This window comes from Hypanus sabinus, chromosome 2 (genome assembly GCF_030144855.1).
Source record: "Hypanus sabinus isolate sHypSab1 chromosome 2, sHypSab1.hap1, whole genome shotgun sequence".
NCBI lineage: Eukaryota > Metazoa > Chordata > Chondrichthyes > Myliobatiformes > Dasyatidae > Hypanus > Hypanus sabinus.
Window position 1 is genome coordinate 76,103,910 of NC_082707.1, and position 72,089 is coordinate 76,175,998.

Below are 72,089 nucleotides of genomic sequence, written 5' to 3' on the forward strand. Positions count from 1 at the left end.
AAGAAAACAATTTGTAGCAGAGGATTGGAGAATCAGTAAGAGAGTGAACGGGTGTGGGAAGAGTGACAGACAGCCAATCTCATTGATTCAGAACAGTAACTCTGCTCAGCTTAACCTAGCCTCTGATCATTACAGTTTGGGTTGGACAGTGATTTCATACAGAGATACTTGGTTTCCATCCAGCAAAGGAAACCTGCAACCCCGCTGCAACCAAAATATTCTTCAAACCAGTCTCTCGTCTAGATTAACGTGTTGCATAAGAAATAGGAGCAAGAGGGGGTGGGGAACTCTGACTGCAGCAGTGAGAATGGAAGCTGTCTTTGAACACTCCAGCCAGTTAGTTGGCACAGGTTTTCAGTGCCCTGTCAAGTAGACCATCTGGGCCTTATGCCTTCCAAGGATTCACCCTCATGAAAGCATTTCTGTTGTCAGCCATCCATCTAAAGTCATAGGATGCCACAGGGATTTGAACAGCCATCTGGCCCGTTGAGCTTGTTCTGCCATTCAATAAGATCATGCCTGATCTGGCTGTGTACTCATCTCCACCTCCCTGACTTTTCCCCATAACCCTTAATTCCCTTACTATGCAAAAATCTTTGCAACCTTGTCTTAAGTATATTTACTGAGGTAGCCTCCACTGCTTCATTGAGCAGAGAATTCCACAGATTCTTTGGAATAGACAGTTCCTCATCATCTCTGTCCTGAACTTAATACTCTGAATCTTGAGCCAATGTCCCATAGTTCTCATCTCACTTATCAGTGGAAACAACTTTACTGCCTCTATCTTATCTATTCCTTTCATATTCCTTTTATGTTTCTGTAAGATCTCTTCTCATCCTTCTGAATTTCAGCGAGTACAGTCCCAGGTGACTCAATCTCTCCTCATAGTCTATCCCCCTCACCTCAGGAATCAACCTGGTGAACCTCCTCTGCACCACTTCCAAAGCTAATATATCATTCCTCAAGTAAGGAGACCAGAACTGCAAACAGTACTCCAGGTGTGGCCTCACCAGTACCCTGTATAGTTTCAATGTAATTTCCCTGCTCTCAAATTCAATCCCTCCAGCAATGAAGACCAACATTCCATTTGCCTTCTTGATAACCTGCTGCACCTGCAAATCAACCCTTTGTGATTTGTGCACAAGCACTCCTCTGAACAGCAGCATGCTGCCAATTTTTGCAATTTAAATAATAATCTGATCTTCCATTTTTCCTTCCAAAGTGGATGACCTCACATTTACCAACAATGTACTCCATCTGCCAGACTCCTGCACTCACTTTACCAACAGAGTACTCCATCTCTAGACTCTATGTATCCTCTGCACAATTTGCTTTTCCCCTCAATGTAGTGTCCTTAGCAAACTTAGATACACTACACTGGGTCTCCTCTTCCAGATCGTGAACAGTTGCAGCCCCAGCACCGACCCTTTCGGCACACTGCTCAATACCTATTGCCAACCAGAGAAACAGGCATGTATTCCCAACTCTCTGCTTTCTATTAGCTAACCAGTCCTATATTCTATATCCATGATAATACATCACCCACAGCTCTATACATTCTTATTTTATGGATAAGTCTTTTATGTGGCACCATATCAAACACCTTCTGAAAATCTAAGTAATTATTGTCCATCTGGTTCCCTCTATCAACCACACTTGTTATATTCTCAATGAACTTCAGTAAGTTTGTCAAATAAGAACTGCCTCTGCTGAATACATACTGCGTCTGCCTGTTGGATCCATTTCTTTCCAAATGCCTCACTATTTCTTCTTTAATGATAGCTTCAAGCATTTTCCAAACTATGTATGTTAAACTAACTGGCCAATAGTTACCTGCCTTTTGCCTACATCCTTTTTTGAACAGTGGTGTGACACTCACCACATTCCAATCTGCGGGGACCTGCCCAGAGTCCAGAGAATTTTGGTAAACTATCACTACAGCCTCAGCTATAACCTCTGCCATTTCTTCTAGTACCCTGGGATGCATTCTATCAGGATCAGGAGACTTGTCTATCTTTAGGCTCAACAAGATTGCTCAGTACTATCTCTTTAGTGATAGCTACTGTATCAAGGTCCTCACCTCCCATCGCATTCATATCATCTTTCTTTGGCATGTTAGACATGTCTTCCACCATGAAAACCAACACAAGATAGTCATTCAAGGCCTCGGCTATTTCCTCATTATCCAATATCAATTCCCCCTTTTCGTCCTCCAAGGGAACTACATTCACTTTAGCCACCCTTTTTCACTTTATAGAATTAGAAATACTTTTGCTATCTGATTGTATATTTTGTGCTAGTTTATTTTCATAATCTATTTTCCCTTTTTTTAATTGCTTCCCTAATGGTTCTTTGTTGTTTTTAAAAGTTTCCCACTATTCTTGGCGACTTTGTACACACAAGCTTTTAGTTTAATACATTTCTTCATTTCCTTAATTATCCGTGGTTAGCTCTCCCCACCCTTACTTAAAGTACTTGGACCTCAAAATTCACATGACAGTGCCCAGAACATAAAGATTGCTGGATTAAAATTCATCCCCAACATGTCTAATGTCTCATTAAATCTCTTCTCATAATACAAAAAGAGACCCATTCCACCCACAGGTGGAGATAGTTCTCAACAGACCAGATTCACCCTCTCCTTATTTCCCTGACAATCTGCATTTATGGCATTAGCCCCAAATCCTTAATTCTGTCGATATCTCAAGTAACATTCGATGAATTATTTTGCGTAGATTATTATTATTGGAAATGCAATGTTTTACAGTTAATGCCCTGGCTCATATTTCTACTGTTATGCTGTATGTATTTCATTTTGGCAGTTCTGTAAGAGCAATCTGTCCTGTTTTTATAAAAACACAAAATGCTGGCAGAACTCAGCAGGCCAGACGGTGTTTTTATGCTTGTTTGGGTTACTGTTGAAGATAAGAGAGAGGAGTAGCGTGTGCTATCCAATTAGGGTGGCCGGATTAAGGGGAGGTTTCTCTAGTGAGGACAACTAAGGTTGAGCTTGGTGCTTTAGCTCAAGGGGAGATGAAGAGAGAAGACGCTGGGGAGAACCGGTCGTAGAGTACGATCTGGTGCAAGACTCATTTGTTTGCGACGGACTGCCAGCGACGTTCCGAAGGTGGGTGCTTTCACAGCGACCGAGGGCCCAGCACGTGAGTAACAGAGAAGTTCAAGATGAGCTCCAACTTGGACTGTTTAATTAGAATGGGCCCTTTTCTCTTTGTTATTCTTTACTAACCCCTTATTTAAGATTCAAAAGTACAATTCCTTTAATTGTACGCAGTGTACTGTCTGTTATTTCATGGCATTAATTTGTAATTGGGTAGTAAGTGACACAGCATCCACACCAACCAGGATTTGAGGTTGGATTGAGCGCGCCTCAATCTCATGTGTTCAACAGGGCCGGAGATAGTCTTCTCTAGACTTATACAGGGTGTTTCATAGGTATCAATGACAAGTGTCCTGAGTATAGCTGGTGAGTCCACATTGCTGTCAACTTATGTCCTATAGGACAAGGAAAGTTGATTCGTATTAGTACACACATTTTTGCATGTACATGAAATAATACCTATTGCTAAACTGTCAGGCATGTACTGCTTTTAATTAGAATTAAAGCCTGATAAAAATTGTTCAATCTCTCCATGTAAATTATCCATGTGAGAGTTTTAGAACAAAATACTTCAGTTGCTAGAAATCTGAAATAAGTGAAAAAAAGCTCGAAAAAAGTGAAGTAATGGACTTTTAACATCATAAACCAACAAGTTGTTATGTCTCCCCACTCACTGGGAAAATGGAGACACCTCTTTCTCCCTTATTAGGGAGAGAGCGAGCCTGTGGTATGTCATATACCGGGTGAAATGCAAAGTCTTTGGGGTAGCTGCAAGTCTGTGTTTTTGCTGTTGCTTTTCTCACACTTGAGTGCTTGGTAGTGAGAGCCGATGTATTTTTTTGCTGATGGGGGGAGGGGGATTGATGCTTGCTGCCGCTTATGCACGGGAGGGAGGGGAGCGGGAGGACTTTGGGGTCCTAACATTTAACTGTCATTCATTCTTTGGGGCACTCCTGTTTTCGTGGATGGTTGCAAAGAAAAATCATTTCAGAATGTATATTGTACACATTTCTCTGACATTAAATTGGCCCTTTGAAACTTTGAACCTTTGAAATTCTCCAAATAACAAGGTCAAGTAGTATCTGTGGACAGGGACCCAGCTGATATTTAATTTTGATAATTTCTATCAAAACCAGGAAAAGTAAAGAATAGTGTTTTTTTAAGACGAAAATCAGGCAAGAGAATATGAGAACAAGGGGAAAGGTTTGGTATATATTGGAAGTCAGGGTAGATGAAATATGAAAATGGATGATAACGTAATGCAAACAAGAGCAATAATATGACAAGCAAAGAAAGGAAGAGTTGATCCAGAGGATCAACTAAGAAGAGAAACAGAATCAATACTCTGAAATTAGTGAACCAGAATCCCAAGGATACCAGAAACCTGAAATCAGAATACAACACTAGAAGTGCTCACGGTGTGAAATTCTTAAACTTATTGTTCTGACTGGGTGGTTGTAATGTGGTAAGTTAGAAAATAAGAACAGTTTATCTATTTTACTTTGAGATTCATTGGAATAGATTACAAGGTCAAGGATAGAGAGGGTCGAGTTGGATTTGGATAGAGAATTAATATTACAGGGAAATAAAAAAGCTGGGGCTACATTTACAATTAAACTTAAGCAATACACACAAAATGCTGGAGGAACTCAGCAGTTCAGGTAGCATCAAAACTAGGAAAGGTTAAGGAATTTTAGATTTAGGAATTTTTTAGGATTTAGCAATTTTTTTAGATAAAAATCAGGTGAGCGCAGGTGAGAACATGAGGAGAATTTTGGATACAAGGTACATCAGAATGGATTAAACATGAAAAAGGGCCAAAAAGTAATGATAGTATAATATGATTGGGTAGAGAGAATGAAGGACCTGGAACCACTGCAATTTGCCTACCACCAAATATTTACAGTGGACACAATCTCACTGGCTTCCACTCAGCCTTGGACCATCTAGACAACAACAATAAATAAGTCAGGCTGCTATTTATGATTACTGCTCAGAACTCAACACCATCATCCCCTTAGTACTAATTAACAAGTTTCAAAACCTGGGCCTCTACCTCTCTCTACAAATGGATCCTTGACTTCCTCATTGGGACCACATCAGTGCAGATTAGAAATAACATCTCCTTATCTCTGATGATCTACACAGGTGCAACTTGAGAATGTGTGCTTAGCCCACTGCTAACTCGGTTCATAGACGTGTGTGTCCTCTGTGCACTCACATCTATGAGCCTAGGATTAGCTTAAATGACATCTGTAGATTTGCTGATGAATCTACTATTGCTGGCAGAATATCATATGACACCAAGCGGGGAGATAAATCGGCTCATTGAGTAGTATGCAAGAACAATCTTGCACTCAACGTCAGCAAGACCAAAAAACTGCTTGTGGATTTCAGATAGTTAAGTCCAATTGCTTGACCATTCTTTCACTCCTGGCAGATCGGCAGAGACTGAGGACTGCAGCGCCAGTGGAGGTGTGTTCAAACAAAGCGAAGGAGTATTTACAGGAATATTTTGAACTGAAGAACTGGATTATATTCAAGAATCCATCTTTGGATCTGAATGAATATGCCACAGTCGTCACCTACTTCATCAAAACCTGTGTGGATGAGTGTGAGCTTTTGAGAACATAAAGAGTTTTTCCAAATTAGGAGCCCTGTCTGAACCAAGAATTTCAAAGTTTGCTGAGAGCTGGATCTGCAGTGTTCAAGGTGGGATATCCAGAGTGCTACAACAAATTTATTTATGATCTACAGAGGGCCATTGAGAAAGTGAAAAGCCAATCCCATGCGAAGGTAGAGATGGAATCTGATTTACGAAAGCTGTGGCAGGGTGAACCTGTCTACTTCGTATAAGGAAAATATGCAAAATATAAATAGCAGTGATCTTTACTCCCCAGTGAGCTCAATGCTTTTTATTCTTGCTTTGAAAGGGAAAATAATGCTACTTCAGTGTAAATTATCATAACATCTGGTGACCCTGTGATCTCTGTCTCTGTCAGATCATTTTTCAAGGTGGTGAGACTTAAGAAGATATCAGACCCTAACGGTGTACCTGGCTGAGTACAGAAAACCTGTGCTGGCCATCTGGCTGGAGTGTTCAAGGACATCTTCAACCCTCACTATTGTAATCTGAGATTCCCACCTGCTTCAAAACAGCAGAACTCGTGCTGGTGCCAAGCTGCCTCAATGACTGGCGCCTAGCAGCACTCAATCTTACCGTGATGAAGTTCTTTGAGAAGATGATCCTGTCTAGAATTAACTACTGTCTTATTAAGGAGCTGGACAGGCTGCAATTTGTCCATTTCCTCAACAGGTCTACAGTGGAAACAATCCCACAGGCTCTCCCCTCTGCTTTGGAACTCACATGATGTCCAATGAAGAGAAGAACTTCCTTTGTGCTCTATCCATGTGGCTACTGTCACTGTCTTTCTTGGTGGTGTAGCATTGGTGTTTGGAGAAATTGTTGAAGAGTATTTCCAGCTTCACCAGAAGCAACCACAGACTCTTTGTCTCAATCACCTTGATTGTCATGTATATTGGTTCTCTTGCCCAGCTCTGAGGTTGACCTGCTGCTTACACCAGATGCCACATACCCATGGGGAAACCCTCATTGAGGTTTAAATAAAAGAGTTGTTTCTGAAAACTCCTCCTTTTCCCAACTGTTCTTGTGCTCAACCTCCTGCCTCATCCTGTTGTGTGTGTTTTCTGCTCACTCCCCAGTTGTCCTGCTTACTAATGCATCCACTGGGACAAGCTGGTTTGTGCATCAGATTACCGAAAAAACAATAACCTTAAGCACCCAGCACAGCACGTCTTGGAACTGCTCTCTGAATTGACGTTCAAGCCTTCAGAGCATATACTTTTGAGTTCTGCTGCACTAAAGTAACTAATTATGTTTAAGAAACTGTAATAACAGATTAAAAACAGTACTATTGCGGAGGAAGTCCACCATGCTATTGAGGGGACATTATATGTGTTTAAGGGGGATAGATAATGTGTGAAGCGACTGGATGGCGATCCCACAAGAAAATAAGCTTTTAACATTGATTAGAACCAGTCTAATTTGAATAGTTCTGATAAAGGCTCACAACACACAACTTCACCATCACATAACATCATACCTTGTATGACCCCATTCACCCACACACATGGTGCTGTGGATGAAGTACTTGGATCTCAAAATTATGTGACAGAGCCCAGAGCATTAGCACTGCTGCATCCAAGCTCAACAATCAGTAAATCTCTGTTCCCATAATATTAAAGGTGACCGTTCATCCTATTACTTGAGGTAATTCTCAGCAGAGTAAATTCGCTCTCTCATTTCCCTGAAAGGCTGCAGTTATGGCACTAGCCCCAATTTCTTGCTCCTCTCAATATCTCATGAAGTAATATTTGGTGAGTTATTTTCTGTATGATTATTGGAATTGGAATGCTGGAGTATCTCAGCAGGTTTGCCAACATCAATGGAAATAAATAAATTGTTCATGCTTTAGGTTGAGACTCTTCTTCAGGACTAGAAAGGAAGGGGAAAGACTCCAGAAGAAAAAGGTGGTGGGAGGGGAACAAGGATAGCTAGAAGGTGCTAGGTGAAGCCAGGTGGGTAGAACAGATAAAGAGCTGGAGAGGAAGGAATCTAATGGGAGAGAAGAGTGAACCATAGGAAAAAGAAGAGTAGAAGGAGATCCACGGGGTGGGGGGGGGGGGGTGATTGACAGGTGAGAAGAGATAAGAGGCCAGATGGGGAATAGAAGAAGAGGGGAGTGGAAGAGAAACATGTTTGTACTGGAAGCAGAAATCGATATTCATCCCATTAGGTTGGAGGCTACCCAAACAGAAGATAGTGTGTTGCTCCTCCTCCCTGAGGTGTCATTTTGGTTCCAATTTCTGACTGTGCCCACTGCAGTCATTTCCTAAGGCAGAAATGTAACTTGAAGGCATAGCAACTGAAACAAAAGTTGGGAGCAAATTAGGTCAGATGTATTTAAAAAAAAAGTTAAAGGCTCTACAGGCAGACCCAATTTACAGCAGTGTTCTGTTCCTGAGAGCTGTTTGTCAAACAGAAATTAAAGCAAACAGTAGAGCGGAGAATTGGTATGCGAGTGAACTGGTGTGGCAAGAGTGACGAGCAGCCAGCCTCACCGATTCAGAGTACTGCAACTCTGCTCAGCTTAATCCAGCCTCTGATTGTTACAGTTTGGGTTGGGCAGTGACTTGATGCAGAAATATCTCATTTCCAACCAGCAAAAGATACTGAAACCCTACTGCAACTAGCAAATTCATCAAACCAGTCTCTCAAGTGTTTATTAATGTGGTGGTTGTCCACAAGCCATGACTTATTCAGTTAAATATCCAAAACAAGTTAGGGCAATAGTACAAATACATCATGATAAATTGATACTTGCAGAGACATGTCCGCAGGGTGACCTAAGCTGAGTATTCCACCTTATTCAAAAAGGACTGGGAAAAGGTGAGTGGAGGTGGGGTAATGCTGTTAATAAAGATTATATTCTTTCATAGTTGGAAAGGATATTGGCTCGGCTTATTGTGTTAGCTATGATTTTGGGCAAAGCAAGATTAACAAAATTGAAGATGCATTTAACAGGAATAGTATAGCATCCTGAGGGCCTTGAATTTACATAAACATATAATCAATTAGTGTTGGTAACATAGAGGACACAATCTCACTGGCTTCCACTCAGCCTTGGACCATCTAGACAACAACAAAACATAAGTTGGGCTGATACTTATCGATTACCGCTCAGCACTCAACATCATCAGCCTCTCATTACTAATTAACAAACTTCAAAACCTGAGCCTCTGTATCTCCCTCTGCAACTGGATCCTTGACTTTCTCATTGGGGACCACAGTCAGTGCAGATTGGAAATAAAATCTCCTCATCTCTGACTATCAATGTAGGTGCAACTCAAGGATGCGTCCTTAGCTCACTGCTCCTCAGCTCATAGACATGCGTGTCCTCTATACACTCATGTCTATGAGTCTAGGAATAGCTTGAATGACATCTATAAATTTGCTGATGAATCCACTATTACTGGCAGAATATCATAGGGCAACAAGGAGTGAGATAAATTGGTTGGTTGATCTTGCATTCAACATCAGGAAGACCAAGGAAGTGATTCTGGACTTCAGATAGGGTGATAAAGAAGGTAGTTGTCATGCTGGCATTCATCAGTGTGGGCAATGAGTACAGGAATTGGGAACTTATGTCACGTTGTCACTAAGACCAAGGAGTTAATTGTAGACTTCATGAAAGTAAAGTCATCAGTGGATAGAATAAGCAGATTAATGTTCCTGTGCATTAACATCACACATCTATCTTGGGGTGAACATGTTGGTGCAAGATGGCACCCCAGTCCCTTTACTTCATCAGATATTTGAGGAGATTTGGTATGTCGCCAATGACTAGTGAACTTCTATAGTTGTACAGTGGAGAGCATTCTGGCTGGCCGCTTCACCATCTAGTATGGAGGTTCCGATGCACAGGGTCAAAACAAGCTGCAGAGAGTTGTAGACTTAACTCTATTATGAGCACAATCCTCCACACAATCAAGGACAATCTTCAAAAGGTGGTGCCTCAAGAAGAAACTTTAGTGTCCTGGACATTCCCTCTTCTAATTGCTACCATCAGAGAGGAGGTACAGGAGCTGAAGACTCAAACTCAATGTTTTAGAAACAGCTTCTGCCATTGGATTTCTGAATAGTCCATGAACACCTTCTCACTATTTCTCCTTTGCAATATTTATTTATGTTTATGTAACGTATAGTAATTTTAATGCATTACACTGCACAGCTACCATAAAACAGCAAACTTCCCGACATATGTCAGTGATAATAGATCAGATTCTGAAACTACATTGAAAGGCATGACTGAAGAGAAGAAGTGGCTAGCAGTTAAAGAAATAGCACCCGATTTGTAACAAATATCCCTTCATTTAATGCACAAATGTGCTTTGTTCTGTGCAGTTTGCAGCTGGGGGACTGACGGATGTCATGTTTGTTGAATGCTCAATTGTACTTAATTTACATAGGTACACTTAAGCTTTGTCTTGAGGTTTCATCGCTTCAAGCTTGTATGTTTGCTACTTGCTAATAAAGGATCAATACATACACTCGACTTTTGGAACAATCATTATTAGAGCTGAGGGCACATCATACAAGTATAATAAATCCATGGGGGTTGCCAGCAGTGTTTGGTTAGGATTGGCTACTACATGGACTATATTCAGGGATCCATCTTCAGATCTGAAAGAATATGCCACAGTCGTCACCTACTTCATGGATGAGTGTGCGCCTTTGAGAACATAAAGAGTTTTCCCAAGTTAGAAGCCCTGAGTAAACCAAGAGAGTCAAACTTTGCTGAGAGCTAGATGTGAAGTGTTCAAGATGAGCAACCCAGGGTCCTACAAGATACAGAAGGCTAATGTGTGAGCGAAAAGCCAATTCCGTGTGAAGTTGAGAGATAGAATCTGTCATAAGAAAGCTGTGGCAGGGTGTGCCTGTCATTACTTCCTATTAGGCAGCAGCTAAAATCAACAACAGCAGTGCTGCTTCACTCTCCAATGAGCTCAACGCCTTTTATTTATGTTCTGAAAGTGAGAACAACACTATGCCTATGTAAATTTTCACAGCATCTGGCAACCCTGTGATCTCTGTCTGTCAGGACATTCTTTAGGATGGTGAGCCCTCACAAGACATCAGGCCCTAATGGTGTACCTGGCTGGGTACTGAAAACTCGTGCTGACCAACTGACTGGAGTTTTGGAGGGCAGCTTCAACCTCTTGCTATTGTAATCTGAGATTCCCACCTGCTTCAAAAAAGCACAAAGAGTACTGGTGGTCAAGAAGAGCATGGCAAGGTGTCTCAATGACCATCGCCTAGTAGCACAGGCACTTACCGTGACCAAGTGCTTTGTGAAGATGGTCATGGCCAAAATTAACTCCTGCCTAAGCAAGGAGCTGGGCAGGCTGCACTTTGCCTACAGCCACAACAGGTCTACCGTGGCTCAATCCCACTGGCTCTTCACTCTGCTTTGGAGCTCTGGCTGTCAGTTGTAGTAGGGCTACGCAGTAAAATGTTTTAGCAAACAATGTCAGGCAGCATCACCAGCAATAGCACATACTTCCTGGTGTGAGTAGCACATTTTATGCACCTTTGAAACATAAGGGAACTGATATGTCACCACTCACCCTGACGTTCTCCAGTGAACATAAGAAATAGGAGCGGAGTAGGCCATCTGTCCCATTGAGCCTGCTCCACCATTCAATAAGATCGTGGTTGATCAGGTCATGGACTCATTTCCACCTACCAGCCTTTTCCCCATAACCCTCAATTCCCCTACTATACAAATATCTATCCAACCTTGTCTTAAGTATATTTACTGAGGGAGCTTTCACTGGGCGGAGAATTCCACAAATTCATCACTGTCTGGGAAAAGCAGTTCCTCCTCATCTCTATCCTAAATCTACTCCCCCGAATCTTGAGGCTATGTCTCACCTGAATCTGCCTTCTCCACTGGGGCCATAAGATCAGTTTTCTGGAGGGAGAACCTGCAGAAAGCATCAGGCCTGGATAGTGACCCTGGCAGTGTCTTTAGATCTTCGTGGATCAGCTGGCATAGGTAATGGCAGACATTCCTAACCTCTCCTTGCTACAGACTGTGGTTCACTTCTACTTTAATAAAACCACTACCAAAAAATTATCCCAGTGTGTTAATGATTACTTCCCACTGGCTCTGTCATCTACCGATATGAAGTGCTTTGAGAAGCCAGTCGTGACACTCATCAACTCCAGCTTACCCGACAACAAGAAGCCTATCCCTGACGGACATTATTTTCTTGGCCCTACACTCACCCCTGGAGCAACTGGACAGTAAAGACACCCATGTCAGATTATTGTTTTTTGACTGCAGTTCTGCTATCAATACAATCATTTCAATTAAACTCATAACCAAACTCTGGTCACTGGGAGCCAATGCCTCCCTCCCTCTGCAGCTGAATCTGACTAACAAACTGAAATCATTAAGGACAGGGAACCACACCTCTTTCATGATTGTTTTAAGCACTGATGCTCCACAAGTCTGGGAACTTAGGTCTCTACTGTACTCACTGTACAATGATTCTGCTCAAATCCTATCAACACGTTTACAGATGATACCACTATGGCGAGCCATTTCTCAGATAACTGAGTTATGGAGTGCAGGAAGGAGATTTCCCTCAAGATCAACAAACAAGCTAGTCTTCGACTTCGGGGGGGGGGTGCTTATGCTCCTTTCCACATCTCTTTGACCCCCCTACTATCAGGCAGGAAGTACCGTAGCACTAGAACAAGTTCAAAACTGTTAGGAAATAGCTTCTTCTCCTGGGCTCTAAGACTCTCTGCCACCACCCAGGTCTCATCACATATGAAGAGCCAATAGCATTATACTGTTTACTTTTTAATTTGTGTCATAAATGCATCTTACCATTTGTTAATTTGTTTGTGATAATATTTGAGTGTGTGTGTGTGTGCGCGCGCTCACAAATTTCTCAATTTTCTCAGGAACCGGAAGAAATTTGGCATGTTCCTGTTCAATCTTACCAACTTTTATTGGTTCACGATAGAAAGCATTCTATCTGGGTTCATAATGGCTTGGTATGACAGCTGCTTCACACATGACCTCAAGAATCTGCGGAAAGTTGAGGGTGCAGTTCAGCACATCACAGTAATCAACCTCCCTTCTATGGACTCTGTCTATATTTCACACTATGTCAGCAAGGCGGGCAGCATAATCAAAGACCATAAGACATTGGAGCAGATTTTGGCCATCTGGCCCATCGAATCTGCTCCGTCATTCAATCATGGTTGATCCTTTATCTCTATCTCCTCCTCAACCCCAGTTCCTAGCCTTCTCCCCGTAACCTTTGATGCCATGTCCAATTAAGAACATATAAATCTCTGCCTTAAATACACCCAACGACCTGGCCTCCACAGCTGCATGTGACAACAAATTTCACAAATGCAGCACCCTTGAAAATTTCTCCACATCTCTGTTTTGAAATGGCTCCCCTCTATCCCGAAGCTGTGCTCTCTTGTCCTCAACTCTTCCACCATGGGAAACATCCTTTCCACATCTACTCTGTCTAGGCCGGGGGTCGGCAACCCGCGGCTCCGGAGCCACATGTGGCTCTTTTACGTCTGTGCTGCGGCTCCCTGTTGCTTTGGGAAATAATTGGTTGTGGCGACCCTTTTCCTGGCACATCCGAACCGACTCACAATTAGATAGCCTACGGGGGTTTGCGAGCACAGAGCTTTGGAGCCTCTGCTCCATGGGGGGGGGCAGGTTGAGGGAGGCTTAAAAGTGAGGCTGAAGATTTCGAATAAAGTTTTTTCCTTGGACTGCAGTTACCGACTCCGTGTCGTAATTTTAGCGCTGCGTGTAGCAGACCGCTACATGGTCAGTATTTAATTAAAATGTATTTTATGTTAGTTTGTTAGTTTTTGAAATGTAAATCTAAATTTGAAGATTATGGTGATCTTGTACAATCTAAATAAGACGTTGTGGCGACCCATTTCCTGACACATCCGAACCGGCTCACAATTAGCCAGCGTTCAGGCTAAGGGAGATAGCCTACGGGGGTTTGTGAGTACGTGTCTTTTGCAGCATCCGCGCCCATGGGGGGCGGGTTGAGGGAGGCTTAAAAGCAAGGCTGTTTAGTTCGAATAAAGCTATCTTTGACTGCAGTTTACTGACTGTGTGTAGCAACCGCTACAACGTGTTTTTATCGCTGGCTGTCCAGAGGGGAGGTGCTGAAACGCTTTGTCGCGTGTCTGGAAGAAGTGAAAACTTTCCTGGGCAGCAAAGGGCTCAACTTTCCTGAGCTGGAACAGCCAGAGTGGCTGGAAAAGCTACACTTCATGGTAGACATGACAGCGCATCTGAACACGCTGAACACAGCTCTTCAGGGGAAAGGACGCACAGCCCTGCACATGTTGGAGGATGTTTTGGCATTCGAGCGCAAGTTGACAGTGTTTGCCAGAGATTTACAGAAAGGCACATTGTCTCACTTCCCCAATTTGAGAGAGTTCAAACAAGGTCACGACATGATAAATTCGGAGTATTTACATTCTGCAATCATCGCAATGCAAACATCGTTTGGGAAACGCTTCTGTGAGTTCAGAGAGGAAAAAAACACATTATCCTTCCCGGTCACTCCCCTAAGCATCGATCCATCCCTACTGAATACGACTGCATTGTCAGGTGTGAGTCAACCTGAACAAGTATGATAAATATTTTAATTGCCTATTATTTTACGTATATTCATATGTTTTCATTGTTCAGTGAAATAGTCCTTTTATTTTTCAGGTTGACAGCTGGCTGACGTTATTTTTGGTTTGCTGCTGGCGGCAAATTTAAGTTTGGCATTTTTCATAAATACAAGAAGGACTCAAATAGACGTTGAGTATTTTACTTCAAAGTAACCTTCAACCCAACGTCTTTTTTTCGGAGTTCAAAATGTTTTTGTTGCATGCAGAAATGTAATTTCGTTTTCTCTGCAGGAGTTCATCAATTTCATAAATTCAACACATTATAGTTTGTTTATACATAGCATAAAGGCAAAACAAAACGTTGTATGCAGTGTTATTTCATTTTAAATGTCAAACGGGTTTTGCGGCTCCCAGTGTTTTCTTTTCTGTGGGAAACGGGTCCAAGTGGCTCTTTCAGTGGTAAACGTTGCTGACCCCTGGTCTAGGCCTTTCAACATTTGAAAGGTTTCAGTGAGATTCCCCACCCCCATCCTTCTGAATTCCAGCAAGTACAGACCCAGAGGCATCAAACATTCCCTGTATGATAACCCTTTCATTCCTGGAATCATCCTTGTGAACCTCCTCTGGACCCTCTCCAATGCCAGCACATCTTTTCTAAGATGAGGGGCACAAAACTGTTCACAACACCCAAGGTGAGGCCTCACCAGTGCCTTATAAAGCCTCGGCATCACATCCTTGCTTTTGTATTCTGGACCTCTTGAAATGAATGCTCACTTGGCACTTGCCTTGCTCACAACCGACTCAAACTGCAAATGAACCTTCAGGGTGTTCTGCACTAGGGCTCCCAAATCCCTCTGCATCTCAAGTTCCTGGATTTTTTTCCCCGTTTAGAAAATAGTCCACACGTTTACGTATTTCTACTACCAAAGTGCATGACCATGCATTTTCCAACATGGTATTTGCCACTTTCTTGCCCATTCTCTTAATCTGTCTAAGTCCTTCTGCATCCTACCTGTCTCCTCAACACTATCTGCCTCCCCACCTATCTTCATATCATCTGCAGACGAGGCAACAAAGCCATCTATTCCATCATCTAAATAATTTATGTACAGCATAAAAGGAAGTGGTCCCAACACCGACCCCTGCGGAACACCTAGCTGGTCTACAATTTCCCTTCTGCTGCCTTCCTCCTTTCTTAAAGAATGGAGTAATGTTTGCAAGTTTTCAGTCCTCTGGCACCATGCCAGAGTCCAATGATTTTTGAAAGATCATTTCTAATGCCACCACATTCTCTAATGCTACCTCTTGAAGAACCCTAGGGTGCAGTTCCTCTGGTCCAGATGACTTATGTACCTTTAGGTCTTTCAGCTTTTTGAGCACCTTCTCCCTTGTAACAGTAACTGCACCCACTTCTCTTCCTTCACACACTACAAAGTCAGGCATACCGCTCGTTTCTTCCAGAGTGAAGACTGACACAAAACACTCATTTAGCAATCTCCTTGTTCCATTATCATTTCTCCTGCCTCATTTTCCAGTGACCCTATATCCACTCTCATTTCTTTTATATTTAACATACTAGAAAAACTTCTACTATCCACCTTAATATTTTTTGCTAGCTTGCTTTCATATTTCATCTGTTCCCTTCTAATGATTCTTTTTGTTTTTAAAAGCTTCCCAATCTTCTACCTTCCTAATTTTTGCTTTGTTGTATGCCCTTTCTTCTGCTCTTACAATAGCTTTGACTTCCCCTGTCAATCACAGTTGTACTATTTTACCATTTGAGTATTTCTTCAATGTTGGAATACACATCCTGCACCTTCCTCATTTTTCTCAGAAACGCAAACTATTTCTGCTCTGCTGACATCTCTGCCATTAGCTCCTTCCAATTTACTTTGGCTAACTCCCCTCTTATACCACTGTAATTTCCCTTATTCCACTGAAATACTGCTACGTCAGACTTTACTTTCTCCCTATCAAATTTCAAGTTGAACACAATCATATTCTGCTCACTGGTTCCTAAGGGTTCTTTTATTTAAGCTCCTTAATCACCTCCAGTTCAGTACATAACACCCAATCCAGTATAGCTGATCCTCTACAATTTTCAACACCAAACTGCTCTAAAAAAACTACCTCTTAGACATTCAACAAACTCACTATGTTGAGATCCATGACCAACCTGATTTTACCAGTCGACCTGCATGTTAAAAGCTCCCATGACTACCATAACATTGCCCCTTTGACTCGCCTTTTTCTATTTCCTGGTGTATCCTGTGGTCCACCTCCCAGCCACTGTTGGGAGGCTGTATATAACTTCCATCAACGTCCTTTTACCCTTACAATTTCTTAACTCAATCCCCAGGGATTCAACATCTTCTGATCTTATGTCACATCTTTCTACTGATTTGATGCCATTCTTTACCAGTAGAGCCAGACTACCCCCTCTGCCTAACTTCCTACCCCTCTGATATAATGTGTAACCTTGGACATTCAGCTCCCAACAACCATCCTTCAGCCATGATTCAGTGATGGCCATCCTGGACATTTTCTCCCCTCCTCTCTCCCAACAGGCAGAAAACACAAAAGCCAAAAAGCGCTTACCTCCAGGCTCAAGGGCAGCTTCTAATCCATTGCTATCAGGCCCTTGTATGATAAGGTGGACTCTTAAACTGTCAATCCACCTTGTTATGATCTTGTACTTTATTGTTTACCTGCACTGCACTTTTTCAATAACCTTTACACTTTATTAAACTTATTTTACCTCAATGCACGTGTCACAATTCAATATACCAGATAAGCTTTTTCACTGTATCTGGGTACATGTGACAATTATAAACTAAGAACAATACCTAGACAGCAGCAAAACATGGGATAGGCTACTGATTATTGATTACAGTTCAGCATTCCTCATCAGCCCCTCAGTATTAATCAGCAAGCCTCCTTCTGCACCTCAATCATCCATTTCCTTATCAGGAGACCATTGTGCAGAAAGGTAATAATAAGTCTTTCTCATATCAAGACAGCCATAGCTCAAGGATGTATATTTAGCATACTGCTCTATCCTCCAACATTAATGATTGTGTCGGTAGGTGCAGCTCAACAGCAATCGATAAACTCCCAGATGTTGCCAATGTTGGTAACATCTGAGGTGGCAAAGAGGAGGGGTAGAGGAGTGAAAGCTTGGCTAGTTGGGTGGTCACCAAAACAACCTGACACTCAGCGACTCCAAGGAATTGATTGTGCACTTTAGGAAGGAGAATTCAAAGCAGACAACAGTCCTTATTAAGGGGTCAGTGGTGGCAAGCGTGAACAGCTTTATGTTTCTGGGTATGAACATGTCAGAGGTACTGTAGCAATCAGTGCTCAAGTCTCATCTATTCCGAAACAATGCCGACAATTTGTTTGTAGGGTGTAAGCGTCTCATTTTCAAGTGGGCTGATGCCACTACTGAATTTTGCTGGCTGCTTCAGCTTCCGGTATATTTCTATTTTACGTAAGTGAACTTGTGTTTTGTGAAATCATTCTGGAAATCTCCTTGAAATAAATGAAAACCTGGCAACATGTTAAATCCTCCAGTGTGCTACTCAACTTTGCGAATGTTCTAGTAAGTAAAAGAATTCACTTACTTCACTGGCACATCCTCTCAGTGCAGCTGTTCAGCCTTTAATCTGTCCACTGCTGTACTGCAAAACGACCTGCAAAAATCAGCAACATTTCCAACTGCATCTTAGCAATCAGCTAATAGCCCTGATCAGATCTGTTTAAACTTTTCAACATGAAAAATATCCCCACTTTTCCTTATTCATCTCTGACCATTTATGTTCTGTGAGCTTAAGGTAATTTGGTACAAGTTGAGATGAATTTATACTTCATAAATTTCAACTAAAATACCTCGAGATTATATTTCACATCCTGTTATTTCACAGTATTGAATTATAATTGATCAGGCCAGTTATAATCTTTAGAAATTTATTTAATGTTTTAATACATTACAATCAAGTTCAAAATCAGTAGCAACATTCATGAAATCAAAGACATAATGACTTTAGTATCTGCAGCAAGGTAGGCGACGTGAAAAACTTAATGACATCGAGCCTGTGGTTCACGCACATCATTCCATACCTCCGCTGCAGTTGCTGAAAGTGAATGCAGTACAGGAAAATCACCGTAATGATTTTTTTCATAAGAGAGATTTAACAATCAAACTTATTTCAGTAGGAGCACTGGCAACAAGGTGCAAATGTAACCCATGACATACCTATACCACGGATTCCAACAATGAATGCTAACTTTTCAAAAATATTTTCTTTAATGATTTCTTTTAAGCTAATTGTGTTTCTCCCAGCCCTAAGATGTACCTACTTGATATGAGATCTCTCCACTTTCTCCAGTGGCCAACTAGTCATCTCAATCTGTACATGCCAACTATTATATTAAAACAAGACCAGATAAAATTGCAGAGAATGATACTTCAAAAATATTAAAAACACTATAAACTTATAAAACTAAAAATTTTTTACAAAGTACAGACAGACCATTGTCAGGTTACCAACAGGTAGAAATACATATGATTAATGAGTTATCGTTATCTTTAAGAACTATTTACTAAAGTTAAAATCAAAGATTAATAGTAAATGATTTTATGTAAAATTCAGAACAATAACCCAAGTGTTCATAGTTTGCGATGCTGTATTTATTTGGAATTAGGACACTGGAATGTTCCAAATCCTGGAAGGGTGACTTTTCCTTGAAGATGGATGTCCCTATCTGAACCCTGGTTTATACGTTTCACCAGGTTTTTCTCAAACATCAGTGGATGGTAAGCACCCACTGTACAGGCTTGATCTTGAAACTTTTCAAAGTAATGGCAGAGATCCGTTCGTCTTTGTGAAGGCAGAAATTCATAGACATTTATTTGGTCACAAATGGTCATCATTAAAAGGATACCTAGGAATAAAGGAAATGTTTTAAATGATGCAAAAGAAGAGAGGGAAACGAATAGCAGAATCCACATTTTGTCATCAATGTATAGGGTCAAGTAAACACCCGGAACTAAACTCAACGCAAGCTCATCTTCTCCTGCATGTTTAGAACACTGAACATAGAGCCTTATAGCACAGTACAAGCCAATCAGCCCCACAATGTTGTACCAAACTTTCAACCTACTTTATGATCAATCTAACACTTCCCACCTACATAGCACTCCATTTTTCTAATACCCATGTGTCTATCTAAAGAGTTTCTAAACTGCCCTTCTATATCTACATTTACCACTATATCTGGCAGGGAGAAAAGAACATAACTGTGATATCCCCTATATATTCTTACAATCACCTTAAAATTATGTCCCATGTACAGTGTTAGCCATGTTTTCCCTATGAAAAAGTCTCAAGCCATCCATTCAATCTATGCCACTTATCATCTTGTACAACTTTATTAAGTTGCCTCTCATCCTCCTTCACACCAAAGAGAAAAATTCTAGCTCTCTACCTATCCTCAAATCCATGCCCTCTGATCGAACAGCATGCTGGTAAATCTCCTCTGCACTCTCTCTCTAAAGCTTCTACAACAATGTGGCTAGAACTGAACACAACATTTAAAGGGTTTTATAGAGCTGCAACATTACCTCATGGCTCTTGAACTCACACTTCTGACTAATGAAAGCCAGCATACCATATGCCTTTTTAACCCCCCCTATCAATTTATGTGGCAACTTTGAGGGATATATGAATGTGGACCCCCAGCTCCCTCTGTTCCTCTACAGTACTAAGAATTATCTCATTAACCCTATATTCTTTCTTCAGATTTGATGTTCCAAAGTGAATGACTTCATACTTCCCCAGGTTGAATTGTCGGCTAATTCTCAGACCAGTTCTGCATCCTGTCAATGTCTCACTGTAACCTACGTCAATCTTCTACACCATTCACAACTCCATAAACCATTGTTTCATCTGTTAGCCCACCATTTCACTTCCTCACCTGTCATTTACGTGAGATGCATAAAGAAGCCAGAAAAGAACTAAAGAAGGGAATTAGGAAAGCCAGAAGGGGCCGTAAAATGCCTTTGGTAAGTAGGATTAAGGTGAATCCTAAGGCATTTCATATAAAAATCAAGCACAACAGGATAACTCGGGAGAGGGTAGGACCGCTCAAGGATAAAGGGCAGAACATTTGCTTGTGAGTAAGACACTTAATGAGTACTTTGCTTCAGTATTTATCAGAAAGAGCATATTGAAGGCCAGATCAGTGCCTCGTATATAAATATGTTAGGGCATTTAGAGTTAGAGTTAGGGCAAGAAGAGTTGGATCTCCTAAGGAGTATTAAGCTGGATAAGTCTGCAGAGCCCAATGGGATTTACTCCAGGTTATTGGTGGAGGCAAGAGTAAGATTGCTGGGGCCTCGACCAGTATTTTTGTGTTCTCTCTAGGCACAGGTGAGGTCCCGGAGGACTGCTGAGTGACTAATATTGTATTTCCATTTAAAAAGGAAACAAGGGGAAATTCCGGGGACTATAGACCAATGAGTAACACGCCAGCTATATGAAAATTGCTAGAGAAAATTCTCAGGAATAGGATACAGAGCACTTGGAAAACCCATGACCTAATAAGGGAAAGCCAGCATGGCTTCAGCTACCACCCCACCAGCCTCTGTGTCCAGTGCATAATTCTGCACTATTTCTGCAAACTCCAATGGGATCCCACCGCCCAAGCACATCTTTCCCTCCCTCCCTCCCTCCCTCCCCCCACTTTCTGCAGGAATCGCTCCCTACATGACTCCCTTGTCTATTGATCCACTGATCTCGCCCCCCCCCCCCCCCCCAGGCACTTATCCTCCTAAGCAGAACAAGTGCTACACCTTCTTTACATTTCCTCTCTCACTGCCACTCAGGCCCCAAACAGTCCTCCCAGGTGAGCTGACACTTCATCTGTGAGTTAGTTGGGGTCATATACTGTGTCCTGCGCTCCTGGAGTGGCTTCCCGTAGATCGGTGAGACCCAACATAGATTGAGAGACCGCTTCGCTGAGCACCTATGTTCCATCCTCCAGAAAAAGCTGGATCTCCCAGTGGCCACCCATTGTAATTTCACTTCCCATTCCCATACGTCAATCCATGGCCTCCCCTACTTTTGTGATGAGAATACACTCAGGTTGGAGGAACATCACCTTGTATTCCATCTGGGTAGCCCCCAATCTTATGCCATGAACGTTGATTTCTCAAACTTCCGGTAATGCCCCCTGCTCTCATCATTCCTCATCCCCTTTTCCCACTCTCACCTTATCTCCTTGCCTGCCCATTGCCTCCCTCTGGTGCTCCTCCCCTCCTCCTCCCTTTTCTTTCTTCCATGGCCTTCTGGCCTCTCCTAATAGATTCCTCCTTCTCCAAACCTTGTATCTCTTTCAGCAATCAACTTCTCAGCTCTTTACTTCACCCGTCCCACTCCCGGTTTCACTTATCGCCTGGTGTTTCCCTGTCCCGCACCCCCCCACCACCACCTTTTAACTTTATTCATCTTTTTCTCTCCAATCCTGCTGAAGGGTCTCGCCCTGACACGCTGACCATACTTTTTTCCATAGATGCTGTCTGGCCTGCTGAGTTCCTCCAGCATTTTGTGTGAGTTGTTTAGATTTCCAGCATCTGCAGAGTTTCTCGTTTGTGAGGGCTTTGTGTTGAACAGGCCATGCCTTACCAACTTGATTGAATTTTTTGACAAGTTGACAAGAGGTTGATGAGGGTAGGTCAGTGGATATTGTAAAAATGGATTTTAGTGAGGCATTTAACAAAGTCCCTAATAGGAGGCAAATCCAGAAGACCAAGATGCATGGGATCCACAGCAAATTGGCTGTTTGGATTCAGAACTGGATTGTGTATAAAAGACAGAGGGTAGTGGTTGAAGGCACTTAACTGAGTTGGAGATTTGTAATTAGTGGTGTTACACACAGATCTGTTCTGGGACTTCTGCTGTTTGTGATGCATATAAATGACATGGATGAAAATGTAGATGGGTGGCTTGTTAAGTTTTTGTGAATTATACCAAGATTGGTGGAATTGTGGACAGTGTAGAAGAATTCAGCGCAATATAGATCCATTGCAGGTATGGTCTGAGAAATGGCAGATGGGTTTTTCTCTGGGAAATGCCTGAAATGGGTATGTTGTTTACAGGAAAGGATAACCAGGAGATGTTTGTCTCCTCTGGAGCTTTAGAAGAATGGGAGGGGCCTTGATTGAAATAAAGATCCTGACCAGTCATGCTAAGGTGACTATGTAGGGGATATGGGGATTCTAGAACAAGAAGCCATTATTTAAAATCAAGGGATAATCCATTTATAGGAGACCAGGGGTGACTTTTCTTCTCTTAGAGGTTCCACTTCTTCCTCAAAGTGGAATGGAAACAATCTGAATTTCTGTAAGCAACAGATGTAGATAGAATCTTGATAAGAAAGTGATGAAGAGTTATCAGGGGCAGGTAGGCATTCAGAACTCTGTTACGATTTGATCAGTCATGATGGATTGAAATGGTGGAACAGACTGAGAGACTGAATGACCCAAGTTTATAATACTAACAAGCAAGAAAAAAGTTATCATCTTTCTATGCATAAAATATTATAACATGGAACAAAAAACACTTAGAGAAAGTTGTCACTCACCTATCAATCCAGAGGAAGGAGGATTGCGCTGGATATCCTCAGCCGTGTTTTCCTGCATGATGTTCCAAATCTGCCATTGCGCTTTGGGATTTATAATATAGAAGGGCTGACCAGGATTCTCTTCACGATACTTCGTATAACTTCCAAAGAAATCATACTCCGGGTGTTTGAACCACTGGGGATGGGGAGGGATCAACGGGTAGGAGGAAAAGGAAATGAGAAATGAGTATTGTGATGAAACTTGGAATTTGCTTCCTCCTCCCTCAAATGACTATTGAGAATTTTGAGAAAGAGTGCTGCTCAGAGGAAGTAAGGTTTAATCACTCATGTCCCATTATAATCACTGATGTTAAAATATGGATGACTCATGTATATTCAAGAGTAAATCACTATTAATCTTCACCATTGGATATATTTAATTAACACTTTTAAGTAATGCAAACCTGCCATTCTTGGTAAAAAAAAACCTTCTCAGAACAATTTTGTAGTTCTTTCAGAATCTAACTCCAAGCCGATGCAAAACCCCTTTCTACTCTGGGTGCTTCCATTAATTATGACTAAAATCAGAATTGACAGACTTCACATTTTAACATGTCTGTAGTTGTTCTGAATGGACTTTAAACAACATCTATAAGAATTAAAATGAAATTTACCAAAGAATTAACTGTAAACTATAATATACATTCCTTCCTTTCTGCATTACTTCCCATCACTCAATGATTCATGCACAAGTCATTGCATCAATGTCAACAATAAGGGCAATGACAAAGGAACTCGGAAATGTGCAGATCTACTCTAGCAGCTTTCTATCTACGCCCTTCCACTGCATTTCAAATGTTGAGAACCAGAATAGCTTCTAGCCAAAAAAAAGTTTCTTAATAGTTATTCCAATTAAACAATGTAGATAAATCCAAATCTTATTCATAATCATATCTGTAATTGCATATCATGTGGACAATGATGAACTTTAAAATGTTCTCAACAATAATTAATGCCAGTTTTGGTATGAGTGGCTTTTGCTGTTCACTAGTTTTGCATGTTCCCTACACTAATGTGAATCGGTCAATGTCTCAAAGTGAAGCTTAGATGGGCAACAAATTTTTCTGCACCTCAAAGCTCCAAGGTAGTACTGAAAGTGCCATTCTTGTGAAGCTCCTTCAGCAATCAAATTCTATCAAGGCCTTAGAATTCTTCTAAAAGTTTCTAACACTAAAAGAATTAAAACAAATAATGAAATTATTTAAAATCTCACTAGGCTCAATTAAAAAAAATACAAGTTAACTCTTCACTTAAATGAATGTGAAAGACATTCCTGTGCCAAATCTAACTTGGTAAAGGTTTTGCAGGCAGGTATTTTGGCATAATTGCTGGGGAATGCTACCTATGCATGGAGTCCAAAATTGCAGGAAAGATAAGGAGTCATTTACAAGTTTGGGATTTCTACATTCACATTATTGTACACAAAAAACCTGAATGTAATGGTCTTTATGCAGGAAGTTGCTAGCAGTTCCATACAAGACTGTCAGTATTTTATTTAAAGCCTAACTCATCTCTAAGATTGAAAAGAACTCAATCTGACCCTTCATACAGGAGTGTATTATTATAAATGTTATATACAGTAACTTCTTCAAAATTGTTAAAAAACTTAGGTGTTTACATTTTAACTATATCTAAAGTTATATACCAAATTTGCAAAAACGATTTTGAAATAAAGAAAAACACTTTGGGGTCCTTCTTATGGTCACGGAAGCAAATTGATCCAAATGCATAAATTCAGCTTTTCAAAACAATCTGTTCTTAAGCAATGTTCAAGTTGCATTGGTACCTGAAAGCCCTCCTTACAAGAGGCTAAACTTAACACAGTAGAAGTGCAGAAAGTAATTCTGTAAATAAGTTTGGCCCTGGTGTTGGATTTGTGACATGCACAATAGATGGCAATAAATATGAAGCACGGAATTGCTTTAGCATTCAGAACTCCAGGAGTACATTAAGAAGGATCTCTCCAATCTGCATGCAGGTGCTGAGGCAGCTGCATTGTAGATTTGTAACAGGGCTGAACCCACATCTGATTGTGGAAATTAAAAATAAAATCTCAACTATTTTTTGGTGAGTAGAATTTGTGAAGCAAAATTTATTTTATTTTTTTGTAAATTAAATAAGCAGTTAAAGAAGCTAAAATATGAATAGAATTTTCCAAACAACTCGAGGACTTCTTGTAATTCAAAGACTCAAAGAAATCAGAAACTGCTTGATTGAAATATTTAAAGAGTAGTTTTTTAGTTGTAAAAACCTTTTGAGTTACATATACATAAAAAAGCCTGAAGAATTTCTAGAGCTAACTCTGTTCTTTAGATCTTGCTGGGAAGTATTTAGGTGAACACAAGCCTTTAACATACACAGCAAGCTCTATGTCCCATCCCCCACCCACTGGCTTTGGGTTGCTTTGGAAGAATAGCAGCTAAAGGGAACAATGCCTGAAGGTTATGCCCAGGGTGAAGGACAAGTAGGTAATTAAATTTTAAGTCATCTTGGACAATGGGCTGCTATGAAAGCATTGCAGATGTAGCAATCCTGGGGCGCGTTCAATCACCAAATGACATCACTGTATTTAGATAGGTGCCCTCTCTCTTTCTCTCAGACAATTTTCTAGACAGAAATTGGGAGTGAGGCTCTCAAATGATTTTTACTTATTTACTGAGACCCAGTGTGGAATAGGCCCTTCTGGCTCTTCAAGCCACTCTGCCTAGCAACCCAAGATTTAACCTTTGCCTAATCACAGGACAATTTACAATGACCTACTAACTGGTACGTCTTTGGACTGTGGGAGAAAACAGGAGTACACAGAGGAAACCCACGTAGTCCCAGGAAAAAAGTACAAACTCCTTACAAACAGCATAGAAAAATATCACTCAGGCACTTCTAATCTGCAGTTAACATTATCCCTGGTGTGTTCTCTTGCTCTGATTGACCAGGAGACAGTGATTATGATTTTGGCAAACATAAAAACAAAGGTTTTTTTAAAATTCCTCCAGAAAGTAAGAGCATATTCTAGCATGTAAATTACATCATACCTCAGTAAGGTTAGCCGAATATTGTGCCGGGTCCCACATTAATAAGACACCCATTTTGTATAAACTGTTATCATGAAACTTGTGCTCTTTCATTGTGACAATCTGTGGAAGAAAGTTCTGGTTTAGCACTTACACAAATGATGCCCATGCGTTTTGCATCAGAGCAGAATGATGAGTTGCTCATTAGACACTGTATTCCTCACTTCCATAATGCCCAGCAAAATCTACACTCTTCAAATAAAAATTTTATTTTATTTATTATATATTTTATGTGTCAAAATTTAAACAACGAATTGCAACTTCCCCTTCTAGAGAGCAACAGTTTTATAGATCTGTAGGGTACTAGAAAATCCAAATGAGGTTGATTTTTGCTTCCATTTAAACATTGAATTTATTCCAAGATTTAATACTGCAATGTCCCATGCTATTCATAAAAATATACCAACGGCACCATCTACATCACTCAACTAGGAAATCCCTTACATAATCAGAACCTTACTTTCTCCAAAGCCTCCATGTACATCAGAATTCTCACTTATGCCTTTAGCATTGTGAGTACTTTCATTATAGAAGTTAATCTGCTTCAGTAATTGGTCCACACATTTCCATTTCTGCAATACTTTCCTTAGTTGAGTTTAATTTCCAAGTTAAGCCCGAATCCATCTAAGTGAGAAAAAGTCTAAAAGGCTCACAACCAAGTTATTACAGTAACCCAACAAACCAAGATTGTTCAAAAATAAATTTGACATGTGATTACCGAAGGCATTGTATAAAATACTACAGATAAATCTACTGCACAAATTTACATACCACAATGACAATGTAAATGGTGCAGCCCTAAGCAGGTGTAGATGATCGCTTGTTATCAACGACATTCCAGTTGCCATCCATATGACCATTGCATATGATGCAACATTCAATGTCCAACAATGAGCATAATGCATTTTGACTGTTAAGTATTTACATTTATTAGCATTCCAAAGGTTGTGAATGAGCTAAACAGTGCCTTGAAAAAGTATTCAACCCAAACACTATTTTCATATTTTACTGAGACAGTCACTAAATTTAAAGCATATTGAAGTAGGATTTTGAACTAATCTACAGAACATCGTTCATCTTGTCAAATCAAATGAAACAATTCCAAAATATGTCCAAAATTAAAAACCAAAATTGTGAGGCTGAAAAAGTATTCATCCCCATTCTAACTACTACACTGTTTTCCTCAAGACGCAGTATACTACATTACTTTACCAACTCACCCAATTTGATGATGTAGAAAATTGGAGTATCACTTGTTTTCAATGAAGTCATGCAGATAAATACTTCCACTTTCTGTAAGGTCCAACTATATGGTAGATTTTCAACAGACCAAGCCAAAATGAAGCCAAAAGAGCATTCAAGGCAAGTCAAGGAAATGATAATAGAGAAGCACAAATCGGAGAACGGTACAAGACCACATCAAAAGCACCGAACATAGATTGGAGGTCAGTGTAGTTCATTGTGAAAAAGTGGGAAAAATATGAAACCACAGCCATGCTGCCTAGGTCAGGCTGACCCTTTAAACTTAGTTGCCGGAAAAGAATGGCAATTGTAAGAGAGGGTACTGTGACACCAAAAGTTACTCTGAGTAAACAGCAGAAGCCAGTGGCTGCGACAGGAGGTGATGTTCATGGCTCCACAATCTCTAAGGCCTTGCACAAAAAGAGTGTTTATGGAACAGTGGCAAGGAAAAAGCCCGAGCTAAAAAAAACAACAAACATACCTTTGTCCAAAAAGACTTTACAAAGTGCCATTGGAAGATGCTGTAAAAATGTGGAAAGAGGTCTTATGGTTGGACAAAGCTAAAGTGGAACATTTTGTCCTGTGTGGCCTAAACATAATACTGTGCATCAGCCAGATAATACCATCCCTTCCGTAAATTATCGTGGAGGTAGCATCATGCTGTGGGAATACTTATCTGCAAAAGTGCCCGAAAATCTGATTAAGATTGTTGGGAAGATGAATGCTACTAAATACAAACCTGCTAACCTCTACCTGAAAGCTTAAAATGCAGAGGACAATGACCCAACACACACTGCCAGAGCAAACATGGAGTGGCTTCAAATGAAGAAAATTGATGTCCTTGAGTGGCCCAGTCAGAGTCCTGACCTTAACCCAATAGAACTTCTGTGGCAAGATCTCAATATTGCTGCCAAGCACTGCTCCCCAACTAACCCACAGCTTGAGCAATTTTGCAGAGAGGAATGAAAAAACCTTGCTCCATCACATTGTGTAAAGCTAAAAGAGACTTACCAAAAAAGATTACTGCAAGAGATGGTTCAACTAAATACCTAGCAAAGAGAGATGAATACTTCTGAGCTCCTGACATTTCAGTTTTGAATTTTTAGTTTTTCATGTTTTAAAATTTTCTGTTTTTTTGGCTCTACTGTGAAAAAGGAGCATATGATTCACAAATAAAAATTCTGAATTAAATTGATCAGAATCCATGGTTGCAATACTCATTTATATGAACAAAGGGTTAGGGGCTGAATACTTTTTTCAAGGCACCGCATTCACTGATCGTCGCTCTTTCAAATACCCAATCAGGTCAGGCCCTGCCACACTAAAGCCATACCGATACTCATACAAGATGCGTAACTTCTGATGACACTATCACAGTGACAGGAACCCAGAAGAAATGCTCACATTTAAACAAAATTATCAGCTCAACACTTCCTTTCAGTCAACATGCTTGAGAACCTCAGTTCTGGCATTGGGCTTCTAAAGCACCACGGGAAAGAAATTTTAGATCACCTCAGTTCAGTCTTGTACAAAGCACAACTACAGTTCTTAATTTTTCCAAATAGAAAAAGAAATTTGCTGGCACCAAATATAAAACTCTGCTGCTGAACGAATTCAAATTCATTATATGATAATTTATGCTGGAGGAAACAAATCACTGGACCAATACCAGACACTCATTACTTCACTATTTTTAACAGCTTTCAATCTCTACCAAGCAGCTATGGGACACTGCAGCTTTCCCAGAAATATTTAAATATGCAGATTTCTAAACAGCCTTATTATTGAAAAAGGGTGTAAGGACACTCTGTAATTTGTTGATTATTTTCATACCTTCCAATTGCTGGTAATATAACAAGTTTTAGAGTAGATATTCTACAGATGTTTTGCTTGCATGGAGATGTTTGCTTTTTAAATTTCAGAGAACTATTTTTCCATAAGTTGCAATTAGAATTGACAGTGGTAAATTGATATTCATCTTTTTTTAGCTCCCATGTCCACGTGAATTCTGGGATTCAGCTTCCATGTCCCGATAAAGTACAGCAAATTTGGTTACTGCATGCCCCAGAAACACAACCAAAATGGGAATGATTAACAGCTGGCTCAGATGCATGGACAATTGGCCAAACCATCTACTGAAAGATATTTATCAACCAGTGAAGCATAACATTCCAAAGCTGATCATTTATAAAATGCCAATTCTGATGCCATAAGCTGTTAAAACCTCAGTTAACCAATTATTGGGGTGCATCATCTTGTAAAATTATTTGCATTTTAATCTAGTCACTAGATGCACATTTAATATTAAAGTCATCATGTAGCTTACAATTCAAACCATGTCCAAAAAGGGAGTGGGTGGGAAGGAGCGGGAATTGTGTGAGAAGCAATAAAGTGGCAAGTGGAAGAGGCAAAGAGGACAAAGGAGAGTGGTTACTAGAAGATAGAGAAGTCAATGTTGGAGAGCATGAAGATGGGATACAAGGCCTTATTTCTCTAATCTGCGTCTAGGCTCAACTTTGCAGTAGAGGTCATGTACAGACATGCCACTATGAGAGCGGGATGTGGGAATTAAAATGTCTGACCACTGAGAGACCCTGGCTGATACACTGGATGGTGCAACAGTGCTTGACAAAGCAATCTGTCCCCAGCCATGTTTGCTTTCTGTTATCCCTTTGATCCCATTACTCCTTTCTATCCCCTCCCCACCATCACAACCTACCCACCAACCACACCTTCCTTCCTCCGTTTCCCACTTCCTTCATTTTATTTCATGGTCCCCTTTCCTCTCTTATCATGTTCCATCTTCTTCAGCCTTTTGCCTCCTCCACCTATCACCTACCAGTTTCTCACATCCTTCCCACTTCTTCCCCTTCCTCCCACTCTTTTATTCTGGCTTCTACCCTTTCTTTCCAATCCTGATGAAGTGTCTCAGCCACAGATAGTCACTTCTCATTTCCCTCCACAGATGCTGCCTGACTTGCCAAGTTCCTCCACATTCCAACATCTATAGTTTCGTGTTTGTCTATGGAAAGCCCAGAAAAGAGACTTCTTTTGTCGTCAATGTACATTCTGCTAGGCTTTTCCTTTATCCAATTGATCGCTCTCACAGTCTGCACTGGCCAAATGGAATCACATGGTTTGAACCTGCTTCACTGCCCATGATGTCAGCTAATATTCCAGAGAGTAACACGCATAAAATGCTGCCTGGCCTGCTGAGATCCTCCAGCATTTTGAGTGTGTTACTCGGGTTTCCAGCATCTATAGATCTTCTTTAGTTTATGATTCCTGAGAGCATCCTGCCACAACAGACTCTATTTATCATGAATTATATCAAACTACATAAATGAGATTGGGTTGTGTAACCATGCCCAGCACCTTGGGAACGAAGATAATCGATTACACCACCTCTGTATATTATTAGCCCCATTATATCCTTCAGAAAGCAATATATAGTATAAGATACAAAAGTATTAACCTCTGGATCACTATTGAGAATGAACTATCAGGCTGACCCTGTGTAAAGATCATTTGGAGAAAATAAACAAGAGAGTCGGAGGCTTGCTCTGACGTTGGGCTGCTTCCATACAAGTGTCAATCTTGTTTGAGACATTACCTGTGAATTAACTATCCGAATTGTTGTACGGCTCCCCACATCAGACTCAAATCCTATGGTAGGTGCCCCATTGAACCTTACAATGGCATCATGAGCATCTGATAACAAGAGAAAGTGACAAGTACATTCCAAATGTTTTGCTTCAGACTTTGTTCAAAAAATTATCTATTGACAAATCCACAGGATGGAGATTATTTATATGCCTTACAAACTTAAAGCAGTACAGCAGTACAGTTTGTAAATCTGACAAATGAATCAGCTGAAGATCACAATTTCAAATGAAATGTTTTATTTTAGCATAATGAACACAAACGTTCAGATTTCAGAGTGTTATTTATTTGCAAGACTTTCAGAAAATGCAAGCTTTACGTTGGTTCCATAGCAAAATAGTGTTACGTGTTTAATAGCTTAGATTACATTATGATGGTCATGTCCAGTATGACTTCAGTGATCCAACAGAATTAACCTTGAACTTGTTCTGGACATATATTCACAGCCCACAGTTGTAACTCATATTGGGATTCAATATGTAACCAGGTATTCTGTGCACTTCAGGAAGGGAAAGCAAAGACATGCTATTCCAAAGGGGGATACCTCGTATCCACAGTGTAGGTGGATCATACTTGATGCCAGCCCAAAATGAGTTGATTTTGGGCTGGTATGACTGGAATTCCCCCCCCCCACCCACCCAAAAAGGATGAGCATTACATTACTGTAACCTGTACATATTGATGAAGAACAAAGGTTACATTGATTTTTTTAAAATCTCCCCAGACCCCTTTTGCCTTGTTTTCCACTTTTCAGAGACACAATGGCACAGTGATTATTATAATTATTTTTCTGCATCAATAGCCTCCTTTAGATATCTGTTTTTATTGGATGACTTCGAACATCTTTTAGTTCTTCCCATTGCAAATAATGATGTGAAGATTCTATGGGTAGAACTAAAAGTTGTGCAAAGTCATTTGGTAATAACAGATATATAAAGGAGGCTATTCACACCGAAAAACAATCATAATGCTACAGAGACAGAAGCATAATCAAATCAGGCACTTGACAGAAATGACCAACTGTTTAATCAGTTTAGGAAAGAAAGGGAAGTGGACAATATGCAAGCATACGGAGAAAAGTAGTACATGGAACTCAGACTGGTAAAGCCACAGATTTGATGGACAGAAGAAACCAATAAGATGGAAGAGTCGGCAGGAATTTAGGGAGGGTAATTTAAAGCCGAAAGGAGTGAATAAGAAGCAAACACTTGAAAGATTTGAAGACCACCACAATATTTTAAATTCAAGCTGCAGCAACTTCAAGCCAGTGCAGTTTGCAAAGATGATGGGCAAATGGGAAGATGGAAACAGCTCTGGGAAAAGACTGTGGGCAGAGTGGGGATGGGGATTTGGGCCAGCATAGAAATGATAAGGTACAGCCACAGACACAGAGCTATATTAAATCATTAGTAAGGTATGGGATTTGTATTGGAGACTTACGATGATGCTTTTAGTCTATTTAGTGTTTAACTGAAGCAAAGTGTATCTTGTAAAAGGTTGGATGCCAAACTTGGAAACATACAGGGAGTGGAGAGGAAGAACTTAGCTCCAGCCGTCCACATATGAAAACTGATCCCACCTCTGTAGACAATTTCAAAGGAAAAGCGGGGGTAGGGATGATGGGGCAGAAGGGGAAGAAATAAATACTTGTAGTCCAAAAAGTAGGCAGGGAAGCCATGAGACTTGCATATGCAGACTAGAGCTTAGTGACAATAGCACACCAAGAGGAACGTCACAGAAAAGCCACTGGAGAAGCAATGAAGTAGTCATCTCTGTTAAAAGCCACAAGGACATTGAGGATAGGTGACGCTCCAGATCTGCAGAGCCATATGAAACTTTAAGCACCTTTCAGCAGAATAAAGACCTGGACCACACACTCAAAAGAGATAAAAAAATTTTCCATGATTTTCAAAATGACAGGTGGTTAGTTATAAGAAGCAAGTGTTTTTTTGAGATAGTGTCAATTAGTGATCTAATAAGTAATGAGATTTGTTCTGAAAAGTACAGCAGCGGGTGGCCATGTGGAGCAAGTGTGCAGATGGATGTTGACTGGCATTGTGGTAAGGAGATCAGAATCTGCATCTCAGGCAAACTGAACTCAAACAGGACACAAATGAGAAAGCTAGATGTAAGAATCCACAGCTCAACTAGGAAGCAGCACGGGTAGATTTAACTTCTCAAGCAAAAGGTAGTAAGGAAGGAAAAGAGTGATTAGGATAAAGTTCACAAGGAATCATTAGAGATGGGAAATCCAGAAAAAGCAATCAGAAACATGGATCAATTATGGACCAAGAACATAGAGTGAAACACTGAGAATATGAATGACAGAACCAAAAAAAAAAGAAAAAGTTGGGAAAATAAAATCTGAGAATGGAGTGGGATAAATGACGGTGTGTAGAGTTGGATGACATGCAAACAAAAGAAATAAGGTGATGAAAATGAAGTTCTTGGAAACAAATTCTGGGAAGTCAGGTGTGGCATCAGAAAGTGGGTAGATAAAACACAATGGGTTTTCTTTCAAGCAGAATAAATTCACAAATAAAAAAAAATCACAAAAAATCTATTTCTCTACTGTGCTTTTGCAACGGTATCTCATCTGCATGATAAAAATACTCATGACAGGACAAATGTTTCAATCTTATGTGTCTTTCTGCAAACCATGTTAAGTATCTGCCCACTCGTCTAAAGCAATCCACTAACTCCCTGAATGATGTGTTGCAGAGTTTCATTTTACTCATTAATTCGCTTGACACAGTTACAGTTTGCATCTGGAGAAAAGAAAATCACATTTCATTTGGTTTTAATTTCCCCTGGGATACTTGGTCCAATACGAACTATATTCAGTTTCATTCAATGCCCAACTCAAGAGGGATATTGGTGTCAAAATCTAACAAAAGTAACAATCAGCCCTGTAGTGTGCATTACTGAATCTAGTCGTAATTAAATACAAACTCGTTGGATTTTAACATTGATCTCATTGTCAGCTGGTTAATACTGCAAATTATTAGAAAATGCTCAATTGTAACCATTTCAATACCATCACTAGAATTCTCAAAAGCAGAGAAAAAATGCCCATGGCCTTTACTGCCCAGCTGTCAACAATTTAAAAGTTCCAAATTGTCCTATTGCAGCACCGCTTTCAAAAGACTGAAAAGTGGAATTAACCCAAGACCAAAATGAGCCAAAAACATTCACTCATTTTGTTAAACACAGCTCAAAGAAAATTTCTTTCCAAGTACTTACAGTGTTGTGCAAAAGTCAGACACATACAGTACATACAGCTAGGATGCCTAAGACTTTTGCACAGTACTGCAGCTGCAAAAGAAAAAAAAACAAGTTTTGCGACACATATGAGTGATGATAAACCTGATTCTGATCTGGGTCTCTATTGTGGACTGAGAGAGGGAAGGGGGCAGGGAGAAGGGAATCATGGTGGAGAAAAGGGGAAGCAAGAAAGGAAGGAGTGGGAAGCACCAGAGACATATTCTGTAATGATCAATAAACCAACTGTTTGGAAACAAATAACCTTGCCTAGTGTGTCAGGGTTGGGTGTGCCTGCACATGTGCCAACACCCCTGCCCCGGCACACCTTCTCTGCCACTTGTCCCACACCTCTCCCGCGGCACTCCACCCCAGCCAGTCTGACATCCTTTGCTCCCACCAGATTAACAAAGTTAACATTCTGATCCACATTAACAAATACGGTATTATTCAAAAGTCTTTGACACCCTAGCTATAAATATGTATTTGTCATTATATATGATTCGTATTTAGGAAATATAGACAGATTCATTTTCTTGTGGGCATTCATAGTAGATTCCAAGAAACACTTATAAGATCAGAGAAAAACTACATACAAGACAAACAACCAATGTGCAAAAGACAACTGTGCAAATATAGTGGGAAAAAACAAAATAATTACAATAAATAATATCAAGAACACGAGTTGTAGAAGCCAAAGTTTGTAGAATCAGTTCAGTATTGCCAGAAAGAGGCACTTCTTTTTCCTTAAATAATAGTGGAAAACTTGGGGCCTCCTTCTAGCAGCCACAAATTGCAATTATATTTTAGTGTTCACAAATTTGGCCACTGATTCTTGTACATTTCCATAACTGAAGATAAAATCCCAAAACAGACCTGTGTAATATCCAAGGGTTCTTAGATTTTCTCAGAAGAAACTATTTGCTTGAAACTTGAATGTGCTGCCAGAGGATATGGTGGAATCAGATACAATTACCACAATTCAGAGGCATTTAGGCAGACAAACAAACAGGCAAAGTTAAAAAGAATAAAAAGGTAGATATTGACGTTGTGGACCAAAAAAATTGGACAGCATAAAATTAGCTGTGTGACTCGATTAAATGACTGAGTATTCTGATATCAATTGGCCAGTGGGAAGAAATTGTTAAATTCTAAATCACTAAACAGAGAGCAATAGAAGGCATTCATTTTGATTACTAATTCTAATTGTTAGGATTTCTGTGATCAAAAGGATCTGACAACTTGATTTGTGAAAAGTGAAAGGAACTGTTCAGTTTTTATACTCAGATGCCTCAGCTTCCCTTTTCCAAGCAGCTGGGGAAGATTTTCGACTTGCTGCCAGGACACCAAACTACATCCTATTTTGACTCCATCTGAACTCTACATGGTACTTTTAAAGTTCTATCCCAATGCCTATAAACCTTTTCATTTTTTGATTCCAGGCACAATAAAAAGGTCAGTGTAGGAAGACCAAAGGCTGTCTTTGCACTACTGAATTCTAGAGCTTCAAACAAACAGGCATTGTTTTCAGCAGCCTTTTTGTTTAGTCTCTTTGGCTTTATATCATTAACTGACTTATTCCAATGTTGCCAATGAGCATCTGAATTACAAATACTGCTACACACTGCTATGAGACCTGAAGACCATAAAATATAGGATCAGAAGTAGGCCATTCAGCCCATCAAGTCTCCGCCATTCAATCATCGGCTGATCCAATTCTTCCAGTCATCCCCACTCCCCTGCTTTCACCCCATACCCTTTGATGCCCTGGCTAATCAAGAACCCATCTGTCCCTGCCCCAAATACACCTAATGACTTCGCCTCCACAGTGTTGAAACAGATGTACTGGTGGGCAGGACGGGCTAAGTGGCATTCCTACTATAGGCCAACACATTCAAAGCTCTCTCTACATTAGACACAGATATAAACAAAGCATTTATTAGCACTTGAGAATTAGAAGTACAGTGTATCAAAAACTATCCTTATACATTTCATCTGGATTATCTCACAACTGATCAGCATAACTTTGAAAGAAACCTTAATTATGCGATGTTTGCATAGATTTTCTGCCTATCTCGTCCTGAATGCAAGAATCTAAGGAAACGTGGCACGTTTCACTAATGCTTGAGTGCTCATCTAACTGAAAAGGAAATTTTAAAGCCACATTGAAGTGAAGAAAGGGACAGCCACATTAAAAAACAGATTCTATTTCCTTTCTGTCATGCATAAACAACGGACAGGGCAGCAGCTCTCCGCCTGGCTTCACTGAAAGAAAATGTAGCTTGAATTCTTGTCACAAGCACAGTTGAAGATACACCAAGGCCTGACGGGGAAATCAAGCATGTGAAAACGCAGCAATCCTCAATGGCGAAATACTGATTTCAAGACTAGGCTTTTATTGACAGTAGGAAGGCCTTTTTATTAAAACATTCACAAAGTTGCTAAAAAGGGGCTATATAAACAATTCAAGTTCCTGTAAGTCTGGGAATCTCTTCACAGCCACTCTCACACTTGACTTAGCACAAGTGTGGTGGAAAAAGTTACACATCTACACTGAAAGAAATACAAGTCAGATATACTTAGTGACAAGGCAGGAATCAGCACCAGCCTGTGTGATAATGATTTATGGTTGTAACAGTGACTTCAAATGAAGCTCTTACGCGGCTCCCTATTAAATAAAGCCAACTCAGATGATTTGGCACTGTGCCTATATAGTTAGTTTACTGGGTTATTTGGCAAAATTGGTACTCTAACACTGCCAAGCTAATCTTTACATCTCTGGCTGAAGTCAAGCCTTTGGAGTTGTCTTTCAACCTAATGTTCTTATAATTAAGCTGCTGATAATATCAAAACAGATTTTGCAGATTCAAAAAGGTTAAAAAACCTATGAGCAAGCAGGTCTGATTTTTCAAAAGTATGAGAAACAGTAAAGAAATTATATACTAGGTCTGAAAAAGTTACCAAAATAATCTAAACAAGCAAATTAGCAAAATATTCACTAATTTACTAAACATATGCTTTGACAAAATCAAAGCTAAGTTTCATGCAAAACTTGATATAGTTTTGCTGATATAGATTTACCAGTGAGACAAAATCAATGCAGTTTACATCGGTAATAGCCAAAGAAATGCATAGAAATAACATACAGGAGTTTTACTTCAAGTGTTAATAATTCAGTAATTTTTTCATATAAGGAGATTATAAGAATGATAAGACTCATGTGTTTATTCATTTTATAAATTTATATTTTTGCTGATTGCTTTACTTGGCAAATGCATGCCAACAAGAGAAAGACTCCCTTTTTTAATCACTTCTGAAATAATATTTCTCTGGGCATCTAAGCAGTTGGTGTCATGTGATCAAGACTGTTCATTTCAATCATGGAACTGGAGGACTTTAAATATACGGGTTATTGAAATGGTTGATGGTTACCTGACCCTACTGACCATTAAGTGACCCAAGAACCTTCCATATATTATTTGAATATATTGAATTGTTTCAGAGGATAAAGATTCCCTTCTAAGTTCTTGGTGAGTTTGGTTTATTGGACACTTACGTGTGTTTTTCAGTAGTCAAACTTTTCCTGTGATGCAAACTATGGAAAACTTATACCTTATCCCTGCAGGCACAGACAAAAGCACACAACAGACATACTGAGGGGAAATAAAGCATTCAGATTCAATCATGTCAGAGATTAGTTTCAGCTTTTGACTTTATGAATCATCAAGATTTATAGAGCCTTAATGCCCAAATGCATTATATAAATTTGACATTTTTTTATATTTTCTTATGCCACAGAAGCAACTCAATCCATTGAGTCTATGCTGGGTTGCAGAGCAATTTCAGCTATCAGCAATCCCACTCTCTCCTTATCACACCACAATCTATTCTCTCCTATGCCTTTTACTCTACCCTAATTTTCCTAACACACAACTACAAACCATAAAACCTTATAGAACCATAGAACATTACAGGCCTTTTGGAAAACTTTATATTTTCCTGCTTGGACTGTACAAGCAAACATTGCAGTGAGCTTTAGAATAAATGAAATCATCAGCACATTTCTTTGCTTTCAGGGTGGAACTTGGTTATACAAGAGACTGTTTGAAAACATTGACAGTCTGACAGCATGAGTTACAATTCCATAAGCAACAATAGCAACTATGAGACAAGCAGATATCTGTGCGGTGAAGCAACAAGTTTGATGAGACTGGCTTGATCTATGGAGTTCTGATTCATTGATAAATCAAACTGTTCTGTTCTCTTACTGACCCAAGAACAATTTGGAGACCTGTAGTGGTTTCCTTATCTTATGAACAGCCGAATTAGAAAACCCTGAACCAAATGTTATCTCCTGAAATATGGACTTACCAATACCTCAGCAGAATAGGATGCAGAATCTTTGTTGAGGGCCTTTTTTCTCTCTCCAGTTTTTCTATTGAAATAGAAAGCTTTACAAATATTAGCCTTGAATCCTCACAGTCAACATTATTTTGTGTAAAACTCACCTATTTCCTTTCCCAGACTTGACTTAAGGATTGATCCAGCTGATGCTACAACAGCACATGTCCGGAAGTGTCCAAGCTCCTGGGAGAGATTCTTAGTCGGTAAATATCTCTGCCACTTGGTTGTCGTAAAGGGGCCGTCTCCAAATTTAATGGTAGCCATTTCTACTCTTTGTTTCAGTTCACACAACAATTCTTTGCTGCTCAGCTTCCTTGATCTTCTTTTTCCAGTGAAATTCACAGCATACTTATTCATAGCAACATAATTATTTTTGACAGTTTGTAGTCGGCGACTGAGACTGCTTGAAGAGCTGTCTTCATTCCAAGCAATCCATTGATTTTTAAAAGGTGGTTTTATTTTGGTTACTTTTGCAGTTTTGATAGAAGTAACTAATTGTTTGTTTACTTGTTGATTCCTCCTGGCTAAATCCATGGTAGTTTCAGATGCAAGCAAATGATTCTTCGAAGCAGAACTCTCTTTCATAGGAACTTCTGCCTTACTGGATCTGCTGTCAGCAAAGTGAACTTCAGAATTTGACTGTGCTTTCTCAAAATGAGTCAAAAAAGAATCTTGCTTGGCATTGTCATTACTTGTATTCTTCTCACCATTCAATGCCTCCTGCAAGTTATCTTGATTCAAAGTATATTGCACTTCCAAGGTCCCACCATCCAATCTATTTTTAAGCAACAGATCTTTCCAAAAACACACTTTATAGAATAAAGTGTAGATGCAGAGAATTATGAAAAATGCAAAGATACAGACCTTCTTCACAGATCTTCCAAGTGTACAAGGAGCCATATCTAGTCACAGCTATGTTCAAACTATCAAATGCTGAATATTGCAGGAAACCTGTAAAAAGAACAATTGTATACTTAATCATTTTCGTTGTCACTTTTAAGCACACCTTGGTCGTTTGAAATTTGCAGCTGGCATAAACACACGTTCTACAACAAGTGATAAAAAGATTACACTGACTTCAAAATAAGACAGACTAGAGAAGTTGGTACACCTGCTTAGATAACTTTTTGTTGCATCAGCTCATTTCAATATGTAATATCCCTTTTGAATCATGAAGCTCTAGATCTGTGTGCAGGTAACAGAAATATTTAAAACCATAAAAAGGGTTTCTATAATAAACTTTTTTCTAATAATCAGTTTCACAAAAGAAAGAAGAAATGTCTTTTCAGTTTTCAAGCAAGTGGGAGACAAATGGCCGATGTATCAGAGGATAATATGTCCATTTGATTGCATAATATGCAAGTTTATACTCATGACAGCAAATTGGACTTATCTTCCTTAGTTACTTTTAAGAGCAAGGCAGCCAAATCTGGGCTCATCAAAAATGTTTTAAGAACTGCCTACAAGGAAGTGTGCAATAATAATAGCATTTTTTCCACCAATAAAGAATTAAACTGGTGTTCCATAGTCTCCAACCCGTTACAGCTCCCACAACTTTGCTGAGCAGCATGGTGAGAAGAGTAACAGTCCTTCAATTAACAGAGTCTTCAGAAGGATAGGTGATGAGATGCAAAGCAGGAGGGAGAGCTTACATACAATAGAACAGTGACAGTGTCAGTCCAGATGAAGGGCTTCAACTGAAATGTTTCTGTCCATTTCCCTCCACAAATGCTAGCTGACCCTGATAATGTAAAGAATGTAAATAATGTCTTTTTACTGTCTTATTCCCTTTTACAGTTAAAAGATTTTTGATGTATGATTGTCCCCTTCTAAGGCTAAAAGGTTGTTAGCTGTTCTGCTAAAATAGTAATTTTTAGTTAGTCACATACACGAAGTATGGCAGACTGTATTGTTACATTTTTGGTATAAGGTTATTCCTGCTTTATAGCTAACTTGGTTTACAATTAATCTGTGGTCGAGACAGAGTAAGCTTGATCCACATTTGAGGACGGACAAATATGGACCTTCTGCTGTGATGATTGCTTAAGGGCAAGTAACTCGAAGACTGTTGTAATCGTTAGAAGTTCTAAAAAAAAAATCTGTATAAAAAGGGATGGTATCTGTAAGGTAGAGATCCTAGGACTGAGGTCCAGTCGGCAAGAGGAGGATTCTTGCCCACTGTAGATCTCAGATCTCTCGCCGGCTGAAGTTGCAATAAAGAAGAAACTGTTGATTGAAATTACACGGTGTCTGACTTGACTTAATTCCACAACCCAGAGTTCCTCTGACATATGCGCGTTGCTCCAGACTCCAGCATCTGCAATTCCTTGTGTCTGCAATATAACAGTGCCATAATTGAAGGTTACGGGATTATAGTAGTAAAGTGGCGCCAAGGTAAAAGGTCCATCATGACTTTATTGAAAGGTGCAACAAACATGAGGGGCTGAATGGCCAATTTCTAATTCTGATCCTTATATTCTTAAACCATCATGACATTGCTAGTTTCATGTAAGAAAACACAGTTGAACCACAACACTGCTTTTAACCCAGTCACTAATCCAGGCACATATCCACACCTCCTGTATCTACCTTTCATCTATAAGGTCATAAAGCACTACAAGCCCTTAGGCTGAACTGTTACCCTGCCTAATCCCATCAGCCAGCATCTGGAACAAAGTCCACTATACCCTCCCCATCCATGTATTTACCAAGTTTCTCCTAAATATTGAAACCGAACCCTTGTCTGCCACTTCTACTGGCAGCTCATTGCACTCTCTCCACTCTCGGGTGAAGTAGTTCCCCCACTCAGGTCATCCTTAAATATTTCACTTTTCACCCTTAACTAGTTAATCTGTAGACAATTATCCTCCCATCCATTGGAGAAGATTAAATGGATTTGATCAATGAGGTAAAATCAGTTAAGCAGAAAGTCATGCAATCTGGAGACCACGCCCCCCCCCCCCCACCCATTAGCTCAGCGGTTCACCAGGAGTGAATCCTCAGCTGTATGAGCACACAGACAACTAACGCATTCATCAACTACTTAAATTCTCCAGAGAAAAATAAAAACTGTTGTTGTAAGCCACTGGGAAAGAACATAATCGGTCTGCACTGAGTCACTAGCAAGACCAGTTGAAACCTTCTGTTGTGAATTTAGAGGCCTCTAACTGCTGTTTGTCTACAGTATGTAATTCCATTAGTGTGACTTTTAGTTTTCTTGTGACAATGAAACAACTCATCTTCTGAACTTGGTAGCTGTAATTTGTTTTGGAAGACTTCAAACTTGCATTCTATCATGATATTTTAGGTGTATATCTAGGAAATTGTTGGACAAGGTCGTGCTGATGCCAACTGGACAAATTTTATCAAGAAGTGATCACAATATATGAATTAGCACAAGTTGTAACACTTTTGAAGTGTGCAGTACTAACATAAAAATAGATCTCTATGCAGTTTTTTCCCCTAGGTAATTCAAAAATCCATCTTTGTTTTCAAACTGTGGTGAGAAGTGGAAGTCAAATGCTACTAGATAAAAGAAAACTTGATTAATATCTTAGTGCTGAAACAGCTTAAAAGTTTTAGTGAGTTAACTAACATGAAAATTCGGGCTGGAAAAGTTCGAAAGCTCTAGCACACCTTATTTTATTTTAATTAACTTTCAACATATTTAAAGCTGTTTTTGATACTTAAGTAAAACTATGTGAAAAAGCAGAACGAAGTAAACATGGAAATATTGAAAAAATATTGTAAGATTCTTATTACCATTGTCATTTTAGATAAGCTACTCTGTTGATTGAAATATTTTGATAGCTTTTAGTTCATAAACTGGCAAATGATTTTGTATTTTGCTTTCAGACAAGCGGCAGACCAGATTCATATTTATCAAATTTAATTTGAAACATACAGTGAAATGTGATGTAAGTTAACAACACAACCTAAAAGTGTGCTGGGGGCCGCCTGCAAGTTCAGCCACACGGCATTCCCACAACACTCAGAAGGAGAACATAGAATACAACAAAACATAACACAAGCAGCGAAAAAACAGCAGCAGCAAAATAAGCTCCATCACACACACACACACATTCTCCAACCACCAGAATACAATCCTGATGTTTTAGGCTATATTCTGCATATGACCTTTGTCACAATACTTTCCCTGTTTTAAATTAATTTTATCCAGAAGGTCCTCGCTTTGTTGTGTCCATTTTTTCTCTTTATGGGTATGTGCTTGATATGGATCCAAAATATTAGCTTGGACCTATAAACATTAATTTTTACTGTAATCCAGACCCACCTTTGCTTCTAGTCAATCTGTGCTTGAATGTTCCTCCAACCACTGAAAATGGCTTACTTCAAGTTGGATGATCTCATATTCCATGGTTTGTTTTACCTATTCATTATCACTCAGATGTCTTCCAACCTAAATTACCCCATCTCCCAATTCACTCTCAGAATCAGATCCAATATTGATTCCTTCCTTACTGACTGGAAACCTACTGGTTATGAAAAGAAACTGTTCCACCTTTTTGACCTTCACTTCATTTTCCCCATGTCTACATTTAAGAAAAGGAAGTCCTCCACTATCTATATTCTCTTTAAGTATTCCTGTCCATTTTGTAACCATACCTTAGTTGCATACACACTTTTTAAATGGTATTTCTGGCACGTCAATATTATTTGTAACATATATTGCATTAACACGCATGCCAGTGTGCCTTTTGCTCTAGCTCCCTCTTCCTTCTACATAATTTGTAATGCCGCTTTTCATTAGACATGGTCTTACTCTTCTCATGTCCCTGTACTTCTGTATTTCTCATCTGTGATGCCAAGTTTTAGATCCTCTTCCATCAAATTAGTATAAACCCCACCCCACACAACTAGCTATCATCAGACACTAGCAATTAATATTTTTAAGTCCTTTAAATTATCTTTATAAAACTTAAATTTGGCTTAATTAACAAATAAGCTACTTAAAAATACTAATAAATTTTAATGGTTCCTGATTTCACCATCACCGTGACCATTTTTGTAGGTATTACAACCTCTAACGCACCATTCACATGTAGATATCCATTGAAATTTCCTCTGTTGTTTATCTTATGCGTCTTTAGAATACCTTTTTACCTTTAGTGCCGTAAGAATATCCCCAGGGGATTTAGCAAGTGCATGAAAAATCTCAGCACTCCGAAAGGGGAAAATGGGAGGCATAAGCAAACCACTAAATATCAAAATGGCCCACAAGAGAATAAACTTTAAGGATGGTGGATCACAACGTAGTACAAGGCATTCAATATGGCAGCCAATTAAATAGACAATAAAATGAAGGCCAGAGTTCTAAAAAATATATAGAATTAAGATGGTAAAGGTGGAGGTTTCAGAGAAAGGAAGGATACCATGATACAATTTAAAAAGGACTGAGAACTCTAAATGTAAGGTGTTGTATGACAGATTAACCACCATAAAAATCTCAGTGGGGCTATCTTGGCCTGGCGATTTACTGGAAGAAAGCTCTGGACAGTTACCTGGTTGCTTTGTTGACCGTACATTCTTATGATGCTAATTTAATTAACTGGGAAAAGAATTTAATATTTACCTGATTAAGCTTTTTTCCCCCAATTCAATTAGTGCGGAACAAGTCCAAGGAAGTAATTTGACCAGTTCTGACCTACACTGCCTATCAGCAGGATTCCAGTTATCAAGTGGTATTAGTAGAAAAGTGTCCGTCAGCTGAAATTGTTGCGCAGAGGATGAGCAGCTGTCAATCCTATTTGAATAGAATTAGCCACATATCCAGTGTTAACAATGTCATAAGTCTACTGAACCCATCGTATGCATATTAACACCCGACACACACAACCAGGTCCCACCTTAGTGACTTGCATATGAAAGCAGATTGTGTAATAAGCTTAATAGGAAATCCTGAATGAAAATCATTTAGCCAACTAGCTCAACAGAAACACAGAAAACCTACAGCACAATATAAGCCCTTCGGTCCAAAATGCTATGCCAAACATGTACTTTAGAAATTACCTAGGTTTACCCATTGCCCTCTATTTTCCTAAGCTCCATGTACCTGTCTAAGAGTCTCTTAAAAGACCCTATTGTGTCCACTTCCACCACTGTCACCGGCAGCCTATTCCGCGCACTCACCTCTCTCTGTGTAAAAAACTTACCCCTGACATCTCCTCTGTACCTACTTCCAAACCCCTTAAAACTGTGCCCTCTCGTGTTAACCATTTCAGCCCTGGGAAAAAGTCTCTGATTATCCACACAATCAATATTGCAGAAACATGTTCCAAAGCACAATGATCCAGTTTCAAAATAATTATTTTATACTAAATCACAATTCATGATAGGTTGTTAAGTTCCTCAAGTATTTGACTGATCAAAGGGGTCTTATAGGTATTTTATTGAGGGAACTTCACATTTGCTATTTTTCTTCTCTAAGGATACTCAATAAAGGTCAGGTTTTAAACTCTTTCAATATTATTTGCATAAATGAAAATATTTAAATAACAGAATCAACATCCTTTTAAGACTTCATAACTATCCATACTAAATATCATAAATACAGTTCTGGTGAAAGAACCCAACAAAATATGCTTCAATCAGCTATTATTGGAATAGTGTTTTCTCCATCTCCTTTGTACATAACTAAAATGCTCACCAGAGCTCTGAACAGCTGTTTGGCTAACAAGTTTTACCAGGACAGCTGATCAATTACAATTATCATAGGAAATCATGCTTTATGACAGAAACAATATGCACACAATACTTTTTTTTTTGAAGTATGCAAGAGTCTTCAGATTACTTTGCTGATTATGCCAGCTATGCCATTTGGAGCTTAATTCCTTAACCATGTATCACTGAGTACCTGTAAGTAATCTAGTTGATTTCATTTAGCTGGTGATATAACTTTACAGGTATCTATTGGATAAAACACAATACAAGCTCCATATCATCATTTCAAAGATTCTACCAAATCTAATGGCACTATTCATATTTTAGAAGTTTTCTCTGTTGTGCTGGTCAGTGTTCATCCCTCAATCATTACAAAAACAAAAATGATCCAGAGCTATGGAATTCATTTGTAGGAAATCTGAACTTGAGACCAGGTCTGATTGAGGATTAAATCCTAGTTCTTACATTCCTCCATGACTTTACCCATTTATTGACTAAACTCATAACTGAAGGAATAGGTTTTTTTTTAAAGCACAGTGCTAAGATCAGTGGCATATATGACCATAGAAAATGACTTACATGCAAACAGAGATCACATGGCATTTCTAGAACATGCCTGGGGTTGCTGAATTCGGATGAGATTAGAATTCATCTTCAACATCATCCAAGCCTTAAGGACTCCAAAGCCAAAACCTGAAAGAATAAAGAAAACTCAATTTTTTAGAAAGGCAAAAGACTGATAAATATGAAAACACATACATTCACCATGTAATTTCGATATGCACTTAAGTATTTAGTTAGTCAAATCAGTATTTATGAGGCTAACAGTTGCTTAGCTACTTTACTGGAGGAATTCAAAAACCCAATGTTAGATAAAGTTAACAAAAACTTAACACTGATCATGATAAAGTCTTAACATTCATGCATCTACTCAATAACTTCATTTGCAATTATCTTTTGCCTCTCTCGGTAGCCTTTCCACAACCACTGTGTCATCAAGGGTCAATGGAATAAGCAGCACAGGTGGGGGGGGGGCAAAGGTCGATGCTTCTGCTGCTGCTTGTGCATGGGGGGGGGAAGAGGCTTTGTGGTTTATTCATCCTTTGGGGTTTCTTGTTTGTGGACATCTCTGTGAAGGGCAAGAATATCAGGTTATACACTGTATACATTATTTGATATTAAAATTGAACCATTTGAAGTTGCAATGCTTTCAACAGAATGCCATACATGGTCAATTGTACTGGAAAGTTTTAAAAGGCCAAACATTAAGGAACAAAATGTACAAAGTGATAATTGCTGATATGTACAATGATAATCGACACCTGTTCAATTTAGCTAACTACAGGTGTTGAACTGGTAAACACATTTATCAGTGGAATTAGAAAATGAAATTGTACTGGAAATGCTCTATTTGTTAAACAGTAAGAAACTGCATGGTGTTGACATTCAAATGTAACAATATTATGTTATGTCATTCATGTTATTCAAGGCCAAATGGTATGCGAGTCCTTTTTAATAAGAAGAAATAAATCCAGGATTAAGGAAGTTTTGTCTCAATCACATGATACCTTGGGTGAATTAGCACTTCCAGTGTTGGGTATGGTTTTAGTTATGTCACCTGAGAAAGAATGGTCTTCCCATAGCAAGTGTTCAGTAGACTGGTTTCAGAGAGAGTGGGTTTGCTGTTTGAACAGAAATTAAGCAGACTTGAACCATGTTCTCTGACATTTCAAGCAGGTCCCATAAAAAAAACACATACTAAAAGACTTGAGGTACCAGATGCAGGGCTGTTTCTCTTCACTGAGTCTAGAGTCAGAGAACAACATTTCAGAATAACATATGGGCCATTTAGAGCCAGGGATGATGGTGAACATTTGGTTTTCTCTACCCCAGGGAGTTATGAAGGCTCATTTGTAGTGCTCATTCAGATCAATAGAGGAACGCGGTGTTACAGAGACAAATCTGAAATGATTATCCATGCACAATGGAGCAGTTTCAATGGTCCTGATGGTCTAACAACCAGTTTCTTATGAAATGCACTCCTTGTTTAATTATAGCATGACATGGCATTTCTAAATCTGCATGCCTCACTTACAGGATTAAGATGTGTGAAAATCATGACATTAAAGAAAACATAGAAGACTACAGCACAGTGCAAGGCCTCTAGCCCATGAAGCTGTGATGACCAGTTAACCCACTCCAAAGTCAATCTAACCCCTTTCTCTTACATAGTCCTTAATTTTTCTTTCATTCATGTGCCTAAGAGTCTGTTAAGCTCCCCTAATGTATCTGCTTTTGCCACCATCACTGGCAGGGCTTTTCACACACTCACCACTCTCTAAAATCTTATCTGATATATCACATATACTTTCCTTCAGTCCTCTTAAAATAAGGCCCACTTGTATCGGCCATTTCAACCCCGGGGAAAAAAGTGTTGGCTGTCAACTCTATCTATGCCTCTTATGTTATACACCCCTCATCCTAAAAAAAAGCACTAGCTCACTCAACCATAAGACATTAATCCTGGTAGCGTTCTGGTAAATCTCCCCACCATCCTCTCTAAAACTTCAATATCCTCCCTATAATGAGATGATCAGAAATAAACACAATATTCTAAGTGAGGTCTAACCAGAGTTTTATAAAGCTGCAATATTAGCTTGTGGCTCTTGAACTCAATCCACGACCAATGGAGGCCAGCACACCCTATGACTTCTTAATAACACTATCAAGTATGCGCCATCGATCTTGCAACAGTATCTCAAACTGATACCAAAAGTCAAATTTACCGAGCTCCATTCCGTTTATATTTGCATAATGATAAACATTGTGTGTTTTTATACTGATGAACTTACTGGAATTTTATCAAGTTTATTGGGATGTATGTAATGTATATAACCAAATAATGTATATAGAAAGGAGATGTTTCTTCGAACCAGTGTAAATTGCCCACCATTGAGAACATCTACCATAAACACTGCCTGGACAGGGCGAAAAGCATTATCAAGGATGCATCTCACCCTAACCATGGACTTTTTACTCTCCTCCCACCCAGTAGGCACTACAGGAGCCTCCGCACCCACACCAGCAGGCACAGGCACGGTGGTACACATAACACATGATAGCTTATCAAGGTAAGGATAAAATCCACAGATCAATCACACATAAATTACAAACTAAAGTGCATTAATCTGAAGCATTGGATGGTACAGAACATATTAACCAGTAACCCTTTGAATGGCCTCTAGGGAAAGAAAATGTTTCTCATCCTGACTATTCTTGTTTTTATGCATCGTAGTCTCGTGCCTGATGGTAGAAAGTCAAAGAGGATGTTGATGTTGATGGATGGGTGGGAACCTTAATAACACTTAGGGTCCTGCATACACAGCGCACCTGATAAATGCCCCTGATGGATGGTAGGGAAAACCCATATGATCCTCTCAGCTGTTTTTGTAGTTCTTTGTAGAGACTTCCGTTTTGAATCTCAGCTGCTCCCATACCAGATGGCGATGCAACTTGTCAGGATGCTCTGAATGGTTCTCCTGTAAAATATAGTTAAGATGGAGGAGTGGGAGCCTTGCTGGCCTCAATCTTCTTCGGAAGTAGAGGCACTGCTGTGCCTTCATGTTCAGGGAGGTGATATTAAGAGACCAGATGAGGCCATCCATGATGAGGATTCCCAGGAACTTGGTGCACTTAATTCTCTCTATGGAGGAGCCATGTATTCACAGATGGGATGAATTTTCTCAAGTTCATATTGTCAAAGCTCTGGGCAGGTTTTCACCACCTTTAGTATTGGTTTGTATGCCAGAATTAACATCACAGATAAATGATCTGAGAGGCCAATGTGAGGCAGAGAAACTGCTTTATAGGCGCCTGGTATGTTAGTGTAATCCAGGTCTACAGCACTTCCACCTCTGGTGGCAAAAGCAACATGCTGGTGGAGCAGGCGTGTCTTTAGCTCTGCATGGTTAAAATCACCTGTAATAGTAAAGACAACATGGGGGTGTTTAGTTTGAAAGTCAACGATGGCGCTGAAGAGCTCACACAATGCCTTGTTAGCATTAGTGGGGGTGGGGGGGGGGAACAGAAATACAGCTACCAACACAATAGTAAACTCCCTTGGTACATATAATTGTTTGTACTTCACAGCAATGAACACAATCATCAATGAACAGTGGGATGCCACTGCTAAAGCATTCATACACCAGTTCTTATTTATGTAAATACAGATATTGCCACGATGGGTCTTGCCTGAGATCACTACATTCCTGTCAGCCCGAGACGTGCTGGATGCCCATGTCCGGGATGGATTCATGAAGCCGTGATTCCATGAGAATGACTGCACAGATGTTTTTCCCCCTGTTGCTTCAGCCTCAGCCGCAGATAGTCTGGTTTATTTTCAAGCGAATGGACATCTGCCGGTAAGAGCGACAGGAGAGCCGGCTTCAAAGGCTTCCACCCAAGTCATTCCCAGATTCCAGCGTGCTTTCCCCCTTTTGTTTCTCCTGCCCGCTCTTCCTATGGCGGCACTCACAGAGGTCTGAAGCAGGCAGGTCATGGGCAATAAGCCCAAGCTACAGAGCTCCTCCACAGTCCAACAACTCATTAATGAGGTGGAACTGTTGTGCAAACTACACTTAACAACCAGCAGCACTTGTCCAATCATAGCAAAGACGTACAGGACATGAGTGAACTATTACACCCAGAGGCAAAGTGGTCTCTGCATCGAAGTGTGCCTCATCCTGATTTATAACATTGTTCTGCACTCAGCCAGACAGAGTTCCCACTTTTAGCATTTTCTCATATTCTGAACACAGTGACACTTTTTAAATCAAACAACATTCCCTATCTGCACCAAAGACCAAAATCCACCAAGCTAATCTAGCAATGACCTCTGCAGAATTTAAGTGAACATGGCAGGCAGCACAGCACGTTAATAACTGATAGAGAAGTAAGCTATTATTGATTACACCCCGCATATTAACCGAGACTTGCAAAATGATCATACCTACAGATATAGTCAGAGGGGTTTACTGACGTGTATTATTTTTGAAAAAGTTCAAAACAGAAGTTTTTTTTCTACCTCATCAAATAAGTTCTAATTATACAGATTAGATTGTGAGGACACGCAGTCCTCGTTTATTGTCATTTAGTAATGCATGCATTAAGAAATGATACAATGTTCCTCCAGTATGATATCAACACAAGACAGACCAAGACTAACTAAAAAAAAACCACGTATATATTACATATAGTTGCAACAGTGCAAAGCAATACCATAATTTTATAAGAGCAGATCATGGACATGGTAAAAAAAAGTCTCAAAGTCCCGACTGCCCATCATCTCACGTAGACGGTAGAAGGAAGAAAAACTCTTCCTGCCATGAACCTCCAGCGCCGCAAAACTTCCCGATGCAGCCTCTGGAAACATCTGACCACAGCCAACTCTGAGTCCTTCCGAAACACTTCGAGCCTCCGACCAGCCCTCCGACATCGAGCACCATCTCTGCCGAGCGCTTCGACCCCAGCCCCAGCCGCTAAGCAACAGGCAAACCCAAGGATTCAAGGCCTTCCTCTCTGGAGATTTTTCGAATACACAGTAGCAGCGGCAGCGAAACAGGCATGTCTGAAGTTTCACCAGATATTCCTCCGTGCTTCACAAGTCCATCCCCACCAAATCAGGATTGTGCACGGCCCCTACTTAACAGATATTCTTTCCTGGAGTGGCCGCGCGCGCTGCAGTCACGCCGCCATTTTCTCTGTTACGAGAGTACTCGATGACATGACAGGAGGTCTCCACAACAAGACAACTGAAGATAGTTTATACTATTATAACCAATGCCAATCCAAATAAAGATAATTTAAGCATGTGACAACAGACCTGAGATCTATAAACACCTTCTGATCTTTGTTTGCTGAAAAAGCAGTAACTCAAAATCTTAGTAAATGTTGGTGGAAATGCTGCATCTTCCCTCTAAGGGTGTCTTAAAAATCAAAGCTTGTACACATTTAGACAAAGGATAAAGCATTCCCATCAATATGCACGAGCTGAACAGGGCCTCTCCCTTACACAGGAGTGATCAATTAAACATGTTTGTTAGACCAGAAAACACGCAATGTAAGTCATCCTCATACTCAACTTGAACATATACTGATTGATGATTACCTATAACTAAATGAGAGCCATGTGTACTGAAAATATTTTAGAATTCATTCCATGTTCTTTTCTAATTCAGCAGGACGAGGTACTCACAAACAATAGAGGTACTGTGCACATGTTGAAGGCCACAATAAATCTCTTTATTAGACTTATATAAAGCACACAATACAGAAAGAAAGAAAATGATTACCGAGTACAGAAAACAAAATAATACTTACCATCCACTTAAGAGCTGATTTCCATAATGCAGATCAGGGGAACCACAGATCCAACAATCTCTCATGCAGCTTTCTCTCGACAGCCCTGTCCAAATCTCTTAACTCTTTACACTAGACCTGACCCAGCCTAAGAAGATTTCCATTTCCTCAAATAAATTACTCACACACGCAGAATCTGGAAATCCACGCAATACACTCAGCAGGCCAGGTATGATAAAGAGTAAACAATCAATACTTCAAGCCAAGACCTTTCATCAAGGCACCCGGAACATTAACTTTTATGAATTTTTATGAGCGTTACACAAAGAAATTGCCTCTTTTATACCATTCAAGACCCCTTTTATCTCTTGAAACCTTCAGACCAGATACACAGAACTCAAAAATAGGGACAGCAGGTGTGTAAGGGGAAAACATTCTTCACTAATATCTAATCTTAATGAGATGCATTCAAAATAGAGACATACCGCGAGTCAATATGGGAAAAGCAGACCATTAGCACTTTCCAAGCTGACTCCATTCTGTCTTTCAAATTTCCATTTTATTTTAGCACAAACCAAGGAGGAATCACATTTACCTCTTTCCTTACACCATGGCTATAGGTATAACATTTACAAGATAGGGACCGAGGGATTTTTGAGAAGCACTTTGACCATATTTATTATTCTTTGAGGCGAATAGGTTAAGCATCCATGTGTAATACACATTCATACAGCACATCAAGTCAAGATTAAATCCAGTTTCTAACCACTTGCACCAAGTATTTTGTCCAGGTTTCTATCTTGGATGTGTAGCCTAAAACACAAAGGGTGCTTTCTATTAGTCATGTTACAACTCCTCAGGCCCCTCATTGGACAACCTTCTCTGCACAGAGAGCAAAACCAACATAATTTCTTGTGATGTACAAAATTCAATTTGTTCTTTTCTGTATAGTATGTTGTTGATCATTTTTTAATATAGTTACATGTCTTATCAAGCTAAGTCTGACCACTTGGCTGCCCTTCTCCTGCCAGAGGCTAAACAGCAAGGCTCCAGAGATTAGGACAGCAAAGAGGTGGTTGTGCGAGGCAGAGGAGTGGCTACAGGATTGATTCGAGTCGGTGGCTGGGCCGTGTTCAAGAGCTCATCTCAGGAGCTGAATGAACGCACCACAGTTGTCACAAACTTTATAAAACAGTCATAGACGAGTGTGTCCCCACAAAATCATTCAGCGTCTTCCGCAACCAGAAGCTCTGCTGAGGACCGGATCAGATCTATTTAAATGTGGTGACCAAGTATGATCTCTGGAAAGCCATCTCATGGGCAAAGTGACATTTCTGGACTAAGCTTGAATCAGTGAAGGATGCCAGACAGCTGTGGCAGGGCTTCAATGCTATCACCTCTCACAAATGTGAAATCAAGCAACATAATGATGAGGAGGATTTCATCTTCTATTTTCGCTTGGACTGCAAAACATGGAGGAACTATCACGAACCCTCACAGACCCCAGAGGCCTTGTGATTTCAGTCTCCGAGGCCGACATTAAAACATACTTCAGAAGGGTGAACCCATGGAAAGTATCCTGCCTAGAAGAGGCACCTGTCTGACTTGCGCTGATCAACTGGCTGCATTATTCAACAAGATCTTTAACCTCTCACTTCAGCAGTCTGAGGTACCCACCTGCTTCAAACAGGCTTCGACTGTACCAGAAGAACATGGTAACCTGCCTGAATAACTACCCAGAAGCCCTTACATCCAAGAACAATGAAGTGTCCTGAGAGGTTGGTGATGAAACATATCATCTCCTGCCTGAGGAGCGACTTGATCTGCTCCAATTTGCTTACTGGCACAACAGTTCCACAGCAGATGCCATCTCAACCCTGTAACATCTGGATAGTGAAGATGTATACATCAGGATGCTTGATATTGACTGCGGTTTGGCTTTCAATGCTACTATCCCCTCAAAACTAAATAAGCTTCAAAACCCTGACCTCAATACCACCTTGTACAATAGGATCCTCCATTTCCTCATTTGCAGTCCCCAGTCTGTTTGGATTGGCAACAATATCTCCTCCACAATCTACATCAGCACAGGTGCACCACAAACCTGTGTGCTTCACCCCCTGCTCCACTCACTTTACACTTATGATTGTGTCTCTCAGCACAGCTCCAATGCAATATTTAAGTTTGCTGATGACACCACTGTCACTGGACAAATCGGCACATAGGAGGGAGATTGAAAATTTGGCTGAGTGGTGCCACAGCAACCTCTTATGCAATGTCAGCAACACCAAAGGACTGACTGGTGACTTCAAAGAAACTGGAGGTCCATGAGCCAGTCCTCATTGGGAATCAGAGGTGGAGAGGGCCAGCTCAGAGATCCTCGGTGTTATTTCAGAGGATCTGTCCTGGGACCAGCACGTAGTGTAAACACACCCAATAAGAAAGCACAGCAGCACCTCAGCTTCCTTAGAAGTTTTGCAGATTTGGCATGACAACGAAAACTTTGATAAGATAAATATTTTTAGATGTGTAGTAGAGAGTTTATTGGCTGGCTGCATCACAGGCTGGTATGGAAACACCAATGTCCTTGAACAAAAAATTCTACAAAAAGCAGTGGATACAGCCCAGTCCATCACAGGTAAAGCCCTCCCCATTAATGAACATATCTACACGGAGCGTTGTTGCTGGAAATCAGCATCCATCTTCAGGGACTACCACCACCCAGGTCATGATCTCTTCTCAGTGTTGCCATCAGGAAGGTGGTTCAGGAGCCTCAGGACTCACACTGCCAGATTCCGGAACAGTTATTACCCCTCAAACATCAGGCTTTTGAATCAGAGGGAAAAACGTCATTCAACTTCAATTGTCCCATCACTGAACTGTTCCCACAACCTATGAACTCACTTTCAAGGACTTTTCATCTCATGTTCTTGATATTTATTGCTTATTTATTTTTTTTATATTTGCACAGTTTGTTGTCTTTTGCACACTGGTTGTCCACCCTATTGGGTGCAGCCTTTCATTATGGTTACAGGGTTCATTGAGTATGCCCACAAGAACCTCAGGCCTCCTTTGGCATATAATTTCACGTATCAAGTTTGTATCATTGAAGCACTTTCAATAGTGTTGGGTTGGGTGGAAATTTTGTGGTGCAAGGAGGCATGCAGTCATCAAATTGTGAATTTGAAGACTCAGCAAAAGACTGCTGCTTGGAAACTTAATTCTGATGAAGGGCCCCTGAATTGAAATGTTAACTGTATCGCTTTCCAAAAATATTCCTTGACCTGCTGAGCATTTCCAGTTTTATTTAAAATCCGCAGCATCTGTAGATTTTCTTTTTAATTTTCACCTTTGGAATCTTCCTGGACTGAGCAAAAAGGGACTGAATATTACAAAGCCTGCCTGATGTGGGCATAGATGGATCCAAAGATCTTATTTGTGAACTGTGCAATCAGATTGCCATTATGATGCAAATAGCACTGAATAACAGAGTTTTGTTCCACCAAGGTTATATATTTGCAAAGTTATGACAGCAGCGAGGTTATTTCTTCATCGGCACCTGATCACATGACAAAATATTAAACCAGTTGTGGTTTGAAAAATCAGCAGACCTCAGACCCACAAAATACAAAATGCAGAGCTCACAAGTTTTCCACTGCTAAAAAATACAATAAAAGAGGATACACTGCACAAGTTTGCAAAGCAAGCAGTAAATGGGCAAATACTGAGTTACTTCCTATGTATCTCATTGCCAAGGTTGCAGATGCATAGCGAAAACCCAGGAAGCTGCCCTGAATATCACAGTAGTAAGAATATAATTAGATTAAAAGTTTTTTTAAAATGTATTTTTTTCTTAATGGCAGTGTTGCATTAAAGTTTAATCGCTAAATTTTAGGCAGAGATAACTGGAGAATTCTGTAATGTATCTTTCCTCAAATCTCTTATTTAATATTACTACATTCAACTTTCAGTTTTGGAGAATAGCTTGCCCATCTATCCCATGGTGCTTCCAGAATCTTCTGCAACAAAAAACAAACCACTGGAGGAATTCAGTAGATCAAATACAGCATCTGTAGAGGCAAAAAGATGATCAACATTTCGGCTCAAGACCCTTTTTCAGGATTGAAGTTTAAGAGGGGAGATCATCTGTATAAGGAAGCGAGGAAGGGTGAAAAAGGAGACTGACAAGCAAAAGTTGTAACTAGGGAAGGGAGGAAGAGGGGTAGAGTTGTGAGGCAGTGTGGCTTCTGTCTCACAATCTTCTATTCTATTGTGGGGTCTTGTTCATTTCCAGATCAGGCAACATCGATGAATATAATGCTAGTTTTTCAGATTGCCCTTAAATGTCAACATCAGCTATGTTTTTCTCCAGCTTGACCTCCATGAGATTTAGAGCATCTTTTCTGTTCTCAAATACAATGAGGCCCTAGCCAATCAAGCCATGTCTCTTACTGCTGGAATACAACATTAGGAATCTTAGTACCAACTACAATATACTCCCTCCCTTCACTTCTTTGAGGTGGTAAAATACACTTTAATCAGTGATGACCAGCTTCCATTCAGACACATCAGGAAGGCTTCCTGCAAATCCTCGAGTCTACTTATTGCTGGGTTTTGCAACAAATGTTCCCAGCTCTAAGTGCATTAGAGGTTTAATAAGTGGAACTTTTCTAGCACCTGCTAATATTTGAAAATAAAAGTGTAAATCAGATAGAAAGCAAGTTGTTATGTTCAATATGCAGAATAACAAAAGAGATTTTTACACTTAGGTTTATGCTTATTCACTGTCACAATAAGTCCACTGCTGGTTACTTCTTTGAGCATGTTGTTAGGATTAAGTTGAAAGTTTTGATGAACCAGTAATGAAGTCTGTAAATTGATTAACTCATAGCCAAGGTACAGTGAAGGTCAGCCAAAAAAAAAACTTTGATTTTCTATAAATGCAAGTAGTCTTCAGATGCTAGAAATCCATTGTAACAGATATAAAATACTGGAGGAACTCAGCAAATTGGACAGCATCGATGGAAATGGACAAGCAGTCAACATTTAAGGTCAAGATCCTTCTTCAGGACTGGAATGGAAGGAGGAAGACGCCAGAATAAAGGGAATAGAGGAAAGACACTCATAAGAGAGAGGACCATAGGAGAGAGGGAAGGAGAAGGGGATCCAGCGGGAGGTGGGAGGCAAGTGAAAAGAGGTGAAAGGCCAGAGTAGGGAATAGAGGAGTGGCAGGGAAGGAATTACTTTTTTTTTAAATTGATATTCAAGTCATCAGGTTGGCTTAGCAGACGGAAATATATACGGTGTTGCTCTCCGCTGAGGATTTTTCTATATACATTCCAATAAATCGTTATTTCTTCATATTTAAACAAATTTGCAACGTCATTTTCTGTAGATCGAAACACTAGTTTAAAAGAGGGTAGGGATAAAATCATCCAATCAAATTATACAATTGACGAGTGGCAATTAAATAGTGTACAATATCAATGCGAGAAAACGCTGAAGCGAAAAGACTGAAAACGGATTTAGAAAACGGACAGGAAAACAATAAGGCCAAGGACTTTGAAGTTAGAGTAGTATCAGTGTTAACTACTGATCAGATACCCCATTCAAATACACTGCTGCAATAGAAATCAAGCTTTTATTTTAAAATATAAATCGTGTCTAATTCTTGAAAGAAGCAAGTTTCGACACTAACTGTTCACAATCTAGACTAGAATATTTTGGCAATAGAACAAGAAAAGAAAATGGTGGAAAATGTGGAAGACTTACTTGAGAAACTGTTTCCCCATGGATTTCTGAAGGTTGTTTGTAAAGTATTGAATACTCACTAACATTCTGCAAGCGACAAAACAAATGCAGAATTACTATAATAAACTTAAAAACAAATAAAGCTCACGAGGCGCGCTAAAACCAGCTCACACTCGGCTCGACAACGCCTCACAGAAAGGAGCAACAAAAGGGGTGGACTTGAGAGCGGGAGGTCGTTAAAAAAAACATGTGTTTCTCGTTTAACTATTCCTTACAAACGTTTAGGTGGATAGCTCGCAAAAAAAAAAGAATATTAAATTTGGATTCAAACGGAAAGTACATCCTGATGATTTCATATTGTTAAACTTACGAGCTTTAAAGAAATTACACTCTATGATTAAAAAGAGACAGGATTTAAGTATTAGTCTAGGAGCCTTCCTTCCTTTTGATGATACTGATTGTTCCGATATGAGCTCTTGTAAGAACTTCCCTGTCTAGTACTAATTAGTTCCATGTTGGGAACAGTGGTGTCGCAAGAGGAAAATTAACTTAATCTTCAACCTACACCCGTTTCCCACACTTTCCTAGAATTGACAGGAGTCAGGGTACAAGTCCTGGATAACAGCCAACTTTCTGTACCTCTTTCATAATTATTATTCGCTAACGACTGTTATACTGATTCAGAGTAGGGTTCACAATTTCCAGTCTATCTGCTCCCTCACACAGAGACACACACCAGGTAAACAAAGACAAACGAAGACATTAAATATATTTCATTGGCAGTATCTAGAATAGCAACTCACCTGCTAATAGTCTGCTCATTATCTTTATAAAACCATTCAGAAAAATGTGTAAGTCCAGGTTACCTGTTACAGGTTCTGTTCGCTTATTGTTTCTGCTTCAATGCTGCCTGCTTTACCAATGATGTTTGCTTTCATGGATGTTGAAATTGACCTTTATCTATTTGCATATTACTGCAATCTGGATGATTAGTGCTGATCACCTGGTGAACACAAGCAGTTGTTTATATCCAGAAATGCATTGTTACAGACAGAGACACAGTGGAATGGACTGTGAAAAAGCATTTCAGGAAACTAAAGGCTCACAACTTCAGAAGGGGTGCTCACGCACTTTGACAATATCCTTACCAATCTGACTAGCTTGTGATACCGCACCCAATAGGGTAGCAACTAATTTATTGCACAAGTTTCCAGATGGCTCAGAAAGACCAATAGCCTATGCCTCAAGAACACTAACTTCAGCTAAGCAACTACGCACAGATTGACAGAGAGGCCCTAAGCCTTGTGTGGGGAGTCAAGAAACTCAGTCACCACCTGTATGGTCAAGAATTTACCCTGTTGACTGACCCACCAGCCTCTCGTGTCAATCTTCAACCCAAGAAAAGGTGTTCCAGTGATGATAGCGCAAAGGCTGAAGCGATGGTATCTGTTCTTAGGAGGTCACATGTGTGATTTTGAACAAGCAACATCGCAATGCATATGGTTTGTCACGTTTACCACTGCCGACTTCCAAGATAACTACACAAGTGGATTCAGCAGAAGTCTTTCACACAACAATAGTTGAAAAATTACCAGTGACAAACAGCCTCATTGAAAGAGAAACATGCAATGACTCTATGTTATCAAAAATGTATGACCTCATGGTAAAGGGATGGCCAGCACATGGTAGCACATTGTTTCCAGCCTTCTCAGCGAGGAAGGAGTAGTTGTCAGTGTGTGGCTCACAAATTGTGATTCTTCCCAAGGTACGCATCAGAGTGCTGGAGGAACTGCATGAGGGGCACCTGGGTACCGTGAAGATGAAAGGTCTTGCTCGTGCTTGTGTGTGGTGGTCAGGAATTGATAAACAGATTGAGGATTTGACCAAGAACTGCTCTGGATGTCAAAAGATCCAGAACACACCACCACAAACCCCTCTCCATCTGTGGGAGTGGCCCTCATCACCATGGCAACCAGTGTCCATCGACTTTGCTGGACCATTCATGGACTCTTTTCTTTTTATTTGTTGTCGATGCACATTCCAAGTGGCCAGAGGTCATCAAAATGAAGACAACCACATCGGAAAAGACCATTACAGTGCTGAGGACCATGTTCACCAGGAATGGCATACCAGAACAAATCTGCTCAGGCAATGGAGAACAATTTGTCTCTGAAGAATTCCAAAGTTTTGTGAAGAACAATGGAATCAAGCATATTACATTGGCCCCTTACCATCCATCCACAAATGGCTTGGCAGAAAGATTTGTGCAGACATTCAAGAAAGCCGTCAAGGCAATGGACAGAGAAAATCCACCACTGCAACACAAGATAGACAACTTCCTCCTTGCCTAACGTAATGCAGTACATGCAACCACTAACCGGACTCCAGCGATGATGTTCCTGAACAGGAGCCTGAGGTCCCGTATGGATCTTCTCAAACTAGATGTACGGCATGATGTGGAGAAATGACAGTTCAAACACTTGAATGCTGAGTCAACATGGAGATTCAGTGAGGAACAGTCAGTTCTTGCACTTGATTACCAGACTGAAAAGTGGCAACATAGACGGGCCACTGATGTATACAGTGGAGATGGGAGAGGACGTATGGAGACCAAATCCTGGATGCTCAGGTGAAAAACACAACCACACCTTGCCTGGACTCCCTGACATAGAAGCAAGCACTCCTGATGTGACCACAGATAAGCCTGCCATCAGTGCTGAGGACCCACCTGATGTACCTGCGGAGACTCATTCCCCGAAGCAACCTTTTCAGGTCAGACGTTACCCAGAGAGGCAGAGAAGACCTCCCAAGAGACTTGAGACTTGAGACTTGAGACTTTTGGTCTTAGACCAAAAGTAAAATAAGAGTAAAAGAAGGCTTGTTATAATTTGATATTATTAAGTCACTTTGTTATAATTTGTAAACAAATGATAGGCATTTGTTTGTTAAGGGTAAACATATTTGTTTAGCATAGTGCCCCAGGAATTTTTTTTTTTAAAACAGTTGATATACTATTAAAATAAAAGGGGAGGAGTGTACCGCATGGCCTACATTAAAATAAGGGACTACTTTATGTTTTAGTAACACATTGTTGCATGCGCTATTAGGCACATATTGATCTGTATGTGTGTGTCAAGTTCGAACTCTACCAATGAAGAACCATGAAACTTGGTTCCCGTCTCCAGCGTTTTTATTAATAACATAGTTGTGTAAACAGGCCACATACACAACAGTATTGCAATGTACTGCTGTCACAAAACAACAAATCTCACAGTAAATGACAGTGATATTAAACCTGATTCTCATTCAGAAAAAAAAAAGCAATGGCTGGTTTTGGTAAAAGACATTTTCCAGCTTGAAAGATTTCCAGGTTTGCAATGGTCAGTTTTATGTTCATAGTTCTGTTGAGTTTTTGTAAATGATGTAAACTTTGGTGTTGGGATTGGCATAAAATAATTATAAAGTAGTATAGAACATCAAAGATGGTTGTGCACTCAGTCCAACTTCAGCTCAGATCAGATTCAGTTTATTTATAAACCACAAATACCATGCAGTTAAAAAATGAGACAAAGTTCTCTGGAATGATATCACGAAAAAGCACAAAACAGACCACACAAGAAAAAACACATAACGTTTGGTAATCCCCAATCCAGAGTCCGGAGAGGCTGCTGCGTATCGATATCGCGCTACCATCTTAGCACGTTCCCCGGAAAGGAACTACAAACCCATCAGACAAAACTAAAGCTACAAGACCTACACAAAATCACATAGATTACATATAAGTATAGTTAACATATAGTTTCAACAGTGCAGACAATACCATTGTTACGCCTGTGCCCAACTCTGAGGGGCCGAGGGGTGCAGAGTGGCCCCCTCCTTTCTGAGAATCGCAGGATCACTATTGATTCAGGTCAGGAGACCCAGGAAATGAGAGAACGACATGCAGAATCCACGAAGGGGTTTGAAATGTCCTGGCCCTCAGCGATACAAAGCAATGGGAAGCCGTCATTATCTCTTGGAGACGGAATTGTGTATTGAGTACTATGCTTTGTGGAAGCCCTCAGGCAACATGGGCTGGTTGGGGGATGGCATCATTCCAACCTGATTGACATCTGAGACCCTGTGAGTGGGGATAAAAGAGAGACGCACCAGAAGAGATGCTAGAAATCCTGTAACAGCGTAATAGCGAAAGCCGGTGGAAAGCCCACGTGCGTCCTTTTATTTGCCTCAGAATTGGGGGACTTTACCACGGAAGAACGGCTTTAGCTAAAACAAAGGAGAAATCAGCCCCAATGACTCGCGAAGGATTGACATCATAAAAGGAATGGGCAAGTTTTAAAATCTCTCTCTTGACTCCAACCAAAGGCTGTAGCCTGCAGCTTGAATGAACTTGAGTGACTTTTATATTTACATTGGACAATACATTATCCCCTAGACAACGATCTAGCTATTTCTTATTGATCATTATTATACCCGCTCTTTTAGATTTAGTATTGATGAAGTATATTATCTGTATGTTTGCATTGGTATTATTTTTGTGTATTTTTATCAATAAATACTGTTAAAAATAGTACCATCAGACTTCAACGGACCTCTCTATCTTTGCTGGTAAGTGATCCAGTTATGGGGTATGTAACACCATAATTGATAAAAGACTGACAGAGACCACATAATTCTAACACATAGTTTCAACAGTGCAAAGCAATACTGTAATCTGATAAAGAGCAGTCCATGGTATGGTTTAAAAGAAAGTCTCAAAGTCCCGACAGCCCATCATCTCACGCAGACGGTAGAAGGAAGAAAAACTCTTTCTGCCATGAACCTCCAGAGCTGCAGCTTGCCAATACAGCACTCTGGGAGCTCCGACCATAGCCAGCTCCGAGTCCGTCCAAAAACTTCGAGCCTCCGACCAGCCCTCCGTCACCGAGCACCAAGCACCATCTCTGCCGAGCGCTCCGACCCCGGCACCGGCCGCCAAGCAACAGGCAAAGCCGAGGATTCCGGGCCTTCTTCCCAGAGATTTGCAAAAGCTGATTAGGAGGAGTCTGTTGCAGGAAAATGTGTTATATTTTGGGAAGAACAATATCAAAATAAACTGTGGAGGGTGCCGCTCTAAAAATGAAATGGAGTAAAGAGATTCCAGAGTCCAAATATGAAAATACTTGGAAAAAAACTTGAAAATATATGAAAATAAGTATCTGTGGTGTTTAGATTTATAATCACAGAAACAGAACATAAAAGCAAACAATTATACAAGAAAAATGGAAGTCATCAGATAGAGCAAAGTTGCCATTGTGTGATAAATCTTGTGCACCATACTTCAGGGAAGCCTGAAGAAAAGATCCACAGTGAGCTTACAGAGTGTCACTGTGAATGAAAAGCATTAGTTTTAAGAAGACTTTGAAAAAGTTGGAACTCTTAATCTTGGAACAGATAAAGTGTAAGGGAGTGACATTGTGGCGACCCACTTTCTACGCAGGCGAACTGACTCACAAAATGACGCACGCATCAGCAGAGAGGCCAACCCCAAAATGGTGCTGGGCTGCCTTCTTCAGCAGCAAGGGGAGAAAGCCCGCGCGTGAGAAGAGACTTTTGTAATGCACCTCTGATGTCAATTCTGCCCGGTGAGGGCGGAAACGGAACTGTGTAAAAACCAGTGCTGCAAAGTTTGAATAAACTAGTCTCGAGTGCAACTTACAGACTGAGTGTCATTATTTCTAGCTCTGTGTGTAGCACATCGCTACATTGGTGACCCCGACGGTCCAAACGGGATTTGGACCAAAGATGATCGACTCTTCATCTGTTCACGCAGTTTCGCTAGAACTGCCAACTTTCTGGACGCTGCGACCACGTGTGTGGTTTGACCAAGCAGAAGCCCAGTTCCACATTCGGCAGATATCTTCTGATTCCATGCTTCACTATTATGTGGTGAGTTCCCTTGACCAGGAGACAGCTGCCCAGGTTGAGGATTTTTAACAGTCACCAATGGAAGAAGGCAAATATGCAGCATTCAAAGCGCTGCTCATTGGGACCTTTGGCCTCTCACGGCGTGAGCGAGGTGCCCGCTTGCTGCACCTGGATGGTTTGGGAGACAGGCCGCTGTCAGCATTAATGAACGAGATGCTGGCCCTGGCTGAAGAACACAAGCCCTGCCTCTTGTTTGAGCAGGCATTCCTAGAGCAACTGCCCGAGGACACACATCTGCTGCTGGCTGATGCAGATTCCTGTGACCCCCGGAAGGTGGTGGCCCGGGCAGATGTGCTGCGGAAAGCCAAGAGGAAGAGCGGGACGTCCGTCAGACAGAATACTAAGCCACACACCCAACAGCAGGCCAGACCAGGCCCAGAAATGGAGCACACAACACAGAGGCAGGAGTGGGGAGGCCAGTGAACAGTGGTGTTTCTACCACCAGCGGTGGGGCACAGAAGCAGGCTGTTGTTGCCTGCCCTGCAAGGGCCAGGGCCAGCTGCCGCTAATGGCTACAGCAGCTGGCCACCAGGACAGCCTCTTGTACGTCTGGGACAAACAGTCGGGACGCCGCTTCTTGGTTGACACCGGAGCAGAAATCAGCATCTTACCCCTGACGGGGTATGACAGCCACAACAGGAAGCCAGGACCCACCCTGAGGGTCGCAAACGGCAGCACGATACGGACCTACGGCACCCACACAGTGCAGCTGCAGTTCAGCGCCAGCTGGTTCACATGGGACTTCACACTGGCTGCCATGGCCCGACCACTCCTGGGGGCAAACTTCTTGCAAGCTCACAGCCTGCTGGTCGACTTGCAAGGGAAAAGACTGGTACATGCCAAGACTTTCCAGACGTTCTCCCTGGGTGAAGCCAATTTGCCGGCCCCACACCTGGACTCCATCACGCTGTCTGACAACAAATTCATCAGAATCCTGGCTGACTTTCCATCAATTCTGGCACCACAGTTCACGGCAGCCATGCCCAGACATGGAATACAGCACCACATCCTGACCAAGGGACCACCCCTCCACGCCCGCACACGAAGGCTCCCCCGGGAAAAGCTCCAATTGGCAAAGGAGGAGTTCAAGAGGATGGAGTAATTGGGGATTGTATGGAGGTCCGACAGCCCATGGGCCTCCTTCCTGCACATGGTGCCCAAAGCAGCCGGGGGTTGGAGACCATGCGGCGACTACTGCAGACTGAACGAGGCTACAACCCCAGACCGCTACCCCGTGCCACACATACAGGACTTTGCAGCAAACCTGCATGGGGCAAGACTCTTTTCTAAAGTAGACCTTGTCTGGAGATACCATCAAATCCCAGTACACCCTGAAGACATCCCCAAAACAGGACTCATCACCCCATTCAGTCTGTTCGAATTCCTCCAAATGCCGTTCAGCCTGAAGAATGCCGCACAGACATTCCAGCGGCTAATGGACGTGGTGGGACGCGACCTGGACTTTGCGTTCATCTATTCGGACGACATCCTCATTAGCCAGCAGTAGTCGTCAGGAGCATCTGTCCCACCTCTGCCAGCTCTACTCCCGCCTGAGTGATTTTGGCCTCACGATCAACCCAACCAAATGGCAGTTTGGACTCAACAATATCAATTTCCTGGGCCACAGGATTACCAAAGACGGGGCAACACCTCTGCCCGCCAAGGTAGATGCGAACCGCCACTTCGCCCGGCCCAACACAGTCAAAGGCCTGCAGGAGTTCGTTGGTAAGGTGAACTTCTACCACCGTTTCCTCCCCTCAGCAGCCCGTATCATTGCACCCTTTGTACACCATGATGTCGGGTAAAGGCAAGGACATTACTTGACAAAAGAGGCCACGGCCGCATTCGTTACAGCCAAGGAAGCCTTGGCAGATGCCGTGATGTTGGTGCACCCCAGAACGGATGTTCCAACCGCCCTCACAGTGGATGCATCTGACACAGCAGTCGGTGGGGTGCTGGAGCAACTCATCGAGGGGCGCTGGCAACCCCTGGCATTCTTCAGCAGGCACCTACGGCCACCTGAACTCAAGTACAGTGCTTTTGACCGGGAGCTGTTGGCACTGGATCTGGAAATCCAGCATTTCAGGTACTTCTTAGAAGGCAGGCCGTTCACTGCGTTCATGGACGACAAACTGTTGACCTTCGCGTTCACGAAGGTGTCCGATCCCTGGTCGGCTCGCCAGCAGTGACATCTGTCCTACATCTCTGAGTACACGACGGACATCCAGCATGTCTCGGGGAAGGACGACGTCGTGGCGGACACATTCTCCAGACCAGCTGTCCAGGCCCTGACACTGGGGGTGGACTATGCAGCACTGGCGGAGGCGCAGCAGGCAGACAACGAGATGCCCAGCTACAGGACCGCAGTCTCAGGTTTGCAGCTGCAAGACTTCCTCGTAGGCCCAGGTGAGAGGACCCAGGTGACGTGGCTACCGGCCAACCTTGCCCCATCGTCCCGGCAGCCTGGTGGTGGCGAGTTTTCATCTCCATTCACAACTTAGCACACCCCTCCATCAGGACAACTGTCCCGATGGTCTCCAACATGTTCGTTTGACACGGACTCCGCAAGCAGGTCAGTGAATGGGCCAAAACGTGTACGCAGTGCCAACAGCCAAGGTGCAGCAGCACACCAAAGCCCTGCCGCAGCAGTTCGAACCCACCCACCGGAGGTTCGACCACATTCATGTGGATATCATGGGCCCCCTTCCAGTGTCCGGAGGAGCACAGCACGTCCTGACTATCGTGGACCAGTTCACAAGATGGCCAGAGGCAGTCCCGCTCACCGACACCACCTCTGAATCCTGCGCCCGAGCACTGATCGCCACCTGGGTATCTCACTTTGGGGTACCGGCCCACATTACCTCTGACAGAGGTGCCCAGTTCACCTCCAGCCTGTGGTTGGCTGTGGCCAGCCTGTTGGGAATACAGCTACACCACACAACTGCCTACCACCCACAGTCGAACAGACTAGTGGAACGTTTCCACCGTCACTTGAAGTCGGCTCTCATGGTCCGCCTGAGAGGACCAAACTGGGTGGACGAGCTCCCCTGGGTCCTGCTTGGAATCTGCACGGCACCCAAAGAGGATCTGCACACTTCATCGGCCGAGCTGGTGTACGGCGCACCCCTGGTCGTCCCAGGAGAGTTCATACCAGCTCCAAGGGGACAAGAGGAAGAACCCGCAGCTGTCCTGGGCAGACTACGCGAAAGGCTCGGCAACCTGGCCCCCGTACCCACTTCTCAGCACGGACAGATCCCGACATGCATACAAAAAGACCTGCAGAACTGTAAGTTTGTATTTGTATGAAGGGGCGCACACCGGGTACTGTTACAGCGGCCGTACAAGGGACCATTCAAGGTGATCAGGAACAACGGGTCCACATACGTTCTGAATATTAGGGGGAAAGAGGAGTTTTTAATGGTGGACCGACTCAAATCGGCCCATGTGGACTTGGCACAGCCAGTCGAGGTTCAGGCACTGTGGTGACCACCCAAACAGAGACTGATCCAGACTGTGGACATTGGGGGGTGTATCGCCGGTTCTGGTGGGGGGGGGTTATGTGGTGACCCACTTTCTACGCAGGCAAACCGGCTCACAAAATGGCATACGCGTCAGCAAAGAGGCCAGCCCCAAAATGGTGCTGGGCCTTCTTCTTCACCAGCAAGGCGAAAAAGCCCACGCGCGAGAAGAGACTTTTGTAACGCACCTCTGATGTCATTTCCGCCCGGTGAGGGCAGGAACAGAACTGTGTAAAAGCCAGTGCTGCAAAGTTTGAATAAACTGGTCTCGAGTGCAACTTACAGACTGTGTGTCGTTATTTCTAGCTCTGTGTGTAGCACATCGCTACAATATAATTCGGGTGCTCACGGTGATGAGGAGCTTATGTGAAAGAGAGATAGCGTTAAACACTCAACAACCTGTGGTTCACTTGATACTATCATCTCTTTTTTCTGCAGCCTCCGCTGCCTGTGTCAAACCAAGTTTTGATTTTCGATATTTTGCAAGTTATTACTTTATTATAGCTGACTGCTGAACGCTGCAAGTAATCTCTTCATTGGCACGATTAGAAAGGCAATGAATTCAGCTCAGGAAGTTACTGAAAATGGCAAAATAAATCTCCTGACAACTTTTTTAATTCTGTGTGTCATATGCAAAGGCCAAAGAATGATAGCTGATTTATTAATTTCAGTGTGATTCCCAAGCAGAAATTACTCAGGTGCAAACCAATCCAAGATCAAAAGAAAAGGTTTGATCTTCCTGAAAGCACAACATTAAAAATACAGTGGATTCTGGTTAATTTGGCCACTGGTTAATCAGGCCAGCTGCTTATTTGGGACAACACTTAACAAAAACAAATCAAGAAAATAGCTAGGATTCCCTTCGTTTATTTGGAACACCATTTTGGGTCTGGAGACCGTTGTTTGACCATTTTCTGACTAGCGTCAGTCGTGTGCACGTTGTGTGGAAGTTGGACACTACACCGTGCTTAGAGCATACAGCTTGAAAATAGTTTCACTTGTACGTGTTTATGTTCAAAAGGCAATGATTTTTTTCACTGATAGTTGGTGATTAATAAACAGTAAGATATGTTAGAACTATTTTGCTCACTGCGGTTTCAAGTATTCAGGCTTGGATATGCCAGGAACAGCCAGGAATAAAAATGAAATAATTTCACTATTTCAACAGGTTAGAAACTATGAACAATCTGAACAAGAACCATCAACAGTCTTCTTGAATGTTACAATTAAAATGAAGATTTGGAAAATGCAGTCATCGAAGGCGCTGTCTGTAGGCAATCCACTATCTGCACTAAGAGCTTGCACTGGTCTTAGTCATTGCAGTTGTTATGTTTTACAAATCCAAAACATTAAAACAGGAAAGCCAGGAGATAAACATGTGCACTTCATTTTTACTTTAAGTGAAGTATGCATGTATCATGTGGTAGAGTCATGACGTATGCAATTCATGTATTTTTACATAATAACCTGCAATAATTTATTTAATTAATTTAAGAATGCTTACTCAAACAATATATATTTGTAATACTATTCAGATGTTACTTAAGTATTAAATACCCAACACTCCTCCCTGATGAGCTATAAACTCCAAGTTAACAGAGAATGCATCAACTATATACACAGTATACTATATAATACAACTTCTATATACGGACATCCACAGCATAGTAAATTTTAATTGACCCATTCAGGCTTAAAATTTAATCTCCATAGAGGGTTTATTATTTTTTGTGGGATATTGTTGTGCCTGACAAAGGACATCTCTCTGCTTGGCAGGTGAGACTTGTGGCTCATGTTCTGGGGCCTCCTCCATGGTGGTTATAGGAGTTGACTCTGGAACTGCAGGAAATGGCTCTGACAATTCTGGCCACCTCATTTCTCTGACAATTGACTCTGCTGTCATCAACTGATCAAGGTGTCACCTCCAGATGATATCGGACACAATCTTCTCTGTGTAGGAGAGTAGTCTAATTCTGTCTTTAATCTCTCCAAATGCCCACTTTTGATCACCTCTGTAGACCTTCACCAGGATTGCTTGTCCTGGAGTGAAGCACTGAACCTCCTTATTTGAAAAGCCTTCAATTTGTCTTAGCTGTTTGTCCTGCAAACTCTTTTTGAGATTGTGTTTGAGATCCGAGCGTGAACGCAGGGACCACGCAGGAACAGCATAACTGGTGAGTTGTCAGGTGTGGAGTGTGCTCCAGTGTGATATGCAAGGAGGACATCTGTGAGCTTCTGACTCAGTGCCAGTGTAGTGTGTTCTGATGGCATTGCTTGCAATACCTTCTTTAGACTCTGAACAAACCCTTCAACTAATCCGTTTGTGTCTGGGTGGTATGCTGCAGATATGATATGTTTATTCCATTAATTTTTAGGAATAACTGAAACTGTTCCACAAGAAATTGTCGTCCATTGTCACAAGTGTTCTGGAACACTAGTTCTTGAGATGAGGCTTCTCAACACATCAGCAGTGTGCAAGGCTGTAGTGGAGGATACGACGAACATTTCTGGCCACTTTGTACGGTAGTTGCATCTAGTTCCACCAAGAAACTTCTGTCCATGAATGGTCCAGCAAAATTGACATGAATCCTCTGCCAAGGCAATGCAGTCAATTCCCAGGGATGAGGAGGAGCTGCCCTTGGCATAATCTGGACATATTGGCATCCTTAATAGTGCAGGGCAAGCTGCTCAATCTGCTGATCTATCCCAGGCAATCAGACAAAACTTCTGAGCCAACACTTTCAGTTTAACCACGCCCAACTGACCAACATATGGCTCCTCTAGCACTCTAGCTCTCAGCCTGGATAGTATAACAACTCTCAATCCCCACATAATGCATCGGTCGTCAAGGGCAAGTTCATCTCGGTGCTGGTAAAAATGAGAGAACTGGAGTTTCTGCAGCATATTCCTGCCATTTTGGGTTGCCATGTAGACGTGAAATAGCATGGGGTATTTTCTGGGAAATGGATTCTGGGAAATGGACACTTCCCATTTTCTGGGAAATGGGAAGTGTCCTCCAAGAAACAGAGCCTGTTTCTGAATTTATGATGCTGTTGTTAGTTGAACAACCTTGAAAATGGGCACTAGCAGCTGATAATCAGTAACAAGGGTAAACATTCTCCCATGCAAGTTTTGGCTGAAGTGTTTCACACCACAAACCAGACTCAAGGCCTCTCTGCCAATCTGTGCATATTTTTTTCTTTGCCCTGGTAAGGGAATGTGATGCAAAACCTATGCTGTGTTCACTTCTATCACTCATAACAATGTGACATGACTTCACCTATACCATAAGCCAAGGCATCACAGGCAAGCTTCACTGGATGATATGGATCACAATGTATAAGTACCATGTCCGATGTTACCAATTCCTTTACATTTTGAGAGCCACTTCACACTGCTTCTTCCTGTCCTGCCGTAATGAGTACAAAAGGTGGAGCACAGCAGCCAGGTTTGGCAGGATCCTGTTATAGTAATTGACAAATCCTAAAAAGGACCACAACTGCAGCATGTTCTTTGGCTTTGGAGCTTCCACCACAGCTTGTGTAATTCTTGAGTGTCAACTGTATGACCATAGTAAGTGATGCTTGATTTAAAGAGTTCACACTTGTTGCATCATGTTCTTTGCCCATAATCTTCTAATCCTTTTAGCACCGTTTTGAGATTTTGGATATGTTCCTTGTCATCCTTACCGATAACAATAATGCCACCCAGGGAACAATGAGTGCCTGGACAACCTTGCAGCACCTGGTCCATGGCTTTCTGCCAGAGTGCAGGTGCATATGAGCCTATTGTAATAAACCCATTGTGATAAGTCTTTTATAACAAAAAAGCTCTTTGTGAGAGTTTACAATGAGAAATACTTTGGACTCTTTGATCTCCACCTGTATGTCCACTTTGCTGAAGTGTTTCCCTCCGGAAAGGTTTGCAAATGTATCCTCTATCCTGGGCAGAGAATTTTGATATCCTTTCAGTACTGGAATGAATGTGACATAAAAATCACCACAGATCCTGACAGACCTATTCTTCCTGGCTATTGGGATCACAGGCATTCCTATGAACTCCACTCAACCTAGGAAAGAATTCCTTCCGCCTCCAACTTTTCTAGCTCATTGGCTACTTTATCATGAATGGCATAAGGAATTGGATTGGCTTTGCAAAACTTGGGTGTGGAGTTTTCATTTAGCACTATTTTACCCTTGATATATTTGCAAGTTCCAATGCTAAACTTGAACACTGCTGTGGCATCATCCACTACCTTTCTTAATTTGCTTTCAGTTGACAATGCTACAGGGAATGTGGCATCCAAATGGTGGATGCATCAGCAATCAAGTTGTAGTTGTTTCCATCACCCATGGCCCCACAATGCTGGCCCTCCTTTTATACCATATACAAGCCCAATGTGACTTGTGATTGTTATATTTCACTGTTATGGAATTTATTCTCATGGTAGTTATTTTTTCTCCAGTAGGAGTTCTTAGTTGGAATCTGCAGGCTTCAGTTGACTGTCATTGAAATGCTGCTCAAACTCATTTTGTGGAATGACTGAAACAGCTGAGCCAGTGTCCAAATCCATTTTAAGTAATTTCATTCACTGCTGCTGTAGCCATATTGCTTGTCTATTGCTAGTTTTCACATTATAACTCTCAAGACTACACAGTCTTGTGCCACTCTCATCATTGTCAGATTTTTCATCAACAGCAGTGGATTGGTGTTCTTTTTGAAACTGCAACTCGACTCTTTATCTTTAACTCTTTCCTGTGCAGTCCATTAATTTTTGTCTGCCTAACATGTGTTTTGTGTGCGCCCTACTTTGTTGTAGTTCCTGCAGGTTTCACCTTTACATCTGCATTGGTCTGGAGTATGTGAGTCCCTGCCACAATGGTAACACTATTTGTTCAGCCAGGCCAGTTTCTGTTTGGACAATACAATTTTGTTCATACATTAATTTTTATTCCTGACTGCAATTCAAATGTGTCTCTGTCATTTCCATTGATACAGCTATTTCAACTGCTCTTTTAAATGTAAGGTATGTTTCCATTAGGAACTGTTTTTGAATGTCTTTTTATAAGATTCCACAAACAAAGTAATTTCTCATTGCACTATTAGGC

At 41.0% G+C, this 72,089-nt stretch overlaps 1 protein-coding gene across 3 annotated transcripts; it reads right to left on the reverse strand.

Moving 5' to 3' along the window:
* Positions 1–18,339: 18,339 nt before the first annotated feature.
* LOC132380093 (beta-galactoside alpha-2,6-sialyltransferase 1-like) lies at positions 18,340–57,703 on the reverse strand. 3 transcript variants are annotated; one of them, XM_059948646.1, is made up of 7 exons: positions 57,518–57,701; positions 45,968–46,081; positions 38,812–39,658; positions 30,993–31,090; positions 26,099–26,200; positions 23,028–23,202; positions 18,340–19,328 (listed from the first exon to the last, which is right to left on the reverse strand). In XM_059948646.1, the coding sequence occupies exons 3-7, from the start codon at positions 39,605–39,607 to the stop codon at positions 19,075–19,077; spliced, it is 1,425 nt and encodes a 474-aa protein (XP_059804629.1). In that variant the 5' UTR covers positions 39,608–39,658; positions 45,968–46,081; positions 57,518–57,701; the 3' UTR covers positions 18,340–19,074. The 3 variants fall into 3 exon arrangements, with proteins under 3 accessions (XP_059804629.1, XP_059804639.1, XP_059804648.1); XM_059948656.1 differs by lacking the exon at positions 57,518–57,701 and adding an exon at positions 51,767–51,881; XM_059948665.1 differs by lacking the exon at positions 26,099–26,200 and having other exon boundaries at positions 57,518–57,703.
* Positions 57,704–72,089: the final 14,386 nt, after the last annotated feature.

Bases quoted from the DNA above. Each gene is read 5' to 3' on its own strand.
- LOC132380093 (XM_059948646.1), bottom strand. From the start codon at position 39,607: ATGGCTCCTTGTACACTTGGAAGATCTGTGAAGAAGGTCTGTATCTTT. The intron at 26,201-30,992 runs GTAATGTCTCAA...TTTCTTCCACAG, and splicing joins TTCGGATAGTTAATTCACAG to ATTGTCACAATGAAAGAGCA. The intron at 19,329-23,027 runs GTGAGTGACAAC...CTTTATTCCTAG, and splicing joins TCCTTCCTCTGGATTGATAG to GTATCCTTTTAATGATGACC.